Consider the following 72,089-nt stretch of genomic DNA (forward strand, 5'->3'; position numbering starts at 1 on the left):
CTGGACAGATGTCACTTGTTTTTTTTTTTCTGCAGTGGAAGATCTTATCAAACTCATCTGGATTTTTAGCAACGAGGAAACACTTTGTTATTTGAGCCCAGGGTCACATGATCACTGGAGTCTGCAAAAATGTTACATTTGTGAGTTTTTAAACTGAAACTTAAAAATTTCTGATTGTTTTTTTTATTTATTTTTTTTACCTGTGGTGGCCCTGATGCACCATTATGATTATTACTTATAAGCAGGGCCGTTGCTAGGAGTTCTGGGCCCCCTGAAATCACACTGAAGTGGGCCCCTGCCACTTTATCATGTATTTATTATCATGCATTTTTCTGTTACTCTTTATTCATGACAGTGCCTGATGCAATATACCCAATTATTATTATTTTTATTAGTTTGTGGGGAGCTACTGTTGCTCTATAGCATGGACTAAACCATTTTTATAAGAAAGTAGAGGCTTATTGCTTGGAAAATAACCCGTATTTCATGAATATTACATGTTTTGTGGCTTTTTTTCTGATGCTGATGCAGCATTTGTATGAGTAATGCAGGGTTATAGGCAGAATGATTTAGTAAAAAAAAAAAAGATCAGGATACTGGGGGTTGTTGGGGGGGCCCTACTGTGGGCTGTGGGCCCCTAGGACCCTTCTCCCCTCTGCAACGGCCCTGTTTATAAGTATTTGAATATTGTGTGTGTTATACTTCAGGACTGATTTGCTTTTTCTGTGCAACATCAGAGGAGTCTGCTGTGTTGACTGACACACTTCCTCATGATGTGTGTTGTTTTCTTTGATCTAACCCCCCCCTCCCCACCCTCCCTCCCATCACCCACTCTGATTCATAATTCATCAACATGCTTCCTCGTTGTCTCTCTGTTGATTTAACCTTTTTATTTTTTTCCATTTTAGTTTCTGTCCTGCCTGATATTAAAGATTCATAAACTCACAATGACTCATCATCATGCGGCTGCACATTTTAACCTTTTTAATTTCCTATTAGCTGCATGACAGAGTTTACCAGCCCCCCTCCGTCCTCTGGGCAGCGTGGCCGCCTAGCCCCCCCCAATCCTCCTCCTCCTCCTCCAAATTTAATCCCCTCCCATATAATCCCGCCTCTTCTGTCATTTCAAGCCCCCTCCCTCTGTTTTTTCCGCTCCCTCTCTCTCTCTCTCACTGTCTTTCTCTCCCATCCCACTTATTCCACCTTACGCCTGATGGAGCATTAAAGCCTTTATGCTGTGGGGCAGTCGTGGCCTCAGCCTCAGTGCAGAGCGGTGTGTGTTAGTAATGTGTGTGTGAGCTCTCTGGGATCGGTGCCTCTTCCTCCAGACATTCAGGAATAACTCTCTGCCTTCAAACTGTACAGTTTTGCCTTTGTTGTGGTGTGGGAGTGGGAGTGGGGGGGCAGAGCAGAGCAGAGCAGAGCGGAGCGGGGGGTCAGGTCAGCCGACATTGTTTCGTTCGTTTCTCTCGCTTATTCGTGCTCACACTTGCTGCGTTGGGTCAGGAGACCTGGGACATGCTGCGGTCGACGCCTCCTCCAACCTAAACCACAGCCTTTAGGATTATTATTATAATAATTAATATATTTTTAAAGAAGACCTGAGGAGTTGGATGGACATTTACTACATTTGGACATTTGGATCATCTCACATTCCTGGCTGAGACACTGGATAAGATGGTGCCCCTGCAGAAGAGGGTAATCTTGAGTTATGTGTGCGTAGGAGTGTGTGTATTTGTGTGTATTTGTGTGTGTATGAGTGTGTGTGGTTCATTGTTTTGACCTTTTTTCTTCCTGTGAGCTCCGGTGGTAAATGAAGTGAATGCACTTTGATGACTTTGATGAATCGGCACACGGGCTCTGAGCCTTTTGAGGTCTTTTTAATGTGAAGGGTCCAGGTTTGTTGTTGTTGTTGTTGTTGTTGTTGTTGTTATTATAAGGGACAAAGTTTTGGTTTTAAAAGTCGGTTCATTGTTCCAGCACTGAGACGCAGCTTCATTGTTTTGGTTTCATCTCGTCATTCTTGTCTTGAGTGGCTCGTTGATGAGTAATTTGCTCATTGAAACTGACTAACAATGAAGCCTGGAAAGCCCCCCCTCCTGTCCCCCCCCCCCCCCCCCCCCCGTCCCCTAACTCACCCCCCAACACCATCAAAGCTCTCTATTGTTTTTCCTGAGTGCTTCAGTCGGAAGTCGTTTAATAAAAGGAGGTGTTGAAGGTTATTGAATCACCTTTCAGACTCTGACATCATGTTCACTTCTTCATCTTCTGACATATAAAGGTATAAAGTGTAAAGTGCTGCACCGCCGTGTGATACCTTTCAAAAGTTCTCATCACCACAACCGCTTCCTGTGTGTGTGTGTGTGTGTGTGTGTTCGCTATCTGAAAAATGCTTTTAGTGCAGAGATGCTTAAAGCAGACGAAGAGGAGGCGCCACCGCTGTTGCCGCCGCCAACGTCACTCGCTGCTCGATCTCTGTCAGCGTTCTAGGTGTGTGTTAAAGCGGCCATAGTGCACACAGTTTGCACGGCGAGAAGCGAGAAGTCGAGAAAGTTTTGTCTCAAAGCGTCGGAGCTGCAGGAGCTGAGAGAAGTGTGAAAAGACTGAGGGAGAATCCAGACATGGTGGAGGAGAGGATGGGGAACTGTTGGAGCGACACCAAGGTTGTTGTTGTTGTTGTGTTTCTCTTTAACGATGCCAACTCTGTCTGTCGTCTGTGCACTTGTCGGTATCTGCTGCGTCGTGGCCTCTGTGTGTGTGTGTGTGTGTGTGTGTGTGTGTGTGTGTGTGTGTGGGGTAATCGATGTCCCAGATGAAGAAAGAAAATGTCTTTTCTGAACTGGCATCACCTCAGCCAAGTCGTGGCTAATTTTTTCCCCACAAGTCATCATGAGCAAATGGTGAATAATGAGTTCAGCCTGAACAGCTGTATCTGGTTATCAGTAGTGCCGGCCGGGCAGTCGACTACTCAAGTTCTTATTTTTTTCCTTTTTCTTGTGCATGTGTGTGTATGCTTTTCTTTTTACTACGAAGCACAATGAGGCTGTGTGACATCTGGGAGTAAATAAGAAAAGTAAAACTGTCACCTGGCTGTGTCCCTGTGTGTGTGTGTGGGTCTTAGGTCAGACACCGACACTGTGTGAGGAGTTAAAGCAGCTAAAGAGCAGCAGAGCAGGAGCTCACAGTCTCATCTCTGATCACCGACTGTGAATAAACACATCGACTGACACACATGTGCAGCCGTTCGTCCGATTACCGCGCTCGACCGGAGCCAGGCGACGAGTGATATTTTGCCAACAAGTTAAAACGCAGAGCGGAGAAAAAGCTGCAAGATGTCGTGCACTTGTAGCGTTTCTCATCCTGTTGATTTAATCTGTGAATGCTGCGTTATCAATGACAGATCCAGTGATTTAATCATCATGTCTTCTTCTTCCTCTTCTTCTCTCTGCAGGATCAGTTTGACAACTTGGAGAAGCATACACAGTGGGGGATCGAGTTTGTGGAGAAGTACACCAAATTCGTCAAGGAGCGATCGGAGATTGAAACCAATTATGCAAAACAAATTAGGTGAGTGAGTGCGTCTCCGACCCCGTGGTCCATATTTTCTGGGGTTTTGTCGCCGTTGTCGAGTCGAGTTGAGCGAGCGCAGCAGTAATTAGGGTGGCTGTTTTCAATCCAGATGGCTTAGATAAAGAAACACCCCCCCCCTCCTCCTCTACAGCAGGACTTGACCTACTCAGGTGTCCTTGAAACAAGAGACTGGATCCTTACCAGCTCATTACGTGACCCTGACCCCCTGACCTCTGAAAACTAGGACAGGAATTCCCATAAGAGACGGACGTAACAGCAGCAGCGGCTTGTTCTGATAGGTATCAAAAAGCAAAAGCAAAAAATAAATAAAAAATAAATCACAGTTGGACTCAAGGATGTCACAATTATAGATTTTCTTAAATTATCACACATTAAAATGACAACGAGGAGTTTGTGGAAAGCGAAAGTGTTTTCACACTACATTTCCCATGAGCCTCTGCTGCGCATGGTGAAATTCTTGGACCGGTGCAAAACGGACAAAAGCAAAAACATTTGCCAAGAATGTTTTCATTGATCAAGAACCAAAGTCGGAGGTTGGAAGACGATCAGATACCGTCGTAGTTCCGACCATAAACGATGCCAACTAGCGATCTGGCGGCGTTATTCCCATGACCTGCCGGGCAGCGACCGGGAAACCAGGAAATGCTGGGCGAGTCGACCACTAAATAATAATAACAAAATAACTATAAAGACAAAACGATATATTTATCGAAAATGGACAATTAACAAGTGGGTAACGTAGATTCATCCACATTAATATGAGACTCTTTTATAACCAAACGCAAACTCCTCTGGGTCTCTTTAAATAATTTTACACCACTCTGAAAATCAAATATAGTCAAAATATGATTACATTACTAATTTTATGAACAAAATATTTTAAATCTTTTTTTTGGAAAGTGATGATATTTAGGAACCTTTACGATTAAATATTTGTGGCGTTTTTTGTAATTGTAAAATCAAGTAATCGTGACATCCCTTAGTGGGACTGTACTGTTGCGTCTCTGCAGAGAAGCAGGAGCGTCTTCATGCGAGTGCAGCGTGAGACAAACAAGCAGAAGAGGATGTCTGTCTGCTGCCCTCCATCCTTTTTTTGTTTTGTTTAGTTTTTTTGTCTCTCTGGTTTGTACTGTCGCTGCTGCTGCTCCGTGCACGCTGCTGCTCCGTGCACACTGCTGCTGCTGCTGCTGCTGCTGCTGGATTCAGCTTCAGGGAAGAGGAAGTCAGGTTGTTGGGGGATGGGGGGTGGAGCTTGTGTTTCCATAGAGACTAGTAGGTATCAGCATTATCAACCCCAGGTCTGACCCAGATTTTTTTTTTTTTTTTTTACACTCCGCCAACCACAGAAGTGTCTGCCCCGCCCCCCTCCCTCCCTCCTCCCTCCCTCCTCCCTCCATCTCTCCTCTGTTTTGGTGCAGTCACTGATTTGTTTTTTTTTTCTTTCTCTCTTCTCGTCGGTAGCGTGAGCGCTTTAGCATCTCGACACAGTGGGAATCCACAATCCTCATCTTTAAACAGGCCTGACAATATGGCTAATGCTTTAAGTATTGACCCCCCCCCCTCCTCCACCCCTCATCCCGCCATTCCCACAGCGACCAGCCAATATGGATCAAGCGCTCACATAGCAACAACCCAGTAACAGATCCTGCACACACACACACAGACACACACCACAGCACAGCACAGCCCTCTCCTCTTTTTTTTTGAGAATTAAGTCATCTTGAGATAATAGGACTAGCTGTCTGTGTTTACATGCATGCATTATCCTCAGACCGCGTGCACCCATTCATTCATTCCATATCCCCTTTAATTTTCTTTCTATTTTTATACATCTGCATGAGGAGAAACAGAGTCCGGCTTATTAAACACAAATGGGTCATGAACAGGAAATATTAAAGTGCATTTATTCACTTTAGGCCACAAATAAAGACAAACAACGACAGTGTTTTGAACAAATATCATATAACGCAGAGTCTTTTACAGATTTGCACTTGCGTTTGAGCACAAACAGACATCCCATAATCGAATTAGTCAGCATCTGTCTGCAGCATGTTTGGACAAAAGAACAGAGCGGGCACACGGGGGCTCAGCTCAGTCAGTCAGTCAGTCAGTCAGTCAGTCGGTCTTGCTGCAGCAGGTCGGCTTTTATTGAACCTAAAGGCTCCACAGATGGTGCGGATGTTTTCAGTCACTGTGCTTACTCAGGCCGCCCCGATGTCACACTGGCTCCGTTATCTGCTTGACACACACACACACACATAGACACACACACACACACATAGACACACACACACACACATACGGATGTCCACATTGCTAACTTGTCAGAAGAGGCTGAAATGAGGAAATTAGGACGTGCAGGGAGGACAGATTGAGTCATAAGGTTTTTCCTGTGTTTTTCGACACACTGTGCTTCTTTGTTGCCGTGCTGCTTGGCCTCGCTACCTCTCGACTAATTATCCTCTGTAATCAACTTAGCTCGTGGAATCGGGTTTAATCTAACGGGCACACTCCTCCCGACTCCATCCAACCCACAGAAACTCACGGGCTGTTGGATCTAATAAACTAATGGAGTTGAGGCCTTTTGATCTGAGCTCTTCTTTTCCTCTTCATCCACGCTGTCGCCGGGGAGTTTTATTTTGTTTTGTTTTGTTTTTAAACGTCTCCTCTTTCCTTCTCCTTTTTGTGATAATAGAGCTTTTCTTTTCACACGCTGCCATGATGTAACAGGAAATGCACAGGTGGAACTAACTGCTGTTATTATTAATAATGGACGCTTTGTATAGAGATAAACAGAGTCTGACACGGTGAATAGATCTGACTCATGCACATGCATCGGTCCAGGTTATTTCCTGAACAAACTGCAATGACTCCTTTCTTTTACTGCCTTTAACTTCTATTATGTCAAAGTAGATTCAATATTGTGAGGGTTTTGGGAAGATGTTATGATAATATTGATACATTTTATGTATAAATGTTTTTCAGGATCCAATTAAAACACTCAGAAACATATCATAGATAGTTTTTTCCACTCTTATTGACCAAATCATTCATTGATAAACTATCTATGGCTTTTTCACTACTTTTGCACCACGCCAAACACACACACACACACACACTGCACTAATCCACCATTAATCCCCTTCCAATGCATTGGTGTAAACATGCACAATGCTTCAGTCTAGTCATTGCAGGGCAGTGCATTAATGCCTCCTCCTCCTCCTCCTCCTCCTCCTCCTCCTCCTGCCTCAAATTCCAGTCTGGCATAATCCATAACACAGTGGGAATAAAGTCCAGTGAACAAAAGGGAGTGGGTGAGGGGGGGTTGGGAAAATGTCCATGGTCATATTATCAACCAGTATCATGTACAGTATGGGCATTTTTCCTGCAGTAAGTTTCCAGTTCACCATAGATTCATAGTGTGTCGTCCTTCACACAAACATATACACAAATATACACTTAGCAATGTGTCTTTTAATCCTCTTAATTAAGAGCAACCTGTTACCAAGTGTGTGTTCTCTGTAACGTGACCCCGGCTGATGTTTAACATCTGACCGTGACTGTATGAATGAATGAGTGAGAACTATAATTAGAGATGGGCCGAGAAGGATAGACTGACAGATCTGCCTAGCAACAGTGCAAACACCACCACAAGGGAGGAAGGAGAGGGGAGTAGAGGGGGTGTGTGGGCAGAGAGAGCTGGATGGAGTGGAGACACATAAACCATGTATTTTTTATTTAATTTTTTAGCACGTACATTATTTATTTCAGCAGGAATTAGGGGCCGTGTGTTTAAAACATGAATACGCTGAGACGTTGAAGTGCTTTAATCTCCCCACGTCTGCTCTTATCAGCTCTTTAACAGTAAATAACTGCAGGGATAATTACATTTATAACAATATATTATGACATTATACAACATTTATTTCCTATAAGTACAATAAAACTGGAATATTATAGTATGGTCACAGCAGGCCTCGTCTTGTTTTTTAACTTGACAACAATGATGTTTAATTAGACAAGGGATCCTGAACACACACACAGACACACACACACACACACACACACACACACACACACACACACACACACACATAGATCCATCAGAGCGAGGTGCATGTTATTATATTTTGTTGACAGGGCGCCACTTGTCCGTCACGCTCCTCACGAACCGAACGTGACTCGATGTCCCCGTCGCACAACACAACAGTTGGCAGGTTGAGAGGAGCGAATAAAGGACGTTGAAAGATGACTGGGATCAGAATAAAGACAATAAAGGGTTGTTATTTGCCCTCTCCAACGCTCTTCTCTCGTCGTGCCACTGAAACACACGGCCGCGGTCCAAACAAGGGCAGCGGCTGCGTAAGAAAAGCAGCACTCGTTCCTGGTGACTGACTCTGCATGCACACTCCTCCTGGGGGGGGATGATTAATACAATACAGTAGAGTAGAGTAGTAGAAAGCACTCTGCTGGATTGAATGGCGTCTGTCCTAGATGATGCTCTTCCCCCTCCTCTTATTAAAGCCACAGTATGAAATGTCTGACCGTGCTCAACTCTTTTTGTCCCCGCAGGAATTTATCAAAGAAGTATCAGCCCAAGAAGAACTCACGAGAAGAGGAGGAGAGCAAGTGAGTCAGAGCAGAGGATCCTTCCTGCTTCCTAAAAATAAACTACAAATATGGAAATAGGCTTAGCGGGCTTCCTTCCTTCCTTGTGAAGAGTTAATGAATGCAAATGCAAATGCAAATGCAATTTTGGTTTAATCATTTAATTAAGTAATTTCCACTTCCTCAGATGTCAGTATGTAGTAGTTTCCCCAATTTGCAATGATATTAAACTCAACATCTATGACTGTTGATCTTATTAAGAAGAAATTTGAATACGTTAATTGATTTTTCACAGATTTTTTGTTATTTTATACCGAAGTATTCAGCAGGTTTAAGTGATACAGTATACCTCTGTGATGGATCAATACTGCCCTGCTTAATTACTTCACATTTAGTAGCCTTTTAAAACAAGATGTTTTACTCTGGGTACAAGAAAAGGAACATAATGCAGATTTCTAATACAGTTAATTAAAGTGTGTAGACCCAAAGAATCTAGAGTAAATCTCGCTTTTGGGTCCCCAGGGTCTTGTTGGTGATTAAGACAACACTCACCTGCCTGAAATGTGTTTTTACACACTGTAGTTTTTAAAGAAAAGATTAAACAGATGAGAATAAACTTGTGAGAAAGTAAATGATTAATGATGTTAAACTTCTGACACCTCCTCCTCCTCCTCCTCCTCTTCTCTGTCTCCACAGATACACCTTCTGTCGAGCCTTCCTGACGACACTCAACGAGTTGAACGACTACGCCGGCCAACACGAGGTCATCGCGGAGAACTTAACGTCTCAGATCATCACCGAGCTCTCGCGCTACCTGCAGGAGATCAAGACCGAGAGGAAATCGGTGAGGCGTCTTTCTTATTCACCAACGTTTTCGCTGCTCTGTGTGTGTTTTTTTTCCTTTCTTAAAGGGATAGTTCAACATTTTGGCAAATTGGCCCATTGCCATAATCCCTATAGTTTTAGTAGCAGGTTTGTTACCTTTAATTGTCGGTGCAAGCTATTTTTAGAACGGAGTAGCAGAGCGGCGAGCTGCTCAGAGCTACGCTACGGAGGCTCATAGGATTTCTTCTTTCCCTCATCAAACTCATCAAATACACAATCCAACAACTCCAAAACGCTCTTGCGGACAAGTTGTGACCTGCACATTCACCACGCTATGAGATAATAACGGAATGTTACCAGACTAGTTGTTTTAGAGGTAAATACAGAGACTGCTTGCTGAAAAACTGTTTCCAACGGGAACGTGCATCAGCGGTTTTGCATGAAAAACAACTCTGTCTGGTAACGTTCTGTTATTATCTCATAGCGTGGTGAATGTGCAGGTCACAACTTGTCCGCGAGAGCGTTTTGGAGTTGTTGGATTGTGTATTTGATGAGTTTGATGAGGAAAACCAAGAAATCCCACTAGCCTCCATATAGCGTAGCTCTGAGCAGCTCGCGGCTCTGCTCCGCTGTTCTAAAAACAGCTTGCACCGACAAATAAAGGTAACAAACCTACTGCTAAAACTACAGGGATTATGGCAATGGGCCAATTTGCCAAAATGTTGAACTATCCCTTTAAGCTGTGGTGTGTTGGAGCTCTCTCTATACAAACTGTTTAAACAACAGCACATGGGTTCTGTAAAGGAAAAACAGACACGCTGCCCCGCGAGAACTTGAGTAACCCATTTCCTCCACATTGCTCTCTTCTCCTCCACGATCTGAGGTCATAGCTGAGTAAATATAGATGCACCCAGAGGCCGAGCCAGAGCACGACCGACTGCCTCCTTTTTATGGAACAAAGTCGCCGTCGCTGCCGTCGTCTCTCTCATCTATTATTACAGCCTTATTTCTCTTTTTATGCACTAAATAATCGCCTCACACTGTTCTTAAACGCTGAAGTCACCGACTTTTAGCCCTGCACCAGAATAAAGTGAATTTGGGAAGAAGAAGCAGCAGCAGTGGTGGACCTGCAGAGCATGATTAATAGATAGCAGTGTGGTGCCCAATGAAATCCTATAGAGTCTGTGAAAGAGCCGAGAGAAAAGCTTCCCAGCTGGAAAAAAAGGACTTTGTGAAAAATCTGTCACGGAAGTCCAGCTGAGGGAACTGGAGTGGAAAACCCTGAAAAAAGAAATACAAAAAAAAACCCAGAGGGCACAGAGTCAGAGGCACTGTGACTTCTACTTCTATTTTTATATATTTTTTTTGACAGTACTTATTCAAATGCACAGCTGGTGACATCATGTTGTGAATACAGGAAGCCCTGGGTCTCATTATCAGCGATCACTTTTGATTTTAGTTCAGTTTTAGTTGCTGTAAACACGAGAGAGAGGGAGAAAAAGGGGGATTTCCAACACGTCCAAAGGGGATTCAGGCCTGTTTCTGCTCTCTTTGGCTCAGCTTTACACTGGCTTGGTTTGGCAGCTGTGTGTGTGTGTGTGTATATGTGTGTGTGAGAGTCCAGATTTGGCTCTCGTCATAGAGGGTCACAGGACAGACCCCCGCTGCCCCCCGAGGCTGCAGGATGTCACTCTGACACCTCCCTTCCTCCTCACTCCTCTGCACTTCTATACCGCCGGTTTCTCAGCATCTTTTCTTCTTCTGGCAGCTGATGTGGTGAATAACTCGTCATGTGTCTCGACCAGAGGAGCCCACAACAGTGTCTCTTCAGTTTGACAGCGTATAAGTGTGTGTGTGTTGAAAGGGGGGGTCCCAAAACTTGCAGTATATTTTGTGAACAGACGATTCTTTCATCTGCACGAATACACTACTCACAAAACGTTAGGGATGTTTGGCTTTTGGATTAGATTTCAGAAAGCACCTAAAATGCACTATGACCTTTACAGCTGAACTTAATTTAACCTTCTCTAAACTTTTGAATGCACATGTCCAATTGTTCAATGTTTCAGTCCTTTGAATAACATGCTGTTCTCTAAAACAAAACACAAATCACAAGCACCGTCTGATTTAGTGGTTCAATTGTCACTTTAAACAATGTTTAAATGTTTAATTTGTATTCAGTCCTCTTCATCACAATGTTCACATGTTGACATCATGAGACCAAGACAACACTTTGGTCAAATCGATCAAGTTATTGAGACATTGAGATGTTTCTTGTGCTATAGCCACCACTGTTGTTAGCTTTTGTTTTAGATAAAGAAACTACCATTGCATCCTTCTACTTAAAAGGCTTTCATGATAGAATATCACTATAGCATGAACTTTTTATGGGGATATTCTGGTCAAATATCCCTAACTTTTTGTGTGAGTAGTGTGTAGTTTGTCAGTCGCATTCAGACCAGTGTGTCAGAGTGAGGCTTTTATTTTTTGTAGCTCTTTTGAAAACGACTCTAATCAAAACAGAAGCAGATCCGCTGGAGAAAGTGTCGGTGATATCCTGAGAGGAGTCAGGCCTCACCAGCTTCCCGTCAAGTCTTTTCCTCTGGTTTCACTCGCATGAATTTTTAAGCACCACTTAGTGTTTTCTCTCCCGTCGTTTCCTTTTTTTTTTTTTTTTCACTTTTTCAAATTCATGTCCATGTTGTGGGACGCAGCAGCTCTGCAGGCTGGTGAACCCAGACGGTCGGATTAGATACGAGGGAGCGGTCAGGAGGGGCTGTACAGAGCTTATTGGACAGGTAAAAAGAAAAAAAAAAAGAAAAGCTAGGAGGGAGAACAAAATAATAAAACCTCATTAGTTTCCCCTGTGTGTGTGTGTGTGTGTGTGTGTGTGTGTGTGTGTGTGTGTGTGTGTGTGTGTGTGTGTGTGTGAGGAGGCTTGTAACTCTCCCTGTGCTGCTGTTTCCCTGAGTGAACCTCTCACTAAGCTCAGCTTGGGGTGGCACAGGGGGTGAGGCCAAGAATGTTGTCTTAAAGGATTTCATTTCAGAGCAGACATATTTGCTTTTACAGATTTTTTTAGGAGGGAGGCTTGTTGTTGATTTAATGTGTGTTACACAAACACTTGTTATTCATCATTCAGATTTAGATACAGTGTCCTCCTCCTGCATGGCCTCATGGAGATCAAGGGCAAACCACCACCTCTTCTTCTTCCAAACGCTGTCAGCCAAATGTTTTACAGAGTAACAGTAAACTTTAGGAAATTAAAATGCATCAATCATCAACATCATTTTTTATTCTTTATCCATTAGACCTCCCAGTGTTGCAGCCAAACCAGCGCCACGACCTGTTTTTTAACATTTAAAATGCTGCTGAAGCTGCAGTCAGTCAGAAACCAGCAGTAGGACACATGTGCACATTCACATTCACATGTAACTTGTAAGAAGAAGAGCTGCAGTGAAGATATTCAAAGTGGCATGAGCAGAAAATGTTGTGGAGGCCGTCGGGCGTGCAGTGATTTGATGATGATAATGAGGAAGTGATGCTTAAATTGGTCGTAGCCTCTGGGATGGCACGTGGGGATGACTTAACTCTCAAGTATTGTGCAAACAAAGTTCACTGAAGCGTTGGTAGAGAAAGTTGTGTCCTTCTGAATTCATGGTAACTTCATTTTCAGTGTCATGCAAAAGTTTGGGCACAAATTTCTGTTAATGTGAACAGAATGGGCTTGCAGCAAAGGTTTGGTTTGCATAGTTAATACCTAGTAGCCCCCCCCTTTGGAAACTATCACAGTGTGTAAACAGTAAATATCTTGTCTGATACCTTGGTCAAAGTTATCTGAGAGCTTAAGTCTCCTGGGTTTCCCATTCTTCTGCAGGCTGCTGCTTTGTTTCCCTTTTTCACTCTAAAACTGTAGAAAACAAAAATAATACATTGATATTGATTAAAATGTTGCAAAAGAGAGTTTCATGTTTAACTTTATGTCTTTTGGAGATCGCTTCGTCTAACCGTTCACATGAACATCAGTTTTGACCAGGGGTGCCCAAACTTGGCATGACACTGTATATATAGCAAATTTCTTAAAGGGATAGTTCAACATTTTTGGCAAATTGGCCCAATGCCATAATCCCTATAGTCATAGCAGTAGGTTTGTTACCTTTAATTGTCAGTGCAAGCTATTTTTAGAACAGCGGAGCAGAGTCGTGTGCTGCTCAGAGCTACACTACGGAGGCTAATGGGATTTCTTGGTTTTAAACTCATCAAATACACAATCCAAACAACTCCAAAACGCTCTGGTGGACAAGTTGTGACCTGCACATTCTCCACGCTATGAGATAATAACAGAACGTTACCAGACAGAGTTGTTTTAGAGGGAAATGCAGAGACTGTTTGCTGAAAAACTGCCCCTGAAGGCAACGCGCATCAGCGGTTTTGCATAAATTTACTTAGAAAACATTCTGTTATTATCTCATAGCGATTGGATTGTGTATTTGATGAGTTTGAAACCAAGAAATCCCATGAGCCTCCGTAGTGTAGCTCTGAGCAGCTCGCGGCTCTGCTCCGCCTTTCTAAAAATAGCTTGCACCGACAATTAAAGGTAACAAACGTACTGCTATGACTATAGGGATTAAGACAATGGGCCAATTTGCCAAAATATTGAACTATCCCTGTAAACATCTCAAATCATGAGTAGGACCATGTTCTCGTTGTCCACATGCAGACCAGTGCCCCTCCTCTCTGACCGTGCGCTGCTGGTTTTATGCTGAACAGGTATAGCGGCGAGGAGCAGGCAGGGTTAATACGGGATGAGGAGCATAAGCCTCACCGGACTGTGATTGTGCTGAGGAATCATAATAAGCTGTTCAGTCAGCAGCAGCAGCAGCACACCCGGCCTGATAAAGACCCTTAAACGCTCCCACGACACTCCAACACTTCCTCGTAACATTTATAAATGTCTCAGTAATGTAATGGTTGGTTGTTCTGCGTTTGCTCTTTTGTATCCGCTCGCCGCCTCCGCCTCCGTCCCCGTCCCCTGTCACAGCACATAATTATATCTTTTGGCGTCCGGGTGCAGTTGTATCAGTTTTATCCTGCTGCGATGTGCGTGACAAGTTCAACCAGCTCGGAGAAAAAAAAGAAAAAAAAGGAAAAAGACAAATCATCTCATTCAGCCAAGGCCGCAGGAAAGTAAAGTACACATCGCATTTACCGAAAACATAGTCAGCTGAAAGCCGTAATGTGCTATAAAACATCTCTAGGTGGTTTTTGGCAGAAGATCCTCCTCACCTCATTTATCTGTGAGAGGCAGAGAAGGAGAGAGAGAGAGAGAAGTGGCCTCACATCACCTCCTCCTCCTCCTCCTCCTCCTCCTCTTCCTCCTCCTGCTGCTGCTGCTGAGTGGAAAGACAAATAGGAAGCTGAGAGGCCGAATTGATCGGTGGATGTTCCCGTAGTCGCTGGATACATTTGGTTCGGTCTGAAGGAACCTCTGCAGGATCATCGGCCTGTAAACATCAGACCGACGTCTCAGTCGCCGTGTTTACAATATGGACACAAATTATCGGAATGAAATAGCAATAAATGCTGATCCGAATAAAACTGCGTCATGCAAACACATCGATTGGTAACTCCCCTTTAATGTACAGGCTGCAGGCATAATGTCTAGAAATAGCCTAAAAAATAATGGTAATGTTGAGAAATATAGCTAAGAAGGACTGCAAGGACTTGGTGGAGAAAAATTCTGGTCTCAAAGCATGAGAAGCATGTGTTATCGTTTGCCTTTATGAAAAACATGACATTACTATGAAATTGACCGTTATTTCTAGGCTATTTCTTGACATTACTACGCAATTAATTGTTATTTTTTGACATTATCACGTAATTAGCGGCCTGTAAATTAAAGGGTTACGGAAAATTTGAATCTGAACAGGCTTGTTTGGAAAGAAATTTCTTCATTCGATCAAGATGGGGTGGTTTATGTCGGTCGATTTCCGGACCAAGATCCATGCAAACGGTTAATCTGATCAAAGTAGTCCTACTGCACAAAATGAGCCGTTGCTGTTGTGCGAGGGTCCTGCTGTAGCCGACCCCCCAAAAAAACGACAGTAACGTTGCAGCACATGATATAGGCACCGATGAGAGAGAAGGCGAGCCAAGGAAAAGCTTTTTCTACTGTTTACGGCAAAACTTCACTGTACACGTCACAGTGAATTGACTCTGATTGACTGCTTGATGCACGTACATGCACGTTTTAACTGGATCACTTTAATTCACGCCCTTGTAAACAGTTGCAAGGTGGAATTTCCGATCTAAATGATAATAAATAAAAACTGCAGATGTGAACGTGGCCGGTGTGAGTTTCATCAGCTCTAATCAGTCTTCCTCCTGTGTGTGTGTGTGTGACTTGTGGCTGTGACTGTGGATTATATGTGTGTTGACAGCAGCTGTGCAGGACTTTCAGGTGCACATTCCTATGAACCAAATCACGTCAGTGAGTGACAGCTCGGTCATGTGCACCTGTTCGCACAAGTGAACTTTTAAAGTTTAAAGATATTTCCCATGCCGGAGTTTTTGTTCCTCAGTCGGTGGGAGAAGATGTTTGTGTTCTTTGTTTTGCTGAAAGCCTGTTGTGTGTTTCTGTGTTTTTTGCGGAGCGGTACTGTGTTCCCACCTCGGCTGGGTCTGATAGGAGCAGAGCTACAACACTGGAGAGGCAGATAAGGCAGAAACAGATACTGTTGTAACAGCAGCAGCAGCTGGAGATACCGTGACACAATAACAAGGAGGAGGAGAGCCTGAAGGAGCATGAGGAACATGAGTCTTTGTTGTTTTCTGTTGTAGAAATAGAGCAAATAGTTTTCAGTAACAGGCTGTGAACATGATTATCTCTGTTAAAGTTGGACATTTTAACATCGGAGTCTTTGGAGAGTGACTCACTTCTGGATCCAGACTCAAGTGGGCGTTAGAGGAACTGCAGCCTCGGTGGTCGCTGCATGTGCAGGACCACAGGAAGCTTATTAAAGAATTTACTTTGTCTTTGAGGACGTAGAGTCACAGCACATTCACAGACTGGGCTGCTGCTTCCCTTTATTAAAGAGGAACTATGCAGGATTTTAGCTTAACTATTTCTACATGTTTTACTTTATTTAAACAGCTTTGGAGTAATTGTGATGGTTAAATCAATGACTTCCACCTAGCGTCTCTTGGCTGAAAACACACCCTTGTTGACACAAACGCGCCCCATAACCCGTAATCTCTTGTTTATCATCGTACATGATATATAACGTTATCCACCGCTCCATGGATTGATTTCTCACCGGCTTTGTTGAAAACAAATGCACATATAGATGAGAGGAGGGTTTGAAAAACAGAGGAAAAGCGACCAGACTTGCATAGTTCCCCTTTAAAGTTGGACATTTTAACATGGGAGTTAATGGAGATCTGCATCTAGACTCTAGTAGTAGTCATAGCACATTCACAGACTGGGCTGCTGCTTCCATTTATTAAAGGGATAGTTCAACATTTTGGCAAATTGGCCCATTGCCATGCCATAATTGCTATAGTCATAGCAGTAGGTTCGTTACCTTTATTCGTTGGTGCAAGCTATTTTTAGAACGGCTGATTTCTTGGTTTCCCTCATCAAACTCATCAAATACACAATCAAACAACTCCAAAACGCTCTGGTGGACAAGTTGTGACCTGCACATTCACCACGCTATGATATAATAACAGAATGTTACCAGACAGAGTTGTTTTAGAGGTAAATTCATGCAAAACCGCTGATGCACGTTCCTGTTGGGGGCAGTTTTTCAGCAAGCAGTCTCTGCATTTGACTCTCACTGACAATTAAAGGTAATGAACCTACTCCTAAAACAGGGATTATGGCAATGGGCCAATTTGCCAAAATGAAATGAACTATCCCTTTAAGTAAATGTTAAATCTGCTGTGTCTCGTCTAATATATTTAGATGGATAATGATGATTTCACAGCCACCGCTTTTAAAAGACAGAATTTGTTGTTGGCATGTTAAATCCTCTCTCTCTCCTCTCTCTGGCTCGCTGTCTGTCACACACGGTGGTAACTGAGAGTGGCGGCTTCAGGTCAGCGACCTGTTGGAGCCGCCCAGATGTCCCTGACAGCACCGCCGGCAGCAGCAGCAGCAGCCGTCACATGCAGAGAGGGACGAGTGTGGAAGAAAGAGAAGAGTGAGGGGTGCCGCCTGCTGCTCCACTTTTTCTTGTGCATTTCTGCAAAAAAAAAAAAAACCCAGTGAATTTAAACACAGCTGGACCGAACGCTGCAGAACATTACATACAGTAAAAAGGCAGCTTTAGCCAGCATAGCTAATCCTGCTGTAGTCCCCGGCCAGATGACAATGGGCACCCTAAAAAACAACAACAGGGTATCCGCGGGGTCTTGAAAAGTATTAAAAGGTGATAAATCAATTTGGGGAAAATTAAGACCCTTAAAAAGTATTAAAAAGTCTTTTCACGACTTTATAAAGTCTTAAATTTGTAAGGTATTTTTTCTGAATTAGCTGTCCAAGAGTTTGAGTCCTAAAAAAATACAAAGATGAACCAGTACATAAAAAAGAAAAGAAGATTGTTGTTTCTGTTTTTTGAAAGTGGAGCAATGTTTTTTTTTTTTTTTTTTGATAAACTTTGCCTTTTATTTATTATCCTAACCTATTTTGAATACTGTTTCACAGTGGTCTATAGTCTTTATCAAAAATTAAAACTGTTAAGTTAAAAGTGTCACTGATGTAAATGGTTACAGCTTGAAGTGGCGGTGAAATGTTAAAAAATATTGAGAAGGTCTTGAAAAAGTCTTAAAAAGGTATTGAAATTAACTTCAAGATTCCTGTATATACCCTGAACAACAACAACAATATATTACAACACAATGATTAAAAAGAATCACTAGGGATAGGATAGAATAGGTAGGCATCAGTACAATCATGCAAAGGCAGCACATGGAAACATACAAGAGCAGCACATGCAATATACCAGTAATCACACACAACACAATAGGCTACATCAGCACATACTGTACTACACATTCGGGGATGCAGACAGACAGGGGTGCATGCAGAGTAGACATCACGTAGACAGATAGAACACAGACAGGCAGCATGATCATGGCGCAAATAGCACAATATCTTAGACGTCCGATTGGCCGAGTGAAGTGAATGAAACGAGGCGCATGTGTCTGTTGTTTTGCTTTCCCTCCTCCTCCATCCTCCATCCAGCAGGATTGTTTGGGGAAGAGTGTCAGTGCAGTTTGTTCGTCTTCATAGCGACGGGAAGGTTTTTGTTGATGCAGGCGGTTTGATATGTTGGATTTTTTTTTCAGAAATGTTGTTATGGAGACAAATATTTGGCTGAAAGTATGCCTATGCCTCACACTAACAATGACGTCACCACCGCCCGGGCTGTGTGTGCTGCTGCGAAGCCTCCGTGGCATCTTCGCTGCATCTTATCAACGCTGACTGAGACATTTTTAGAGTTCAGATCATCATCGCTCCACATCACATCGAGCAGGAATCTGAAGGTCAAGGTCTCAGAGACAGTTTTTTAAAACAATGAAACACATGATACACTCGAGGACTTCACTGTCCTGGCTCCACACACACACACACATAGCTACACACAATGTCCCATTTTCTGTTTGAGCCTCAAATACTTCCTCTGAAACTGCGGAGCGCTTCCTCATTTCGCGCAGCTTCCCGTGAAACTTGGGGAAATGAGAAGTGCGAGAAGCTTGAGGTGAACCAGAGCGCCACTCTCACTAACTGCTCTCATGTCCACTCGTATTCAGGTGGGATTAACCTTTTACGCCTCTTTTGCATCGAGTCTTAATTTCACATCTCTTGTTTGTGTTCGTGTGTAAATGTGTGTAATTGTGTGTGTGTGTGTGTGTGTGTGTGTGTGTGTGTGAGAGTTAACACAAAGAGCACTGAGGACTTCCTTGTGCTGTCCAAGTGCTGAAATTCCAGAGAAGTAACAAGCTGCAGCTTTCTGTTCTTTATAAGCGGCTGAATGGCGACGGCATCGATATTCAGCTCAGTCGCCGGCTTCCGCAGGCGCCGTAACCAGGGGCAACCTCCCATTGATGGTCGAGCGAAGCCCCATGTGGCGTTTTTTTCTTTATTTTTTTAATTTTATCTCCATTCTTTTTTTGTTTTGTTTTGTTTTGTTTAAATAGCAGATTAACGTGACAGCAGGAGCAACCGGAGGAATCACAAATTTCGTATTATTCTTTTTTTTAAAGATTCGATTTAATCGCAAACTAATTGAGAAACAGATCTGGATTTCCACTTTGCCCGGGGATTTTTTGGCTCAGACACACACACACACACACATGCGCACACATACACGCACACACACACACACACACACATAGACACACACACAGAGCTCTGCCTCCAGGCCAAGTCCTGTGCTCTCCTGGTGGAGCGCGACCGACCGTCCAAGTGAGGCCCGTTTATAAAAACACACAGTCTGTGAGTTTAGATCAGCGCTGCCACCTCGCCTCGGCCACTCTGCCACATTTGGGTTTTCCCAGAATCCACTGCTCCCCTGCCTCCTTTTTTTTTGATTTTTGACTTTTTTTAGGAACAAAGTTACAGTTACCAACTGACAAGACAAAATCTAAGTCGATACCCCGCAAGGTGGCAAAGTAAAAATGAAATGAACATTATGCACATTGCAGCACAATGACAGGATAAACAGGGTTCCTATGCAAGTATGGAGAAGTATGGAATTTGATTTTATACATTTCCAGGTCTGGAAAAGTATGGAAAATGGAAATTATTGTGTGGAAATATATTAAACTTAATATTTATCTGGGTTTGGTCTTATCTGAAGTTATTTGGGTTAATTATTTTGTATGCGCTATTGTACCTATAGCTACAATCTCCTGGAAATGATTTGGTTACATAATAGCATACACATTCAGAATAATGAAAACAAATGATTAATTGCATGATTTTTTTTAAATATAATGCACAACTATTATATATATACAATAAACTATACAATATATCACAAATTATTTGAATATTTTTACCAAGAAGTCTGGAAATTAGGGTCTGGAAAAAGTATGGAATTTGGAAATTTCAAATGTGTAGGAACCCTGATAGAAAGTGGGGGAAAAAATCAATCAATCAATAAATAAAATACATTATGCAATAATGGTAGATATAGAGATCAAGTCAAGTCAAGCTCCAAAACAGGGAAATTAGTCAACCTTTCCATATAAATTAAAAATGGCTGCCTTATTTAATTGAAAGTCTTACTTCTTTTCTGCATCCAATAAGTTATTTTCTCGAGGGGCACACAGCTATTTATTTCACAAAGGCACATTTTAATTGGAAGGGGGGTGCGGTGTAAGTTTCTAAGCAGAATTTGTCTCAAGATTGAAAGTAGGAAAGTTCCCTAGTAAACAGCCTCCTTTTATACTTTAATGTTCATTAAAAGTTCAAGTGTCTCTCACATATTTACATTGAAGTGGCATCGATTTTTGTTTATTAGATGACACAAGTTTCCTCTTTGGTTTTATTTATGAAGTGTTGAACAGATTGAAGGTTTGACCTGAAAGTCAGGGGATCACCAACCAACTGTTGGTTTGACAGCGTTACACCCAAAAGCACCAACGTTAACCACACACACACTGTGGCCGTTTAGATAAATTTAGGAAATCCCCCACATCTCCACACATCGACACACGCTGTGAGAGGAGCTAATACAAACCGATTCACTGCCTTTTTGGACTGAATGCATGTGTGTGTGTGTGTTGTATTTACTGTTATTACTCCATAATCTATATGCATACATGAGGATAAACCTTGTTTAAATCAAATAAAACAGCGTCTGATCCCTGGGTTGTCATTAGTTACTAAAGCTACAGCATAATGGATCTTTTTTTTTATTTTTTGTGGAATTTCTACTTGATTATTTCTCTGTTCGTCGATGATTTATTGTGAGTTTGAGTTTTCATAAACCCACAGTGTTTATGCACCTGTGTTGAACTGCTGATGATTTGGTGTCTGTTTAATCAAATGGACGTCCAGCCATCTGCGCGAGCTCATACAAATCTCTGGGAGTTAAGCTTGTGGGTTATGTGGTCATAATTTTTCTATCTATCTATTTGAATTTGCCCTACTTTCCCCAGTTCGCATTAATTCTTTCCTGTCACTGTGAGTAATATGCAGTGAGTGTTTAATGGTATGGTTGAGACTCTGCTGATTCCCACTGCTTGTAATTTATTACCCGGACTGTGTCAAGGTCGGGTTCACCTGCTGCTTTTTAAATCCCCTCCTTTAAGCCAACAAGCGAACAAGATCATAATTTGTGTTTTTTTTATTTCTCTTTCGTACAGCACTTCCATGATGGACGTAAGGCGCAGCAGCACATCGAGAGCTCGTGGAAACAGCTGGAATCGGTGAGTGTGATGATGCACAATGTATATAACACATTTGAAAGACAAAATATGATTATATTGATTGCAGTTGCTGAATAGAGCAACATGATTAGCATTAAAGCGTAACATTAACTGCGCTGGTCAACCCGTGGCCCTTTGAACCAAATCATCCCTCACCTCATAATTGTAATTTATCCCAAAATACAGTGATGAACCTGCCTGGATTCATGTGTTATTCAATGCTTTTCACTTTAAAAGCCACAATTAGGAATAGAACAACAAGTCCCAGTCATGTTCGTCACTTTTTACCCCTCCAGGGCCAATGATCACATCGGCGCCATCAGATCACATGATGTTTTCAAAGTGCTGTAATGGAAAAAGTGCCCTGAAGCGCTCAAAAGTGCAGATTTACAGTAAAACTCTCTGTCAGTTTTTGGTTTGACATTGATACATCTTGTAAAAACAGAGATATGATTATGATTTTAATTTGATAGTACAAAAAGCAAAAGATCGATGGGATGGGCAGACGTTGCATTTCTTTCGGCATATCTGTCGTTATACAAAGACGGGGGAAAAAGTGGTGGAATCAGCTGACAGACACTACTCTGTGATTTTTGTGTCATTTTGGGCCCGATATGTTAATAAAGTCGATTAACGTGAAAGAATAACTGTCACATCATACAGGTGAAGTTGTGCTGGAAAAAAGATACCAAACATGGGTAGGGTAGTCATTTTTTTAATGTGGTACAGTGGAAACCGGGGTTATAGTAAGCGGTTGATTTCACTTAATTTTTTTATGCAGAACATCATCTAAATGCCATTTGTTTAGTTTTTCAATGAGAAAAATGTAATGAAACGGCGAGGTCGTCATATCACGGCGGCTACGGCCACATCGTCTCACTCTCTTTTTTTCTTTTTTTCCGTCTGCACCTCGCTTACGAAGTTCAGCACTCATTTAACTGTGTGTAAGCTATTAACTATTGTACAGTAGTGCTGCAGATTTCTAATTCCCCACCTTGTTTGATTGAGAGTGTTGCTGTATGATTTCTCATGAATGAACACTGTCGGGCTGGGCGATAAAACATAATGATATTTATCCCAAAATAACTTTTCCTCGATAGAAATGCACGTCAACATGTGCTGTACACGTGTTTTCATTCATAAAATGACCAAAAATGAACACTATAAGCAGATTTCTTGATTCCTACAAACAAATTATTTAAACAGCATTTGTATAGAAATGGTTCTGTCCCAAGCCTTTTGATCCATATACGGTTCATTACTATATCCGTGATCACTATAAGCGGTTTCCACTGTATATAAAGGCAAAAAGTATTAAAAAAAACGGCCAAATTAAAGGGTTAATGCCCCACTTTTGTTGCGGGTTTTTTTTTTTTTGGTCACTTGGCTGTAGGGCCATTGTAGTAAAAAAAAAACAAAAAAAAACAGCAGATAAGAGCAGATCCAGGAGCATCCGTCCGTCTGTCGTATTTGTTTTAGTGGAGGAGCGAAGGCAGAGATTGCACAGAGCACCACCTCTTATCTCCGCCTGGCCCCTTTGACGAGGGTGGGGGGGGGACAGAGAGAGACAGAGAGAGATGCATAACTGCCTTGTCCTCCTCAAAACTTCTCTGTGTTGTTCAATGATCCCATTGTGAGAGCGCGAGGCGAGATGGGCAGAGTTCAGAGTGCACGCTGCCGGTCCAACAAACACTGATTGTTCAGTTGGAGGGTCGAGAGAGGAGCTGGATGAATGTGCTTGTTTTTCCCAACACAAACAGCCTCTATGAAACATTTGTTTAATCTGCAGTCAGCCACATAAACTAACTAACCCCCGTTGCGTCCTAAACGTATACATGACGCATATGTAGACATTATGACGTCCTTATTAAAAGGTCATTCTACAACCACGGAAATCTCTACATGTATGGCACTCATTTCATTCCTTTTTTTTAATACCAACATAAACACAACTCATTCTACCCATTTTACTGTACCTGAACCACATAGGAAGATTATAAAAAACACTGCTGGGATTAAACATTGAAATTATTCCACAAAAAAATAATTTATAAACTCTTCCTGTGTTCAAATATTCAAGTTGTGTTACTTAAAAAATGAATATGAACATGTTTTCCTTCATTATTCATATTCAAGGTCTGAGAAGACTTCATATTTTTTGTTATTTCGACTAGCTAGTTGTCATTTTCTGCCAATAAATGACAATGTTTCTATTTAAATTTTGGGAGAAATGTTGCCAGTAGTTTATAGAATAAAAGAAAAAATGTTCATTCTACTCAAATAGATATCTATAAATAGTAAAACCAGAGAAACTCATCATTTTGAAGTGGTCTCCAGAGCTGTTTATCCTGCTGCGGTGTGTTAATTAGTGTGTTTTTTTTCCTTCTCCTTCTTCTCTCAGTGTAAAAGGAGGTTCGAGCGCGACTGCAAAGAGGCCGACAGAGCGCAGCAGTACTTTGAGAGGATGGACGCTGACATTAACGTGACTAAGGCCGACGTGGAGAAGGTACGTGTCACCTCGAAGAAGCCCTGATCGTTCGTTACCTCCCATTTGCTTCCAACACGGCTTTGTCTCCACATGCTGATTGCCTTGGCTTTCCTCACTCTCCCACCTTAGCATCCCCCTCCTCCCCTCCTCTTGTTTCATTTCTTTTTTTTTTTGTACATCTCCATGCCCCCCTCTCCCCCTCCTCCCTCGCTCCGGCCCTGACTCCTCATTCCACTGAGCTCCAGAGACAGTAAAACATTGACCGGCCATGTGTTGGATGCCAGGGTTAGGGCCTGTGTGTGTAAAAAGCTGGCATTGTTTCAGCGGCACAGTGATCGCAGCACCGAGTCCTCATTATCACCAAACACTCTGCTGCTGCTGCTGCTGCTGTGCTGTGCTGTACGGGCCTTAGCAACAAAAGACGACTGTGTATGTGTGTATGTGTGTGTGTGTGTGTGTTCATGGTTCGGCTTGTGTGTTCATGTGAATATGAATTATACATATTAGCCTGCTTTGCCCTTTTTTTTAATTTACCGTGTCTTTTTGTGATCATACGCCACCCCTCCTCTTCGATAAATCATCACACACGCAGCCGTCGTCCAATTCTTAGGAACTGTAAACCCCCCCTCCCTCTCTGGGCACTGCAGCTGATGTCACTTCCTGTTGTCACAACCAATCAAACGAGCCCATCATCTCAGGCCTTTAACCCACACAGCACAGCTCCCACGGCCGCAAGGCATCATGGGAGTCAGCAGCAGCAGCAGCAGCAGCAGCAGCAGCAGCAGCAGCGCGTGCTCCTGCTGCCTCATCAGCTGCTCAGAGCTCAGAGCTCCCGATGTCAAGTCGAGTCGAGTCGAGTCGAGTCAACACAGTTCAGACCCGATTATTATGCAAATCTAAGGCGCGAATAAAAAGAGCCTTTCTGCAGCGCTGGACAAACAGCCAAAAGAGCTACAATAGGCTTTTAGGCCGAACACTGAACTCAACTGGAAAGACCCCGGCACAGCAGCTCCAAAAAGTCTTGAAACAAGAGTTGTGTTGTTTCTTGATGACAGTTATTCCATTTATGGAAGAATGAAAGACTCATACACAGACACAGAGTTGCTGTAAAAGGAAGAGAAACCCTTCTGTACTTGCTCTCTCTTTTTTATAACAATAATAATAATAATAATGATACGAATAATAATAGAAACTCTTTTTAAATGTCAGATGTGTCACTCAGCTATAAAAGATCATACCACTGTGCATTGATCACACATCTGCTTATCATTTTCTATTGATGGGTCAGTCCCTGTTTCTTGGTGCTTTTTGCGTTTTGCTCGGATATTGAAAGAACAAATAGTACCAACGTAAACTTACCACACACACACACATACTCTCCTGTTCATCATGTCTGTGTGTTGTTTCTTTTTGCCTGTTCGTCTCGCCCCCTTCGTTGTAGAGATGTGGAAACAAATACGCTGGTCAAATGGGAAATTTCAGTTCTTTATTGTGAATAATCAGGGGTTTCCATATCTCTATAATGAAAGTGGTGAAGTTGCTACAACCCATAGCGAGAGAACATTATGGATGAAAAATGATTGAACTACTTATCCTCAAAGTTTAGATTCTGTGGCAGCATCGTGTCGAAAGCTAAATATCATAAGATGCATACTGTAACACTGATCCCAGAATAAGCAGAGAAATTATAGATGTGATATATTAGCTTCTCCTCCTCTGTGAGGGTGTTTTTGACCGGCCACTGCTCTCCTCCCTTCCACCTACTCACATTTCCATTGTACAGAACCGAAGGACTAATAATAGAGAAGACCGATTGTGTGAAAAGGTTTTTTTTTTAAAAGAAAGAAATTCTGCTCTTATTTATCTGTGTTATGTTTTTCTAACAGGTGCTTTCCTTCCTTTGTTGTATCTGTCGTATCCGTTCCTTTAAAGGGATAGTTCAACATTTTGTTTAATGAATCCCTATAGTCATAGCAGTAGGTTCGTTACCTTTAATTGTCGGTGCAAGCTATTTTTAGAGCGGCGGAGCAGAGCCGCGAGCTGCTCAGAGCTATGCTACGGAGGCTAATGGGATTTTTTTTTCGTTTCCTTCATCAAACTCATCAAATACACAATCCAACAACTCCAAAACGCTCTGGTGGACAAGTTGTGACCTGCACATTCACCACGCTATGAGATAATAACAGAACGTTACCAGACAGAGTTGTTTTAGAGGTAAATACAGAGACTGTTTGCCGAAAAACTGCTCCTGACGGGAACGCGCATCAGCGGTTTTGCATGAATTTGCTTCTAAAACGACTCTGTCTCATATCGTTCCGTTATTATCTCATAGCGTGGTGAATGTGCAGGTCACAACTTGTCCACGACAGCGTTTTGGAGTTGTTGGATTGTGTATTTGTTGAGTTTGATAATGGAAACCAAGAAATCCACGAAATCCCATTAGCCTCTGTAGTATAGCTCTGAGCAGCTTGCGGCTCTGCTCCGCCGTTCTAAAAACAGCTTGCACTGACAATTAAAGGTAACGAACCTACTGCTAAAACTATAGGGATTATGGCAAATGGGCCAATTTGCCACAATGTTGAACTATCCCTTTAAATCAAGTCTTAGTCCGTAGAAAAAGTGGGTGAATGTGCAGATGTGTGCTTGTTCCTGAAGGTCCTTTTAGCTCAATACCACTTAGATGATAACACAGTGTAGATAATAGCTTGTTGCTGTTGTACATCATGTTTATATTGAATCATCATCTGCTCAGTTTGTTTGGAGCTGATAAACAGATGTGGCCACAGAAAACAACAGATCATGTGTGTTGTTGTGTGAGTCAAACTCCTCTAATTATACGAAAGGCCTCCGAGTATTTATCACCGGATGGGGATGAAATGTCACAACCTCAACCTAGATTGTTTTTTTGTTTTTTTAAGTCTCTGGGTGGAAGTAGGTCTGGAAGAGATGGAGCAGATGTGTGGTCGGAGGAGAAAACAAGAGAGGAAACTTGTGTTTATACTTTCTTTTTTTGTGTGGGGGCACAGTTGTGTTGTGTCTTGTTTACATGGAGTTCCCGCAGCTGAAGGAAACCTAAAGGGATAGTTCAACATTTTGGCAAATTTGCCTAATACCATACTCCCTATAGCCATAGCAGTAGGTTCAGTACCTTTAAAGGGATAGTTCAACATTTTGGCAAACTGGCCCATTGCCATAATCCCTATAGTTTAGTATAGTATAGTTACCTTTAATTGTCAGTGCAAGCTATTTTTAGAACGGCGGAGCAGAGTGGTGAGCTGCTCAGAGCTACGCTACGGAGGCTAATGGGATTTTTTGGTTTCCCTCATCAAACTCATCAAATACACAATCCAACAACTCCAAAACGCTCTGGTGGACAAGTTGTGACCTGCACATTCACCACGCTATGAGATAATAACACAACGTTACCAGACAGAGTTGTTTTAGAGGGAAATTCATGCAAAACCGCTGATGCGCAGTCCTGTCGGGGGCTGATTTTCGGCAAGCAGTCTCTGTATTTACCTCTAAAACAACTCTGTCTGGTAACGTTCTGTTATTATCTCATAGCGTGGTGAATGTGCAGGTCACAACTTGTCCACCAGAGCATTTTGGAGTTGTTGGATTGTGTATTTGATGAGTTTGATTAGGGAAACCAAGAAATCCCATGAGCCTCCGTAGCGTAGCTCTGAGCAGCTCGCGGCTCTGCTCCGCCGTTCCAAAAACAACATGCACCGATAATTAAAGGTAATGAACCTACTGCTATGACTATAGGGATTATGGCAATGGGCCAATTTGCCAAAATGTTGAACTATCCCTTTAAGCAGAATATATAGAAGTTAGTTACATCATTCATTCAGCTCCCTCGACAAAGTTACCTGTCAGTAACAATAAAGGGGTTTAAAGTGTGAATCTGTGCGGTTGGTTTATTCTGACAGGCAGCAGCAGCTTCAGTCCTGTTTGCTGAGCCGAGGTCGAGCTTGTGGTTTCTCTCCGCAGCTGGAGCAGAAAACCTCTAACTGTTCCCTCTCCGCTCCCTCTGGCAAACAAAATCCCTCAATTTGGGGTTTTGGATTCACAGCCCAGATTATCCACAGAGCTCGTTTACAGTCGTGTGACAGACAGTCGGACCCCTGGCCCCAACACACACACTTAAAGACACACACACACACAGAGAGAGTCACACAGATCTGTAGTTGTATGATGGTTGCCTTAACTTAAAGCACCAGACAGCGGTTTACAATACTGGTATTTTAGTGGTTATTGTGTATGTGTAAAAGTGTGTAAGTGTGTAAGTGTGTGTGTGTGTGTGTGTAGGGTTGATACCAACTTCCCCTTTCTGACTGACGACAGGCCTGGTGGTCCAGGAAGTGTATCTATGGCGACTTCTTGTTTAGCTGGAAACGGCTAACAATCCCTCTTTTTTTTTTTGCTTTGTTTTTGTTTTGTGAATGTGTGTGTATGTGTGTGTGTGTGTGTGTGTGTGTGTGTGTGTGTGTGTGTGTGTGCGTGCGTGTGTGTTTGTATATTTATTTAATGCCATGCCTTGAAGCGAAGTTCCCACAAGGTAGGTTCCAGCGAGACAAGACAAGAGTCTGTTACGTTACGTACTATATCTGTGGGAACACACACACCCTGTCTCGACTTGTGTGTCAGTACAAACACACACACAGACACACACACATGTAGAGTCTGACACGCACACACAAACACACACAAACGCACACACACACACCCTGTCCTGTCTGCCCGTGATCAGTGGCTTGCCTCGCCGTCTCCTGCTCGGCACCGTGTCACCCTGAGGTTTTTCTGTGTGTGATGATGTAACGACAGTGAAATGAGAGAAATGCTGAACGTGTTGTTGCATCAATGAGGCGTCGTCATTCCGACCCCCATTCACTTACACCGCTCTTTTTCATTCTAATAACAGGGTATCCGCGGGGTCTTGAAAAGTATTAAAAGGTGATAAATACATTTTGGGAAAATTAAGACCCTTAAAAAGTATTAAAAAGTCTTTTCACGACTTTATAAAGTCTTACATTTTGAGGCTATTTTTTTCTGAATTAGCTTCTGAAAGAGTTTGAGTCCTAAAAAACATTGTGAAAGTGTGTGAATTTATTCATTTTATCAAAAAACAAAGATGAACCAGTACATAAAAAAGAAAAGAAGATTGTTGTTTTTGTTTTTTGAGAGTGGAGCAATGTTTTATTTTTATTTTTTGATAAACTTTGCCTTTGATTTATTATCCCAGCCTATTTTGAATTCTGTTGTATCATAATGGTCTATAGTCTTTATCACAAACTAAAACTGTTCAGTTAAAAGTGTCACTGATGTAAATGGTTACAGCTTGAAGTGGTGGTGAGGTACTGTATTAAAAATATTGAGAAGGTCTTGAAAAAGTCTTAAAAAGGTATTCAAATTAACTTCAAGATTCCTGTATATACCCTGAATAATGGTAGTAATAATAGTAATAATAATACTAATCCAAATTTAGATATGTATTCATACACATACAGAGACACACACATGTATACGCGCATGCACATGTGCAGAAATGTGAGTAACAGTGAAACCGGTAATTTCCAGAATATGACAACAGGAAGTGATGTGGCTGCAGAGTCAAACCCGGCGCCTCGTTTCAAGTTTTTTTTTCTTCTCTCTCTCTCTCTCTCTCTTCGTTGTCGCCAGGTTACCATGGCGACTTCTCAAAACTTTTTTCTGATCACTTTGCATGTACGCACGCCGACACTGTCACACGTCGTCTCCACGCCGACACTCGCAGGCCTGCACATGGGTTTTTTTTTTTTTTTTTTTTTTTTTAAACAGCTGGACTTTTTCACATGTGCTTTTTTAAATCTTGAGTCTGGATTCGCTTCTTTCTTTTTTTTATATTGACTATCGTTTTTCCACTGAAAGTATCATCTGCCTTCATCCCTCATGTGCTGCCTGGACATAATGTACCTTTTGTCTGTTCCTCCTCTTCTTCCTCTTCGTCTTCTATTATGTCATCTATTACTTACCCATATGTGTGCGAGTGTGTGAGTGTGAGAGACCTGACTGAGTCTTGCCTCAGATGCAGATCAACTTCCCTCAGGACTGGGAATCTAGATCAGGCTTAGGGTTTATACATTTCCGCACAGTTTCAAAAGAAAAAAGAAAAAAAAAGGCTGCAGTTGTTTTTGCTTCGTCTGTTATTCAAGCAAACCAAACGCTGATTGCGATCGCAGGTTCACGAGGTGACTCTTTGTCATCGTGACCCGGCGACCGATGAAATGAAATCACTATTTATGTGCAGACAGGCCACACAGATCTGATGGAAAAAAGAGGAAACAGATACGAGCACTTACTGTAGCTACACACACATACACACACACCACACATGCTGTCTAGCTGAGATAATCTCATCTCCATCTGCTTGCCGTGGGTCTGTAATAGGCTGCTCCCGCTGCGTCTCTGCCTGCCCGAGACCCAACTGGCTTAAAATAATCGACATCATCCACAGCAGAAAGAGGCGAGAGAGAGAGACGGGGGCGGGCGGTCATCAAAACCTCCAAATCCCTGCGTTGTGTTGCGTTGTGTTCTGCTCTGTTCTGCTCTGCAGCCGGTGCAGGCTGCTGTGTGTGTCTGTTGTTGTCTCCCTCCTTTATATGTCTGTTCTGGCCTACATTGAGTCTAATGCCAGAGGCTGCTGCTGCTGCTGCTGCTGCTGCCTGACTTGGATTTGCACCTGTGACCCTGTTTATGTGTGTAGATGAGATGAGCATGCATGAACACTCGTATGCACAAATGTGTCAGCTCGTATAGTTTTAAAAAACCCTACACTTTACAATAAGGGTCCCTTAGTTAATGTTAGTTAGTACATTATTAAGCATTAAAATATAAACTAATGTGTTAATTAATGCCGAGTAATGCATACATAATGATAACTTGACTTTTAAATTTATTAACTAACTTTGAGTAGTAAACATTAATTAACTGCTTACTAATGGGCTACATTAATGAATGTGTTTCCTAATTATTAATATATCTGTTAACAGTTAATTAATGCTTAATAATGTACTAACTAATGTTAATTAAGGGACCCTTATTGTAAAGTGTTACCAAAACATTTTTCATGCCCTGGCTCTGTGTGTGTGCCTGCGTATGTGTGTGTGTGTGTGTGTGTGTGTGTGTGTGTGTCCCATATCTGTGATCAGGGAACACAGGGATCGGAGCGTTGAAGGGGGAGCGTGTTGTTGTCGCTGACGTGCAATGTTTCTGTGTGTGTTTTTGTTTTTCTTCAGGCACGACAGCAAGCTCAGATGAGACACCAGATGGCTGCCGACAGTAAGGGCGATTACTCCTCCTACCTGCAGAAGTTCAACCAGGAGCAGAACGACCATTACTACACAATTATCCCCAACATATTCCAGGTAAGCAACACAACAAAACATAAGCACCACAATATGCACATTGTTACATAAATAAAAACCTACTTCTACATATTTATGGGTTATCAGCGTTTTCCCACACATCAGATTATGAGGTCGACTCCACCCGAGTGTTTTTTTGTTTTTGTGCAAATGTAGCTGAAAGTGCAGACTGATTGAAAAGTTGGCCACAAAGGTGCATTCATGTGCGATCATTAGTTCGCTTGTGAATACAGTGCTATTCTCCGGCCACCCCCCCCCCCCCCCCCACACACACACACACACCACCACCACCCATACACTCACTCCCCTCTGGGTCAGCAACTAAAAATAAATCCTCCACATGTGGGAAACACTGATGGTAACGATGTTGCCATTATTATTATAAAGAGTGGTGTTTGTTGTTGTGTGCACTGCTTTTTGACAGATCTGTCTGAGACGAGGTGAAAGTTTTTCCACACATTCACCATTAACTTATGAAGTGAAGAGTCAAATATTAAAGGATACAGTAGTTCAACATTTTGGCAAATTTGTCCATTGCCATAATCCCTATAGTCATAGCAGTAGGTTTGTTACCTTTAATTGTCTGTGCAAGCTATTTTTAGAACGGCGGAGCAGAGCCGCGAGCTGCTCAGAGCTACGCTACGGAGGCTCATGGGATTTCTTGGTTTCCCTCATCAAACTCATCAAATACACAATCCAACAACTCAAAAACGCTCTGGTGGACAAGTTGTGACCTGCACATTCACCACGCTATGAGATAATAACACAACGTTACCAGACAGAGTTGTTTTAGAGGTAAATTCCTGCAAAACTGCTGATGCGTGTTGCCTTCAGGGACAGTTTTTCAGCAAGCAGTCTCTGAATTTACCTCTAAAACGACTCTGTCTATAATGTTCTGTTATTATCTCATAACGTGGTGTGATTGTGTATTTGATGAGTTTGATGAGGGAAACCAAGAAATCCCATGAGCCTCCGTAGCATAGCTCTGAGCAGCTCACGGCTCTGCTCCGCCGATCTAAAAATAGCTTGCACCGACAATTAAAGGCAACGAACCTACTGCTATGACTATAGGGATTATGGCAATGGACCAAATTTGCCAAAATTTTGAACTATCCCTTTAAAAAGAAGGGAGAAAAAAAAGATGGAAAGTGCATTAGAGACGTTCCAGATGTTAAATCTTTGATGCTCGATATCAAAAGGCGCCTCTTTCTGCTTCCTCCAGTTTTATTCCAAGTTTAGTTCTTTCATTTTCAAAGCTGCAGTAGATCATCACTTCATTCTGCAACATCACACGTGACTCTTTGTGTTTTTTTTTTTAACGTAGAAACTTCAAGACATGGAGGAGAAGCGCATCGAGAGGATAGGAGTGTGCATGAAGACGTTTGCGGACGTGGACCGCCAGGTGCTGCCCATCGTGGGGAAGTGTTTAGACGGCATGACGAAAGGCGCCGAGTCCATCGAGCCCAAGACCGTGAGTAAACACACACACATATGCACATACACACACACACACACATAGAGCGCCATGTGGGACATATTACTCACTCAGCCAAGCTGTCAGTCACACACACTCACACACACACACCCCTGATTTAGTGTGCTGGTGGGCTGCTGGACCCACCTGTGTTGTAGCAGAGAGAAAAGTTGAATAAAAAGATTCAGTTTTATGTGTTGACCTCCTTTTATAGTGAGGAAATCAATGTGCCACTCACACACACACGCTGTATATTCCCCCATGAACTCCTCTCAGGATTTTGTGATGCTATAAATACACACAGTCCCCCCCCCCTCCTCCCTCCCTTCCTCGTACAGGGGCCCTCTGATGATTTTACCGAGGAGGTGCGGTGGTTAACTGGCTTTGTTTACTACTCAGCCTGTGAAAACAGTTGGGATAAAGTCTCCTGTGGTTTTGAAGGGGAGATTTCCAAAGACTTAAAAAAAACAAAAAATAACGATGATGTAATCGTAGTTATCTCAGCCCTCAGAGAAATTACCTGAAGGTGTGAGGTTTAAAACACACACACACTCAATCAGGAGCTGCAGCAATGTGATGAAAGACACCACTGAAGATTAGAAAATGAAAATGTCATTTTGACCGTCATTGTTTTGTTTTTTTTTAACCTATAGGGATGTCACAATTAATCATGGTAGCCTATTACTCCCTTCGAGTAAATTGGCTCTGCATTAGCTACTGTGTGTGAGCAGCCAGTTAGCTTAGCATAATAAAGACACAGAGGAGCAGCCGACTGTGAATCTTACTTGTCAGCAGATTTAAGGCGAATTTATTCACTCACCATATGTTGTTGTTTGCATTCAAAGAGCTTTAAAGGTGCAAGTTGGAAGATTTACTACTGTTAGCATCAGCAAGGTTAGCTCTTTTTATGCTAAGTTATGCTAATTGGCCACAGACTGTAGCCTTGTATTATATTTATAGATATGGGAGTGGCTAATACAGTGTTTTTCAATGATACCTGCAGCACATTAGGAGGAGGTCAATCACTGTGTTTCCTTTAGTTTTGGACCAGAGCCTTTTCTGTTTTGATTTTAAAAACTCCTCTGAAGAAGCCATAATAGTTTCTCCTGCGGTTTATTGTCATTATTTAATTTCTTGGCTGCCTGAAATGAAAAGAACGAAAGGATTCTCCGGCGTTCAACAGAAAATGAGCAGTGTGATATATTGAGATGTCACATGTTGGCCGCCTGCCGTATGACACAAAAAAAAGAAGGAAAAAAAAGAGTATCCTCAGGGATCGCGTACTGTGTGTGTGTGTGTGTGTGTGTGTTTGTGTGTGTGTGTGTGTGTGTGTGTGTGTGCATGGCCCAGCTCCAGGGAGATGACTCCAGCCTGTGACTGTCTGCTGCAGTAAACAACAGCGGGGGAATAACACATCACATGCTCCTTTGCCTCGCTGCCTCCTCTTCTCCTTCTTCTCTTCTCATCATGTATATACATTGCACAAGAGCAGATCTTTGACCCCCCCCCCCCCAGCTCCTCAACTCCCCCTCTTATCATTGCAGATAGGGCGATGCACACTGCTACTTGATTAATGCGTCTCTTCCTGTGTCTGACCGCGTCCCCCCGACCACTCTGTGTGCTGGTCGTCATAACTCCTGCCTGACAGATTTAGGTCTTTTCCTCTTTTTTTCTTTTTTCTTTATCTTCTCTGGCCGACGGACTGAATCACGACGGTCCCAGAAGTCCTCTTTCCTTTCCTTTCCTTTCCTTTCATGACACACTCACTCTTATCAGACAGGACTCTGCTCTACTATACTCTAAACAGCACCGGTCGGCCCAGGCCTCCATTATGCTGCTGCATCTTATCTGCAGAGCTGCTGATTAGCCGGACAATGCAAACAAACAGAAACCTCAATGTTTTTTTTAAATGGCTGTAAAGTTTAAAAACATACCATGAATAAGTCTGTCACTCAGTTATAAAAACCCATTTATGGCCTTAATCCGACTGTAACTGGACAACTGAAGTGCATGTTGTAAACGCGTTAGTCTGACTAATACTGGACTTCTCCAAATCCAACTAAGACACCCAGATGATGAGATTGGAAAACAATTTTCTTCAGCATGTATTCGCCTTAAAGGTCCGGTGTGTAAAATGGGGAAAAAACCGTGATATCCAGCGTTCAGATTCTAGATTGCAGCCGACGCTTGCACTCACCCCTCCCGTCGGCAAAGTGACGGTGGACAAAAAAACTTGTTTACCACGACTGGGAGTATTTCAGGAGCATGGAGCGATGAGGTGAAGATCTAAACCATTACAGATATGTCTGCTGTTTCCTACTCCTTCATCTTGAATGCAAAACTCTTGAAACGCGCTCTCTGGTTGGCTGGATTTTCCATTCTGGCTGCCGTACAAACATGGCGGTGCAAGATGGCGACACTCTCTAAAGCAAGACCCTTGCTGTATGTATTTATATAAAAGAAGAATTATAAGTCTACAAAAACCAAACAAATTTTATTTTATAGCAATTATGATTGTACACTTATACGAATATATTCATGGGTAGTATATTCAGATTTTGCCAATAAACCTTGACAATTATTACACACTGGACCTTTAATCGGACTGAAACTGGACAATTCATGTGCGCATGCTTCACAACAGTAAAGATGACACAAAGTATGGCACAGAAACCGACCGAACACGGCAAAGAAAATACAATTTTAAAAAGATTGAGTGCATTTCACCAGTTTCAGTTTATAGTTTATTTGAAAAGGGACAATGCACATTAATAAACATTGTAGAAAAAACACATGTAAATGCACCCGAATTAGCTTAAAAAGTTAGTTTTCGACTGTCCCTCTGCCAGATTGTACAAGGCAACCTTTAAAAGAACAACAATGGAATAAAATATTGTACCACATAGGGTAGAACCAGAGAGAAGATTTCCTTCTTTTTTTTTCAGAGGTCTGTATTAACCCACTGAAACAACACATATCGCCTCCTATGTTGAGGAGGCAGACACTGTCATTCAATCATTCATATCTTTATTGCAGACTCATGGTCCATTAGAAGGGAAGTACAATACAAAACAAAAAGACACAGATTACTAAAATAATACCATACAAAGTACAAATAATTTTATGTTATTCGATTTTCCCTGTTGCATGTAAACGTCCCGACTGACTGATGTGATTCCCCCCCCCGCGTCTATAGGACTCGAAGCAGGTGGTGGAGTCGTACAAGTCCGGGTTCGAGCCCCCGGGCGACGTGGAGTTCGAGGACTACGGCCAGCCCATGAAGAGGACGGCGTCGGAAACCAGCCTGTCCAACACCCGGGAGGGCAAAGAGAAGCCCGCCGGCAAGACCAAGGGCAAACTGTGGCCTTTCATTAAGAACAAGAACAAGGTAACACATGAACACACGCAGCAGCAGCACCTGAACGCACCACGGGGCCTCACTTTGGTTGTAAAGGGGGATTTTTGATTTTTTGGTTCTGCACATGTGGAGGTCACATTTTTATTCTTATTCTTATTACTATAGGTTGTTACTTTGTTTTTCCGTTGGTTATTATGTCTCTATGGCTACAGCGTTACATCTCTATATGTGTTCAATGTTACATTGCTCTAGCGGTGGCTATGTATTTATTTAATTTTAGTTTCATTTTTGCGTAGATTTCTTTCGTTAAGCTGAAGAACTCTGTTGCCAGTTGGTGTTGCCATTTTTGTTGTTATTATTATTTGCCACCCGTTATTTCTACCTATACCTACCTCCTCCCCCCTCCGCCCCCCCGGCAATCACCCTCACCGATTTTTTATTTTATTTTATTTTTTTGGGGAGCCGTCCTCCTCCTCCTCCTCCTCTTCTGTAATATAACGCACACTAATGCATTTCTGCCTTCAACCTGTGGATGGACTCATCTGGCAGATATTAACGATGATCTGAAGTTAACCATCTCCCTTCAACGTTTTTGTTTTTTGTTTTTTGTTTTGTTTCCTCCATTGACTGGTGATCGGCTTCGAGTAGCCTCCTTCAGTTTCCTGCTTCTGAAAAAACAAACACAAACTGACCTCTGACCGTCTTATGGGCTGGTGGCACTGTTGGTATTGAATTAGATCAGAGCATGAGTGAGTAACTGGCTCTGTTTGTGTGTGTGTGTGTGTGTGTGTGTTTGTGTATCTGTGAGTGTGTGTGTAAGAAGAAGAAGAAGAAGAAGGTTGGAAACAAGTGTGTGCAATGCTCCCCAGCTGTGTGTGTGTGCAGAAAATGGTGTTTTAAAACTCCCAATCATCATAACATAACATAACATGCACTTGGGAGCAGCCACACACTATACATTCACACACATACACTTCCTGCATGCAAATACTATAACAGAAAACGCACACAAATGCAAACCTTATACTGACATTTCAGTATAAAAGCTTTTAAGGAAACCGGGGTCTTTTTTTCTCAGGCTCTTATTTTGAAAACAAGGTTTTTTTTTCCTGACTGACTCACTGGCTCATGCATGGCGCAGTGTGTGTGCAGCATCTCAGATCTCTGGTCTCTGGTCTCTGGTCTCTGGTCTCTGCTTCATCTCCTGTAACTCCTCTGCAACCGGTCGATGAGTTGTGCAGTCAGATGTTCGATAAGCAATTGAACGATGATGATGATGATGATGACCTCAAATCCAGCTGCTGGTTTCCATGTGGGGGGGTTAGGAGGGGGGATGTGGTGGTGGTGGTGGATTGCGATGAGGTCGGAGGGAAATATAAAAAAGACAAAGTTTAAAAAGTGAAGCCTGCATGCGCTTTGACTGATACTCTTTGCTGTTTTGCTTCGTTGCAGCCGCTTGCTTTAACACATTTATTCGCTTCCTACTCACTCTGGTTTGTTGTTTTTTGATTTTTTCTTCTTTATTTAACCGTTTTTTTACTTTTTGTTTTAATGTTTATGTTACGTTTTGTGTTGTTTTTAACTCTTATTTTAACTTATTTTCTCTCCACGACGACGTAACGACTGATTCACTAGGTTTTGTCTCTTACGTTCCTGTTTGTTGGGTTTTTTTTTATGTTGTGTGTTAATTTCTTTAATATTTGTAGGAGGCTTATTTATTTCGTTTTGTGTTCCCTCCTCCTTTTCCTCTTTTTCGTTGGATTCTCGACCCCCTCTTCCTCTTCTTCTCCTTCTTCCTCTCTCTACCTCCTCCTCCTCCTCCTCCTCCTCCTCCGTCACGGCTCCCTCTCTTACTGGTAGCTTATGTCCCTGTTAACATCCCCCCACCAGCCCCCACCTGCCCCCCCAGCCTCATCCCCGCCCTCACCCTCTGCTGTTCCCAACGACCCCCAGTCTCCCAAGCAGCACAAGGAGCCCCTCTCCCACCGCCTCAACGACTTCATGGCCTCCAAACCCAAAATGCACTGCCTCCGGAGCCTGAGGCGAGGGGTAAGTGTGTGTGTGTGTGTGTCCAGCAAGCTTTTTTGTGCACGTGTGTGTGTGTGTGTGTAATGTGTATATATATGTGAGTGTGGTGTGTGTTTGTACTTCTTGTATTTGAGCTCTGTACCTGCTGCGCTGTATGGGTGAAGAGACACAACACCTGTAACTACCTGTAACATCCTGCATCTCTACGGAGACAGCACTGCAAAAACTCAAAATCTTTCCAAGAATATTTGTCTTATTTCTTGTCCAAATGCCTCGTTTCTAGTCAAAACTGATCTCTTTTCATTTAAAATGAGACTCGTCACCAAAAAAATAACTTGTTTTTAGATAATTTTCACTTGTTTCAAACAAATTTTTACCTAAAATAAGTAGAAAAATCTGCCAGTGAAAGCAAGGTTTTTTGTGTGCTTGTAATAAGAAAGAAAAACTTGCCCCACTATCAGATTTTTCTACTTATTTCAAGTGAAAGAAGTTAAAAAGTGTCTAAAAACAAGCTGCTTCTTATGTGAAGAGTATTATTTTAAGTATAATGAGATTGTTTTGACTAGAAATAAGACAAATATTCTTGGTAAGATTTTGAGTTTTTGCAGTGAGCAAAGGCATTTTCACACTTCCTGCCTTCAAAATTGATTAATTTAAATAGATGTAATCAATAAAATTGGTCCAACCAATCAGAGACAGAAAAGGCCTCCGTGCTCCACCCATACATCGCTCGGGCCCTTTTTTACGCTTCTCTAGCATGCTTTTTTACGTAGCGCATAACTCTGAATCCGTGGTTCTTGTTTGACTGACACCAGCAGCAGTCTCTCCATCTCGTCCCCTCATCCTTCATATTAACTGTGCTTTCATCCACCTCCCCTCCCTCCCCTCCCACCTCCCACCTCCCCTCCTGAAATAAACTAGCAAGACGCCTGAGCAGTCTTGGCAGTAGCATGGAGACTGCAGCAGTAGCTCCCTGCGCACTTCTCTGCAGTCTGTGCTGGAGGCAGATTGTTTTTGTTTTGGGTTTTTTCTTTTTTCTTTTTTTTGCACGTCACACAAGGAAAAGAAGAAGTTAATGGGATAGTTCAACATTTTGGCAAATTGGCCCATTGCCATAATCCCTATAGTCATAGCACTAGGTTCGTTACCTTTAATTGTCGGTGCAAGAACGGCGGAGCAGAGCCGTGAGCTGCTCAGAGCTACGCTACGGAGGCTCATGAGATTTCTTGGTTTCCCTCATTAAACTCATCAAATACACAATCCAACAACTCCAAAACGCTCTGGTGGACAAGTTGTGACCTGCACATTCACCACGCTATGAGATAATAACAGAACGTTACCAGACAGAGTTGTTTTAGAGGTAAATTCATGCAAAACCCCTGATGCGCGTTGCCTTCAGGGACAGTTTTTCATCAAGCAGTCTCTGCATTTACTTCTAAAACAACTCTGTCTGGTAACGTTCTGTTATTATCTCATAGCGTGGTGAATGTGCAGGTCACAACTTGTCCACCAGAGCGTTGTGGAGTTGTTGGATTGTGTATTTGATGAGTTTGATGAGGGAAACCAAGAAATCCCATTAGCCTCCGTAGCGTAGCTCTGAGCAGCTTGCGGCTCTGCTCCACCGCTCTGAAAACAGCTTGCACCGACAATTAAAGATAGCGAACTTACTGCTATGACCAATTTGCCAAAATGTTGAACTATCTTTTTAAATATGATGCAATGGAGTTCAGGTTGTGTGGATTTTGCAGCAGGAGGGTCATTTTTTTTGGAAAGCTTCCTGTGTGGGTGGCTTTATCAGCACCAGCTCAGGGTCCTGGTGAGGGGGGACGAGGGGGGAAAATGGTGTCATCGCCGCCGCGCCTTTCCCGTTATCCAGCTCTCCCTGACCTCAGGAACAGGCGTCAGCTCACGTGTTCCTTCCGGTCCACCTCCCCCCTCCCCTCCTCCCTCTTGCATATGAAGCTTTTTGTTTACTCTCATATTTTTAAAAAGGGGGTCACAGTCAGCAGTCGCTCCAAATCGGTCGTCTAACATGACGTATGAAAAGGCCGCAGAACAATATGCGGCGCTGCGGTGCATGCGTGTGTGTGTGTGTGAGCGTAATGGAGGAAATGATCGAAGGTCAGCAGCAGCAGCAGAGAAAAAGAGGGAAGCGTGTATTTTTTTTTTCTTTCTCTAGCGTCAGACTGATCTAGCAGGAAGTGCCCGTTTTCTCAAAGCGGAAGTGCTGCAACAACTCTCGAGCAGAGCGATAAAAAAAAAACAAAAAAAAACGTTCAAAGTAAAAAATCAGACTCATTGTGTTCAAGCAGACGTAGATTGAAAGGATTTTGACGTTTGACCTTACTGCAACAATTCACAGCAACAGTAAAAGGTTAAGTGATTTATTTCTGAAGCCATGGGAGGTTAAAGCTCTTCAGAGTTTATTTATTTGTAGCTCTCCTCTCCATACCTCCTTCTGCATGTCTCATGGCAGTTATTTCTGTTTTCCATGTATATAGATGTTGTTTGATTTAGATGACATGTATGCTGCAGTATACGTAGAGCTGCTTCTTGTTTTTTGTTTTTATTTGTGGGGGGGAGATAAGCATCATATATAATGTTAAATATACTGTAGGTAAACACAAGACAACAGAAGGTGAAAGACATGAGGTCCAGCGGCCTCACTGGCACAGACCGTCTGGACCGAAGCCTGTGTGAACAAACTGTTGTAGGGGACGAACAGGCCGGCGCCCATCTGGTCACAGCGAGCTAAACTAGCGCTAACGCTTCTGTCACCGGCGCTATAGTATCTTATATTTAGCTGACTGTGCACAGGGTGTCGGCACAAGCTTTGGATGGTTTCGTGTCAGGTCAGGTTACTTCATTAATACCTGTACAGTAGGTAGATTTGTTTTGCAGTAGGAGGACATGACATTTAACAAAAAGACAGAACAAAGGGACACTTTAAATAACACAAAATATCAATGTAATATAACATGTTAGGAGCATGACACAGGGACCAATGAATAAGTTAAAAAATAAAATAAATTAAGATACATAAACAATGAGCTAGACCTCAGTTAAAAGAAGTAAAAAGTAAAGGGCACTACAACTTATTTGAAAGAGAAACAACAGCAGGAACGAAACTGTTCCTGTAGCGTGTGGTCTTAGACTGCGGGACTCTTCGTTTTTAAAAGTTATAGATAGATAGATAGATAGATAGATAGATAGATAGATAGATAGATAGATAGATAGATAGATAGATAGATAGATAGATAGATAGATACTTTATTAATCCGGAAGGAAATTCATATGTCAGCTGCTCCATACATTCTAATAGAACTACTAAAAAGAAGAGAGAGGAAAAAAACAAACAAAACACATATAAAACACAAGTAAAAGAAGAAGGCAAGAAAAATACTTAAAATATAAAATATATAAAAGAGTTGTTATCACAGACTAATTAATCAAAGCAGGGTTGTTGTGACAGTGGATTGTGCACACAGGAAGCTGCTCAGTCGCTCTTCCTGTCACTCAGCAGCGACAAACACTGTCACTGCTGCTCGCTGTTGTAGTGAGGAAGCTCATTGACTCAGAAAAAAAAGACTTCAATGAAAGAATTTAGTTTAGTTTATTTGTTTCATTCATTGAAAAAATGAAAATAAAAACAGTTTAATAAAAAATGGAGTTATTATCTCATAGCGTGGTGAATTTGCAGGTCACAACTTGTCCACCAGAGCGTTTTGGAGTTGTTGGATTGTGTATTTGATGAGTTTGATGAGGGAAACCAAGAAATCCCATGAGCCTCCGTAGCGTAGCTCTGAGCAGCTCACGGCTCTGCTCCGCCGTTCTAAAAATAGCTTGCACCAACGATTAAATAACGAACCTACTGCTATGACTATAGGGATTATGGCAATGGGCCAATTTGATGTTGAAAATGTTGAACTATTCCTTTAAACATTTGGTATAGACGACAATTAATGACTTAAATATTTCCAACATTTCAATAATTGGACCTATATTAATAGACCCTTAAAATATTTTGTGTAACTCTGGAGCCCTGAGGGGTTTTAAAAAGTCAGCGAGCTCTGCAGGAACGCTGTTTTAAACATTTCAGAAAGCAGAAAACACCAGATCTAAAAAAAACAAAAAAAACAAAACAAAACCAACAAACTGCAGGTTAATAAAGCAAATGGAAAGGCCTCCCCCTCCCACCTCCTGCAAGGAGAACATGGTGACACATTAGGGATTAGAGGAGTCCTGCCAGGGGGGGTTGTGGGGGTGTCGTGTCTCTCTCTGCACAGTGGAGGGATGTCTACCTCTGCAGGAGAGAGGCCTTTGTGTGTTGCATATTAGCTGTGTAATCCATCCACAGTCAGTCCACCACCACCACCGTGTATGTGTGTATGTGTGTGTGTGCTGCTGCTGCTTGGGAGGGAAGAAAAAAAAGAAAAAGAGAGAGAAAGGAAGTGTATTGTGTGTTTTTTTGTTGCTACGGCTGCTAAGACGTACAGTATAAGAGCTTGAAGTCGTCCCTGCTGTTGTGTTGAGCTCTCATTGACAAAGCTGTGTTTTCTTCGACGACGAACAACGCCGCCGCCGCAGCAGCAACAGCAGCAGCAACACTCGGCCCCGCGCGCGCTCATTTGTCACAAAGAGCTCATGAAGAGGACGCTGGGCCGACCCACATATGCTTTCGAAGCCAGGCAATATGTTGTAAGTGTGTGTGTGTGTGAGATGGGCAACTGTGAATAGCATCGTTGTGTGTGTGTGTGTGCAGGTGCAGATGCAGGTGCGTGGTTGGAAAGTATGAATGAAGTATCGTATGTGTGTGATTAGTAAAAGCCACGTGCAGCACAGACAGGAGTACGGTGGCCCAGAGAGGTCAACACATGCATTACTGCAACTCAAAAAACACACATAGGCAAATAAAATAAGACAACTCTGTCTTGTGTTGAATTTGCATCACGCTTTCTGTGTCCATGTGTGTGTTTTGTAGGGGTGGGAATCTTTTACTATCTCACGATTAGATTAGATTCTGATTTTTTGGGGCTACGATTCGATTCAAAATCGATTTTCGATTCAAAACGAATTGATTCCTAATGATTTCTGCTTCAGTCTGTCGGTGTGCAAAGGATCCTCATGATCTACTCCAGTCTGCTTTGCAAGACAGAATGACTAAAGTGTCTTTTTCACAGTTTTAAACATTTATCCATGCTTAGATGGAATTGTTGAAACTGTTGCATAAAAGAAATATCACATATTGCTTAAGTAACACAATTAAAAGTGCCTCTTTATTTAAAGTTAAACATGCTGCCTTTTCAATTCTAAGGAAATGGAGGCCGACAGCCAGCAGATTTGTTTCATTTTGGGACATTTTATATCGATTCTGAATCGTATTAAATGAGAATTGCGATTCTTATGTGAATCGATTTTTTTGGCACACCCCTAGAATTTGCGTCACGCTTTCTGTGTCTGTGTACGTTTTGCATGCGTTTTTACTAAGTTGCAGCTCTCTGGGCCACCGTACCGTGACCTCATTAATAATAATAATAATACTTCGTTCTCTATGAGGAGAGGAGATCACAGTTGGTCACAGTTAACGAGCGGAAATGAGCTCTGACAAAGGAGGCGAGTGTCTGCGCCTGGCTCCTTATTGATCACATGGGCCGCTGCCGCCGACCCGGGGACACGCGGAGGAGACGAATGATCAGAGGAGACGATGATGACTTCATCCCACATCACATGTATCTCTGCTTGAGGGGGGAAGCTGCTCGTTGTCCCGTGTCCTGCAGCTGTTTCATCCACAAGGGGTCAATTCACAAAGTGTCACAAGCACCTGTGGATGTAGGGATGTATTTATATTTATATGCATGGGTGTGTGGATGCTACTTGTCCCATCCAACTGATTAAAGCTCAACAACATGAGGCGAGGTGTTGGTCACACTTTGGATCTGGGAATTCACCCAGAATTCACCCCTGCAGAGCTTTTCTTTGTGCCATATCACAGCAGCTGCAATGTTATACCTGTGTGCTACTGCAAGTATCATGATGTTGTTGTTATATATATATATATACTTGGCTGTGTATCTGTGTGTGTGTCTGTGTCTGTGTGGCGGTGAGAGGGAAGAGCTCAGGTAGATCTTAAAAGAGCGAAGAGCTGAGAGTGTAAAAGAAAAATAATAATAAACACACTGCAGGTTTCAAGCGATTGCATGATTTGATCACATGTGCACTCGGAGGAGGAGGAGGAGGAGGAGGAGGAGGAGGAGGAGGAGGAGGGACAGCCAATCAGAGACAAGGACTTACCTAGGGTCTGCTTCAGTGGCATGCTTCTGCAAAAAAAAAAAAAAAACTGATACGTGGATAAAAATAAGGATGTAAAATGGAAACAGAGCAGCTCACCTGAGGTTAATGCAGGTGCATGCATCCAATCAGATGGTAGAAATCTCCCACAGTCTTTATTGATATTATATTAAAAAATAGTGTGCATATGTGATAAAAGGTTTATCACATATGCACTCAGAGGAGAGGGGAGGAGGAACAGCCAATCAGAGACAAGGACTTACCGAGGGTCTGCTTCAGTTGCATGCCTCTGCAGAAATAACTGATAAGAGATGAAATAACTGTAAAATGGAAAGAAAGTGACTCAAGTTGCTTCATATAAACAGGATTCAGCAGCACATTATCACCCGAGTTGCATGGAAATACAAAATAAAAGTGTCTGACTACCAATCAGACGTTAGACATCTTCCACATTCTTTATTGATATTAAAAAAATGGATGTTTACAAGTAAAGATTTGCTTTTTTTCCGCTGTTTTTTTGACTTGCGATATAAGGTTTATCACATGTGTGTTCAGAAGAGAGTCCTGGTCAGACAAGGACTTAGCTAGAGTCTGCTTCAGTGGCATGCTTCTGCAAAAATAACTGATACATGGATGAGATAATCACTGTAAAATAGAAACAGAGCGACTCGAGTTGCTTCATATAAACAGGATTTAGCAGCAGCACATTATCATCTGAGGTTAATGTCGGTGTATGCATCCAATCAGAAGTTAGAAATCTCCCACAGTCTTTATTGATATTATAAAAATAGTATGTTAACATGTAAAGATTTGCGTTTTTCCCCTCTTTCTTTTATTACTTGCAATCGTATGTGTGCTCAGAGGAGGGGGGAGGAGGAACAGCCAATCAGAGACAAGGACTGCTTCAGTGGCATGCTTCTGCATAAAAAAAAACCTTATACATGGATACAAATAAGAATGAAATCACTGTAAAATGGAAACAGAGCAACTCCAGTGCTTCATATAAACAGGATTCAGCAGCACATTATCACCTGAGGTGCATGGAAATACAAAATAAAAGTGTCTGACGTCCAATCAGATGTTAGACATCTTCCACATTCTTCATTGCTATTATAAAAACGGATGTTCACAAATTAAGATTTGCTTTTTCTTTTCTTTTTTTTCAGTTTTTTTTGACTTGTTGTGTTAAAAGGTTAAAAGGTCATACTCCTCTCACACCCAGGCTGATTAGAAAACAGTGCAAGGACCAGACTAGATGCATGTTTTATAAGCGGTGCAGAGTGATGATGTAGTGGTGGTGGTGGTGGTCAGGTGCAGGTGAGGCGGGGGTGAGGTTGGCCGCTCCAGGTGGCCGACGACTCCTTCTCCTTCATTATGGGGTTAAAGTGGAGTGGAGCAGCAGCCCTGTGAGCCTCTAACAGGATTACTGTACCTGGTCATCTGCTGCAGCTACACCAGCCAACGGTCGCTAACACGCTCACTCACTCGCTCTCTGCTCTCCTTCTTCTTTTGTCTTTTAAAAAACATAACCACCACTTCCCCCCTCCCTGCCCCCCACCCTCCTCCCCTTCCTCCCCCCTTTAAACGCTCACTCAGCAAAATGATCCCAAATAAACACTTTATTTTATTTTGTTATATTTCCGTTTTTATCCTCTTTTTATCGCTCTCTCTTTTGTTTTCTACTCTCACTCAGCTGCTTTTGTTTTGTTGTTGAAGTTTGGGTTGATTTTAGTTTTTTCTGTTTTTTTTATTGGTCTTTTTTGGGGGGGAATCATGTCTCTCCAGCAGCTTCAGTGTGTGCTCAGTTATCTGCCTCCATGTCAACGTACAGTACCGTATGGACGCTGCTCACATGCTTTTGGCGCCCTCTGCTGTCCGTCGCCACCTGTCTGCCTGCCTGTCATTGTCAATGGCAGCAGGATCAAGAAGTAAAAAAGGGGGGGTACATCCATCCGCATCCCTGTCGCAGCCCAAAAAAACATCCCATCCACCGTCCGCCATCCCCCCCCTCGAGCCTTTACATCTCCCCTCTCCCTGTACATTTTGTTTTCATCTGCCCTTTCCATGATTGTTTTCCATCCTTTACACTCCATGCTTGTGCAGTATCCTGGTATTTCTCATTTCTCATTAATCTATCATTATCATAATAATAATAATAATTATAATTAATAGAGCTGTTAAATTTCATCACATTAAGAGAAAAGAGTGGGAAGCTCACACCGATCCATCATCCTCTCCCAAGAGCTGAACCCTCTTTTAGCTGAAAATGGTGAAGTTTGGCAAAGCAAAGCATTTTCATCAGTTATATAGTCTATAGGGTTATTTATTTATTTATCTTTATTCTAAGGAAAATGACACAAAATGGCCGTGATGTTCTTCTGATGTTGACTTGTGTCTGTTGTCTCTTTTTCTCTCCTGCTCTTCGCCCATTTCTATCTCTTCTCCCCTCGCCCCCCTCTTCTTCCTCCATGAAGCTTTCTCTCAAGCTGGTAAGCATGACCGTATAACCGCACCAACCGTAGCGGCATGACCATAGCACGCATGTCACGTCCTCCTCCCAGTAACACATTGTTAATAATAACAACCTGTGCGCCGTTATGTTGATTTTTTATTTTATTTTTTTAGTTCTTTTGTTGTGTTTGTGCTGTGTTTTTAATTCTTTTTGGGATTTGAGTTGATAATTAATTTTGCTGTGATACAACGATGGATCCTCAGACTCGTGTCGTTGTCTCATTTTATGTCTTTTTTTTTATGTGTGTTTTGTGTGTTGTTGTTGTGGAACGTGTTTTCGTCGTTGTGTCTCTCCCAAAACTTGTTGTCTGTGGTCTCTGTGGTGCAGATCACACTCAATTCCCACGTCCGGAATCTCATTGAGGTGATCACATTTACTCTATGTTTTATCCCGTCGGTCTCGTAGCCTTGTCGTCTCGTAGTCCCTGCTGTCTGTCTCGAAAGAAAAACCTGTTTCGTCATCATCGTAACCAATACTAATCTGATCAGGTGTAATAATAAGTAGCTCACATTAATGTCCTCACACTGCATGCCCAGTTCCATGTATTATTCATCTTAGCATCATGATTTTGTTTTGTTTAAAGTGATTGAAGAGAAATGCAAGTTTTTCAATTTAAGTATTAGATTAATTATATTTGGCATTGTGGGAAGTAGACTTATTTGTTTTGTTTTTATTGTTTTAGCAAATATTATAGTTTCATATTAGTAATAATTAGTTAGCTTAGAATAAAGACTGGAAACAGGTTGACGCTGCCTCAGGATTTGACATTTTCTCTGACAGGAAGCAGGAAGTCAGTGCCTCTAATTAAAAACATTGAGGCTAGCTGTGCCTCCAGTGTTTATGCTAAGCTAAGCTAAATTAAAGGGATAGTTCAACATTTTGGCAAATTGGCCCATTGCCATAATCCCTATAGTTTTAGGAGTAGGTTTGTTACCTTTAATTGTCGGTGCAAGATATTTTTAGAACGGCGGAGCAGAGCCGTGAGCTGTTCAGAGCTACGCTACGGAGGCTCATGGGATTTCTTGGTTTCCCTCATCAAACTCATCAAATACACAATCCAACAACTCCACAACGCTCTGGTGGACAAGTTGTGACCTGCACATTCACCACTATGAGATAATAACAGAACGTTAAGAGACAGAGTTGTTTTAGAGGGAAATTCATGCAAAACTGCTGATGCGCGTTGCCTTCAGGGGCAGTTTTTCAGCAAGCAGTCTCTGCATTTGCCTCTAAAACAACTTTTTGCAGTTGTTGGATTATGTATTTGATGAGTTTGATGAGGGAAACCAAGAAATCCCATGAGCCTCCGTAGCGTAGCTCTGAGCAGCTCACGGCTCTGCTCCGCCGTTCTAAAAATAGCTTGCACTGACAATTAAAGGTAACGAACCTACTGCTAAAACTATAGGGATTATGGCAATGGGCCAGTTTGCCAAAATGTTGAACTATCCCTTTAACTGTTTCCTCAAATGTCAAACTAAGCTGATGAAATGTAATGAAAAAATGTAAACAAAGCTCTTTTCTCCTGTTTAACTTGTATTTATACATTTGTTTAAATCTATGCCTGAATCCATACAGATCAATGAATTTGTAAGTTCATCATCATCACACATTGTAGTTTGTTTTTGTTTTGTTTTGTTTTTTAGCTCTGATCATCATGTAGCGTTGAATTATATATAAATATTATAGATAACAGTGGTTTTTCATCTGTCTTGGGTTCATAGAGCAGAGTCAACACTAATACATGAGCAGCATGTCTCTCTCTCTCTCTGCATGACGACTGACGATAGATCTTTATTGTTGTCATTGTTGTTGCATGCCCGGTTAAAGTGTTGCGTGGTGATGAGGGGAGAAAGGGTAAGGTTGCCACGGGAACCTCAACCTAGCTGCTGAGTTGTTGTTGTTGTATTTTTTTTTACTACGTGGCTCCTGTGTGCGGTTGAGTCCGTAGCTCCAGCAGTTAAAAGTTGCCGCTGTGACCCATCTCAATGAGATCCAATCACAGGCCTTCATCTATTCAGTCCACACACAAGATAATAATAATTTAAAAAAAGGATAAATACATTATATTATATTATAAAGACAAATATACAAGCAAATGATCAGATAATGTGACAAAAATATGAAACAGGTTCATGCTAATAAACAAATTGATATCAGATTTATAATTATATGTATGTATGCACCATATTGTCACTAGTCTCCCCCTCACTCATTAGCCAATCAGATGCCTCCAGCAGGTCAAGCAACTTCCAGCTAATTAGTTTAGATGGATTGTGTTTTCTCTAAATAAGTTATTTAGCATTATTTAATATTGAATTAGCCAGATAGCTGCTAATATTAATGCCAAGTTATAATTAAAGTTTGGAAGCCTATCTAGCTAGTGTCTAGTTTCAGAATAAATAAAGTTAAAATCTAAATAGCTAATTGTCATATATAGAGAGAGATCGAGATAGATAGGGAAAGAGAGAGAGGAGAGAGAAATAAAGAGAGAGAGAATGAGAGAGATAGGGAAAGAGAGAGAGAGAGAAAGATGGATACGTATAGAGAGATAGATATAGATATAGATAGATAGATAGATAGATAGATAGATAGATAGATAGATAGATAGTAATTTGTATATATATAGATGATATAGATATGTATACGTATAGATGTAGGTAGATAGATAGATAGATAGACACTTATATATATAGATAAATAGATACATATATATAGTATATAGATAGATAGATACGTATACAATAGATAGATAGATAGATAGATAGATAGATAGATAGATACGTATACAGTAGATAGATAGATAGATAGATAGATAGATAGATAGATAGATAGATAGATAGATAGATAGATAGATAGATAGATAGATACGTATACAGTAGATAGATAGATACGTATACGATAGATAGATAGATAGATAGATAGATAGATAGATAGATAGATAGATAGATAGATAGATAGATAGATAGATAGATAGATAGATAGATAGATAGTTTATCCTTTCAAATGACCATCAATGTGATTAATTTTGAGCTTCCTGGGGCTCCATACAGACCAGGTATCACTGTAATATATAACACAGACACATTACGTCTGCAGGAGGTTCAGTGTTGCCGTCTGGAAAACATCTCACCAGGATATAATATCAGCCGTTACTGTGCTGTACGTCCGACAGCTCGGCCTGAAACTCTATATGAGCGAGATAACAGGATGTTAGAGGTATATTAACAACAATATTACATTTCCGATGCATTCACACAGAGGGAGCGGTGGATTGGATGAGGTGTGGCGACTGAATAGGTGAAAGGCCTCGAGTCTGTAACACAGACATAAACAACCTCAGCTCTCAGTGAGTGTGTGGTGTTAGAGAGCGGCTGCAGTATCTCCTCCTTCATGGGGAATTATGTGGTTGGATCATAAGATAATAAATAAAAAGATAAGAAAAGAAGAAATTTGTGGAGCTGTTATCTCTTTATCCTGGTTCACAGGGTTCACAGCAAAAATCGGCAAAAATCGGAGATACTGCACCTGACATAGATCCCTGGCAAAACAGCAACACAACAGGAAACATTGATTATCAGAGTTACTTTACTTTTATCTTAACTAACAGTTTTTTCCTTTTTTTGTTTTGTTTTTGTCCTTTCGTTCTCTCTCTTTTCCCTCTCTCAGGGATCTGGACCAGAGGACTTCAGCCACCTGCCGCCGGAGCAGAGGAGGAAGAAGCTGCAGGGGAAGATAGATGAAATAAATAAAGACATTCAGAAAGAGATGGACCAGAGGTTTGTGTATTTATATTCAGTGGTGGACAGTAACGGAGTAAATTTACTTGAGTACTGGACTTAAGTACATATCCAGAGGATTTGTACTTTACTTGAGTATTAGATTTCTTTGGTACTTATTACTCTTACTCTTCAGTAGCCGTTATAGTGACTTTCACAGGTAAAACAGGTCGGAAAAACACGAGTGGGTTGCCTGGAACGCTACAAAGTCGTAAGTTGTGACTTGAAGCTGTAATTTACGATTTCAAAAGCCTGCCTGGAACGCAGCATTAGCCGAAACGAACGGATCGCTTACTTCTGCTTTAAATACATATGCAAAGGATTTGTACTTGACTTGAGTATTAGATTTCTTTGGTACTTATTACTCTATACTTGAATACATTTCCAAGACAAAATGTTTTACTTTTACTCAAGTTAATTTCTAGGAAGGCTGAAAAGTACTTGTTACTTTCAGGTCTGCTCTTTTTTTTTTTTTTTTTTTCTAAAATACTATTGGACACAAGTTGTGTTTGTCAAAGAAGGAAACCCTGACCCCTAAAACCAAACACAACAGTGCAGGTGGTTTCAAAGAGTTAATTCTCAGAAACAAGAGTTAAAAGGTACTTAAAGTCCCACTCCCACGACCCTTTTCGGTCATGTTAAAACCAGCTCATTAGCAATGCAATGCTAATTTCCATCCTTACTCGAGTAACATGTCGACTGAGCTACTTTTACTTGTAACAGAGTAAATTTTGACCAGTAGTATTTGTACTCTTACTCAAGTACTGGGGTCGAGTACTCTGTCCATCTCTGTTTATATTTTGTGTCTCGGTGTGTTTGTGTGTGTTTGAGACGTGTTGTGTACTGACGGTTGTGTGGTTCGCTCCCACAGAGACGCTCTGACTAAGATGAAAGACGTGTACGTGAAGAACCCTCAGATGGGCGACCCCGCCAGCGTCGACCCGCGACTATCAGAGATCGGCCAGAACATCGAGAAGCTCCAGTTTGAAGTGCAGAAATTCGAGGTGAGTTCTTTTTCTTTCTTTTTTTTTCAGTGCCAGCTTCTCTTCTCTTCTCTCTCTCTCTTCTTTCTCTCTCTCTCTGTGAATGTTAGTGTTGGCGAGGCCGTCGTGTTTGGTTTTTCTGCGAGTCAGTAAATAATGAGGAGTTCAAAACGCCACGTCTCCAGTTTCGGTGGAAGGGGGGGAGGGATGGGGATGGGGGGGAGACTCGGCCGCTCTCCTCCGTCCATATTAGGAGAAGAAGACGAAGAAGATGTGATGCAGCTGGAGGCGCCAGAACCACGGCCCGCTGCAGCCCTTACTGCAGGATCAATCAATCAAACTTTATTTCGAGCACTTTCGAGCACTTTGCATACAGAAAACAATAATAAAAAGACAGTGACTTATTTTATTAAAAGGATTTATTTATTTGACTTATTTATGGTGTTGTTAACTATTGGTTTTTATTGATTTGGATTGATTCTTAATGTTTCTTTTACTGGTCGTTGTCTGTCTGCATGTGGGAAGCTGCAAATTACTTAAAAAAATAAAGTTTGAAAAAAATAAAACCATAAATAGTGCTAAAAATAATAATAATATTAAATTAAATTCAGTTAAAGCCAGAGGAAAAAGGTCGGTCTTGAGTTTGCTTTTCTAAAAACGTCCACGTGTCGGAGCAGGTGGAGAGGAGAGCCTGTTGCCAAAATCATAAAGGTCGTCTGATTCACAGATAAACAGAGAATCCAACTGCACTTAAAGTAACATTTGAAGTTGTCAAGAGATGCAGCTGCAGCCAACACACACACTTAATCACTGTCTGTGTGTGTCTCTGTGTGTGTCTGTGTGTGTCTCTGTGTGTGTGTTTCAGGGCTGGTTAGCGGAGGTGGAGGAGAGGATGCCATCCAAGAGCGACACACAGCGGAGGAGTGGACTCTATGAGACCCAGAACAACACGACAGTCAGCAACAACTGTGCACAGGACAGAGAGAGGTATGGTATAAAATGACACACATGCACACGCACACACACACACTCTAGGGTGACCAAACGTCCTCTTTTACCCAGACATGTCCACTTTTTACGTCCTGTCCGGGGCGTCCGTGCGGGTTTTTATAAATTGATGAAAATGTCCGGTTTTCAATGTTTTTCATGGGACCATTAAACATACTTTACTGGCGCTAATTGATCATTTACATACCTAGCTACTACAAACTAATTAAAATTTTTCCAATCTGTCGTTACGGATCATCATCCTAGCCTGGAATGTTTTTAGCCATCTATGGTTTTTAATCTGAAATTATATCAAATTCAGCCAAAAGTGCAGCCTGGGGTTGATTTACGCTTAATATTCGAAGTACTAAATGAAAGCCTAGTACTAAATGTCATATGGGCCTACTAAAACTAAAACTAACAAAATAAACCAATAGCCAATGCATTTGCTGTAAACATGTCATCATTTATTTTTGGTTTTGAACAAACTGCAACACCAATGTGAAACAACAACTTAAAGTGCAACCACAACAATTAAGGGTTTTTGTAAATACACAGGATCGACAGAAATTACACGGAAAGTTTATTGCTCTTATTGCTCAAAATATGGTCACCCTAACACACACACACACACACACACAAGGTCCCAGATGCTTTCACAGTGTATTTACTGTGTGTGTGTGTTGGCCCTCGAGCAGCCCGGACGGCAGCTACACGGAGGAGCAGAACTCAGAGACTCAGGTCAAAGTCAACACCCACCCCGTCCCCGCCGCCGTCCCCACCGTGTCCTCCACGCCCGAGTTTGACGACGAGTTCGACGACGAGGAAGTCCTGCCCACTATCGGTTCCTGCAAAGCCTTGTATCCGTTTGAAGGTAACTATGACAACACACACACACACACACACACACACACACACACACACACACACACACACACACACACACACACACACACACACACACACACACACACACACACACACACACACACACACACACACACACGAACAAGGCTGAGGCCACACACACATGCTGCTGTTTCCTCTGAATGAGGAGGAGGAGCTGTGAGTGGAGTCATTTCTCTGCTGCTCTATTTACAGATGCGATGATGATGAATGTGGAGCTGTGTGCAAATCAGAGAGCGATGAAAAAGACCCTCATGATCACAATGATGCAGTAAACACTAACTACGAACATGTTTTATTATGTTAAATACACAAAGAATAAAGCATCAACCTTTATTTATCCAGGAATAAATCCAGAGAAGTCCTAGCGCCAAGATGAACAGCAGCACAGTTTGCACGAATACAAACAATTAAACAGTAATCAGATGTTATTAACAACGAAATAACAACTAATTGCAATCGCCAAAACATTTCTAACAATGAAACAATTAATAATCACACAGATGAATTAAAAGGGCGTCATGTTTCATTTCTACCAATGATCAAAAAGGATAAAAACTGATTTTATTTGTCTGTTTTCCATCTAATTTAAATTAATTTCAGACGCCTGTATTTTTACCTTTTCAAACAGAATCTCATATGTCCTCATGTATTCAGGCTTCAGCTACAACTAAATGGTTTTTCAGAGGCTACGAGGTGAAATTATCTGCTGTTTTTAACTTTTCTCTGCACCTTTAATCACCCTAGATACATATCGAGACGTTCAAGTGTTCAAAAAAGAAAAAACATGCAGTTCCCCTAGTGACCACTAGAGGCTCGGCCTCTACAGCTGATTTCCTCCTTTGTGAAAACCGTTTATAAAACTAATTTGTTCACATGCTGAGTCATCAAAGTCATGCAGAATTGCAGATGTGGTTGTGTGTGTGTGTGTGTATATGTGTGTGCGGCGCGCCCCTTTTTAGATAATGTATTTATTCCATTAACAAGCAGGTGAAGTGAAGACGATGGAGCGACCGTGCTGCAGCTGCTTTCACTTCCTCTCTGTCTCCAGGAAGTCTCTGACTCACACATGAATCTGTCGTCCACTAGGGCTGTCAATCTTCCCCCCAAATCACATTTGAATTTCTAATGCTTTTATGTTAAATATTCGAATTATATTCAAATTTTTAATGTGTTTTTTCTTTTTTAACATCACGCTTCCACTAAAGGGCCCTTCAACCATATCTGTTATGTAACATTTGCAACACACCTAAGTTTTACCAACTCAATAAAAGTTCAAGAAGGGAAATCGAAATATTCTAAATTGAAGTGCACCGGATCGAAGTTGATCTGTGATCGGCACAAAAATGCTCCGCGGATCGATCGATAAAAAGAAAAAAAGAATGTGTGCGTGCAATGTGGGGACATAATAACCTAATACAAGTATCCAGTGGATAATAGTAAAAAAAACTAAGAATATTTAATAATAGTAAAAGTAATAATAATGATAAAGGGAGAAAAAAAACACAAACAGCTATTACACCAAATTTAAAGTAAATTAACTTATTGTCGATCAGCAAATTGTTAAAAATAAACAAGTAATAACATAAAAAAAAAATAAAAAGGTAAAAAAAAAAAATTGGAGAAACCAAAAACAGGAGCAAATACACTTCAACAACAAAAACATCCATAGAGGAAGAAAAAACAACAGAAACAAAACCCACATTCTCATTTTGAAAACAATTTGAATTCTGTTTGAATAGCGAAGTTGGATCTGACAGCCCTATTGTCCACATCAAGTTCTCACCTCAATTTATTTATTTCTTGAACCCCCAGGTCATAACGAGGGCACCATCTCCGTGGCGGAGGGGGAGCTGCTGTACGTCATCGAGGAGGACAAAGGCGACGGGTGGACGCGAGTGCGCAGGAACGAGGACGAGGAGGGATACGTCCCCACGTCCTACGTCGAGGTCTTTTTGGAAACGAACGCCAAAGGTGCTATGACCTACATTTAACTCTGCAGCGAGCGTGCGTGTGTGTGTGACTGTCGCTATAGGAACCAGTTTCCATTCACATTCACATTCACATCTGTTGTTACTGGAAAACACACACACACACACATTTACACACACACATAAGACACACACACACACTTGTGCACTCTGTTTCCCAATCAGATATGTTCATTGTGCCTCATGACAGCTGGGACAGTTGCGTGCGTGTGCGTGTGTATGTGAAGTTGTGCACAGGAAGTGTGTGTAGAGACGCTCCTAGTTCCTCACTCACTCACTGCAGCTCCACCTAGTGGTCACACTGACAAACCACGACCAGTCACAGCTGAGCATGATGGGAAATATCCCTCACTGACACTGATGATCACGTGTACATTTCAAACACAGCACTTGATTTGTTGTTTATTTTTATGTGTTTTTTTTGTATTAAGACGTCAGATCAACGTAGTCGACATAAACAATCGAACAATCAAACACACACATGCTTTTTAATCACTGAACTCAGCCTCAGAGTGAATGTAACGTACGCACCATCTGGAGTGACAGTGAACGCCACGTTGCGTTTCACTTGTCGAGAGCATGCTCGATGTTGCAATCATGCGAAATGTAATTTAAAAACCTGCTGTAAAATATGGAAACATATGAAAAGATATTTTTGTAGGCTAAACGGGAAAAAGAAAGAAAAAAATCTCCCACCCCCTCCTTCCTCCTCCAGTGTTGCATGCTGTAGATATAATAGATCATAGAGCTGTTACAACATTGTTTAGGCTTTAGTTTGATAAGTTAATGGTTCAGTCAGAAGCGACCGGCCCCTGTCAGGATGTTTTTTTATTTGTATTTTCTTATTTGATTTTTATCTGGATGATAATGTAGTGTGGGGATGTTCTGGTCCCTTCTTCCAGGCCAGTGGTAAACGAGTAGAGGACTGACAGTTACTGTTACTGTACTGACAGATGGTGAGAGAGACGGAGCAGCTCCGTGTGACTGTGGTTGTTTTATTTGAATTTTTTTTCTGCATGGGTCACGGTGCGTTCGCTGTCCGAGCATCTCTGTCACTCACTCACTCACTCATAGTGTTGCTGAAATTTCCCGAAATTGGCCTCTTTTCGTTTCCTCGAATCCCAGGAAACCCCGAAAAAACAAAAAACAAAAACTGAAAGGTTCATTTTAAAGCAGAAGTAAGTGATATATTTGTGTTAATATAAGTCTTAAATAGTTATATCTTCCGACAGCAATCACTTACATAGAGTGTTTGGTCTGAAACACGGGTCTGTCAGTCACTCTGCTCTGCTCTGAGCCAAGGAGAAAACATTTATCGTATCCTACAGTTTTTATCCAATGAGGAGAGAGAACGGCATGCAGGGCTGTGTGTGCAGCCAAGGAACGCCGTGAATGTGGCGACGTAGCGACTGTTATGGTGCGTTCAAGGAAACTCGTATTTTTCCGACCTGTGAAGTCGTACCAGTTCGATCTGGTACGAGTTCACGGGTCGGAAGTTACGAGTGGCCGTTATAGTGACTTTCACCGGTAAAACAGGTCGGAAAAACACGAGTGGGTTGCCTGGAACGCTACAAAGTCGTAAGTTGTGACTTGAAGCTGTAATTTATGATTTCAAAAGCCTGCCTGGAACGCAGCATTAGCGAAAACGACCGGATCACTCACTTCTGCTTTAAATGTAAAAATCGATGATGTGATCTGCATCGATTCAGAATAAGAATCTCAATGCATCCTTGAGGTGATTATTTTCAGCTCTGCTACAGGTTATATCCATCTTTACAGATGGCTGACTGAATGTAGGGGATCGAAACAAGAAAATTATACATTTCACACACTTTATTGAGTAGGCCTATGTTTTATTAGTTTTGGTCAGTATTGAGGCAAAATTTAGAAACTACCCCACCAAAATAAAAAAAATAAAAAAGTCCTTCTTGATGTTAAATTCAATGATCCAGTTGCTTTCGATTTAACCTCCTTTGAAATACTATGACCTGGGCAAATGAGAATATGCACCGGCTTAAATTCAATGATCATTTCCCGGGATTCCCGAAAAAACCCGGTTTCGGGCAGCAACACTACTCACTCACTCACTCACTTACTCACCACACGAGCCTGAGTTTTTCTGTTTTACATGTTTTTGAATTGGCTGGTTACCGTGGCAGCATGAGGCTCCTCATTACACATCAGTGCTGTAAATACACACATCACATCACATCGCCTCCTGTCGTTATTATTCTGTTTTATACTGAAGAGCATTTTGAACTTGTGGCGCATGAAGCAGCAGCAGCAGCAGCAGCGTGCGACCTGAGCTGAGCATGTTGTGTCTGTGACATCATCACAGGAAGTGAAATCAGTTCAATAAGTGGAAAGGTTTTTATTTCCAGGTGTTAGTTACATACAGTTCATGCAATGACCTCTCTCTCTCTCTCTCTTCTCCCTCCCTCCTTCCTTCCTTCTCTCTCCATGTCTGAATGTTTGGGTTGTTTCCTTCCGAACCTCTCTAACTTTTTCTTTTTGTCATCTTTTTCCTTTTTTTTTCTTTTTTTATTTGTTTGTTTGTATTTTTTTCTTTTTTTTTTTTGAATTGCAGATTCCTAAAAGTTGTGAGGCTGGCGGAGGAATGGCAGGGCAAAGCAAGCGAGCGAGCAAGCAGCCTCGCCTCGGAGAGAAAACACCACCACCACGTTTCCTCACACACGAGTCAGAGAGAGAGAGAGCGAGAGAAAAAAAAACAAAAACCACAAAACACACAAAACAAAAACTAAAAAAGCGAATGACGACGAACCAGAATCTGAACGAGACAGACAGACGGGCCGATAGAAAACGCAGCGCAGTTTTTATTTACTGTACGAGACGGTCTCGAAAACAAACAAAGAAAGATGCTGAGTTGATGTAACGACCTCCATCTTTAACTCCATAAACAGCGGTTTTGCTTCTTGTTGTGTTGAGCAGAGCTTCGCTTCTTAATGGGACTAACTCCGCCGCTTGCAACACCATGCGCGGTCATGATGATGATGAACGTGGCTTCTGGCTTCCTCGCTCTGAACGCCCCCGCCGCTGCCCCCCTTCCCTCCCTATGCCCCTCCCCCTTTCCTCATGGCCACTTCACACACACACACACATACAGATGTGCAGAGGGTCTGTGGTCAGAGACAGGACGGAGACGACGAATGGATGGATGAAACCAGCGAGCGACCGGCCGGAGAAAACCATCCAGCACTGGGAGAATGTGTGTGTTTGTAAGTGTGTGTGTGTGTGTCATGCACTCATTGACTCACCTGGGTAACCACCTTACCACACACACACACACACACTCAGATAGATGACCCCTGGACATTTTTGTCCACCTCTCACACTTTCCCAACTCCCCACGGTCAGATGAAAGGTCACTGGGGCCTGATTTTTGGCAAGGAGGTTTATCTTTGGGTCAACTCTAGATGTCCCGAGTTTCAGAATGAAAGTCCATTTTTTGGACCCGTAATACATTTTTACGACACCCATGACCCTTCGCTGGACAAAAATGTCCACCTCCACCTATGGGTTTTTTAAATGTATTTTAAGGTAAAAATTTTAACTAACAGATATCACCATGAAACTTCCCAAGTTTATCACTCACATTAAGACAAATATTTTTTGTATTACAAGTTTTGTCAAATTTTATGTTTAAATGTGTAAATGGGGCAATATCTAATGAAATATGCATTATGCTATTTGCATACATTTCCAGAACTGAAATCTGATCAGTGGATAAAGCTCCTTTCAAAATTCTTGTTTTATTTTGTTGACATAGTATTAGAGTCAGAAGTTTTCACAGAGGGGATTTTGGATATCTCTTTTTATCACTCTGTAAATGACAAAATACATATATCAACAATCCCCCTCAAACCTTCAGAATACATATAAATAATAAAATAAAAACATAGTATAGTATGAGAAATCATGTGTTTTTGCAGCTAAAACAACTGGCCAGGAAGGGTTAAACTTTTTGAAACCCATGTCAAAAGTGATTTTCATGTTTAGTCAAGACCCAGCCTTATTATGTATCACAAATATTTTGGGAGTTACTGATGTTAAATGTCTCTCAATATAGGTGGACATTTTTGTCCAGGGGTCATGGGTATAGGGTAAAAAAAATTGAGGGAGCATCTACACACACAATAACACACACACATTAAAACCAGCTCCATATTTGCAGGTTTCTCTCAGCAGGAGGCAGCAGAGGTGAAGGTGCTGTGTGTGTGTTTGTGTGAGTTCGCCTTATTTTCAAGGTTTTGTGTGTCACCACCTTCACCACACACAACAACAGTAGGAAGGAGATGGATGATGGGTTCACTGACTCTCCATCACTCTCATCATCTTCATCTCCTTTTTGTCTTGTCACCGGTGTCTGTTGTTCCTCTCTCTGACCACACCACCACCTCTCCTCCTCCTCCCCCTCCTTTTCCCCCCACCTCAGCAGCTCAGGCTCTACCTGTACCTGCTGCTTCGAGCCCCTCCTCCCCCCTCTCCCTCTCCCTCTCCCTCTCTATTTGTATCTCCTTGACGACAGCTCGGGGGCGGGGCTCTCTCGGCGTTGTGGTGTGCTGCATGCTTGCCCTGTCTTCCTCCTCCTCTCCCCTCCCTTCTCCCTTCTCCTCCTCTTCCCCTTTCCCCCTCTCTGCTGGCTGGCTGGCAGCCCGACCCCAGCCTCCCTCCCCTCCTCCTCTCCCCCTCTCTCTCCCTCCCTCAGTCCACCTGCCTCCGGCCTCCAGCCTTTCTGTTCAGTTTAACCCCTCATCGCCTGGTTGGTCGTTCTGTTTTGAATTAACCTGAATGCCACTGTTTGGGTTCGGTGCCTGTGGTTCTTCTTCCTCTTCTACTCCTATTTCTATCTTTCTATCTTCTTTTGTTTTTATTTTATTTGGGAGCAGAGAGCATGTGAGTGAACGAGTGAGTGAGCTCCTCCTCCTCCTCCTCTCACTTGTTCCTCAGCTTCGATGAATAAATGAATCTCTTAATAAACTGTCAGAACAGGACAACAGGGACCCGACGACATGTTTCTGCTGTTGGTGTTGTTTTTCTGAGTGCTCTATCTTCTGCTCTGTTACAGTTCGTAGCTTCACGCTCATGGACGACGTCTTGTGTTTTTTTGTTTTTTTTGTTTATACTGTAAGTTAAACACACAAACAAACAAAAAAAAAACAACTGTTAGTATTGTACGTTTTTGATCAGAGTGTTTAACGCAAGTTGTTGTTAGTTTACAGCGTTTTAATCCCCACACTCCTTTAAAAAAAAACGAAAAAAAAAACCCAACAACTTCCTCCTGATGTTTTTTATTTTATTTTATTTTATTTTATTTTATTTTATTTTGTTTTATTTTTTACCCATGGTCCATCACTGTCGACTTATTTGTTCGTATTATATGAGAATAAACTGTGGTTCGTCACGTCCCTGTGAATCTGTGAATCAAGTGTGACAGAATCAGCTGTTTCTGGGCCTTAAACTGGGTTTGTGTTCAATCACTGAGAGAGAGAGAGGATGATGATGATGATGATGATGAAGATGAAGCTGTGGTGCGGTGAAAGGATCAATATGTGATTATCTCGATGAATAAGAAAAGTTTTTATATAATTAAGATCCACTGACTCCCCCTCCACCACCACCACCGCCGCCGCCTCCGCCTGCTCAGCCAGCGGCACATAACATAACGTATGTGATTTTAACATTTGTATTTTATTTTTATTTTATATTTGATGATCTTACATTGAGATTTTTCTGCTTTTTTTGTTTTTATTTTAAGCTGGAATTTTTTTTGTTTTGTTATTGTAGCTTTTTTTTTTTTTTTTTTCTGAAATCCCATTAACTGCAAATATAAAGTAACAATTACACTGTTTTTTTTTTTTGTGGACAAAGCCATTGCTATTGTGTACACTTCATACAAGCCTATGAGTGATGGACTTATTATAATAATAATAATTATAATAATATTAACAACAACGACCTGTTTGGACTCGTGGATGGATGGACCGATCAGAATCAAACTCCGGCTGAGACGAGTCCACGAAGTTCCACGTTTTGCTTTTTCACCACAACAACTCAACTCGACAAACCTTCTCTGTTTGTTTTTTTAATTTTTTTTATTTCTGAGTGGCAAACCTGACGCCCCACTTCCCCCCGGCCACACACACACATAAACACACACATACACACAATAACCTGCCTGTACAGAGGAAAAACGGCGCGATGGAATTAGAGAGAATATATATGAATATATAAATAAAGTTTAAAAAGAAAAAAAGAAACAAAAGAAAAGGAAAACGTCTATTTTAACTATGGAGAGTCTTACCATTTACTTTATCTGCTTTGCAAAGTAAGACTTCATTGTTTTCCTTTTGTCCGGTTTTACCAAATGGTGTGTTTTTGCACTTTTTTGTTTGTGATCCATTTGGTAGCCCATGCTTGTGTTTTTTGAGCACTGAATACTTTGTATTGTGTTTACTGTGCCAATTAAATATGCCTGGAAAGTAAACAATGCTCTGTGAGTTGGTGTGTGTCTGTTTTCTGTCTCATTATAGATGTTTATACAAAGTTCTGCTGCTTTCATTAAAACAAGATCATGTGAACACAAACAGGCCACTTTATTCTGCAACTAAAAATATTTTTGTTACCAGTTTATCTCTCAGTAATTTTTATTAGAAGTTAAGTCAAAATGAGTCTTAAAATATTTGTCCAAATCTTCCACAACAAACCCGAAGACGTTGAAAACACAGAAATAAGCAGGAAATCTTAACATCCAATTACTTATATCTGCTTAATTAAACAACTGTGCAAGTGAAATTAGTTCAGTTCTAAAAGAATTAATTCACAAAAGTAGTTCATTTAAGTAAATTAGTTCATTATTCGACCAAAAAATAAAAACATTTTAATCTTGAAAAGTGAAGAAAACATAACCTAAAGTTGATGATTTACTTCTGAACACATAAGGTGAATGATAATATATTACTATAATAGTTTACAGTTAAAATAACTAATTCGCTAATGGTCACATTTATCATCTATTTTTAACAGTGTTAATTAGCAGGACATTATACTGTAGTAGTTTAAATTAAAAAGAAATAAACATTCATAATTATGGATTAGTATTCTGAATCTAGTGTAAATAGAACCTGTAGAGATTAAATATTCATTATAATATTGTTTTAATGTGACAATTTGTTCACGTTTTTGAGAGTTAAGACTTTTATTTTGAAAGTACGGTATAATAAACAGTCTTTTGTCTGTTTCTGGTCTCAGCCACTAGAGGGCAGTCATGATCCACCAAACTGCTCTGACTTCCTCTCTCTATCTATCTCTCTTTTCTTTTTTGTTCTCTTTCAGAGACAGTGCAGCACTTTTTTCCCCCTCTCTTTTCTTTGTGAACATGAGGAAACGTCCACAGGTGGGCGCTGAATTATTCAAACCGTGTCTCACACAGACTCTCACCTCTGTGTGTGTCGGCCCTGACTTCACTTTACTTCACTCTCTCTTTCTTTCCGTCTCTGAATTTAATCTCACTCAAATCTTCCTCCAAGGTTTTTCTTCATCATTGTTTTTTATTTTATTGTATTTTTATTATCATCAGTATTTCTAATCTGATGCTGCAGCGATCACATGTATTGATCTGATCTGTTGATCTGTGCTTGTATTCAGACTCACGCTGAGCAGCAGCAGCAGCAGCTCTCGCCTCCTCCAGCTCCTTCAAACAGCCTGGTCGACCTTTGACCCCTGGTCCCTCCACACACACACACACACACACACACACACACACACACTGCTCTGCACTCTACACTGTGGTGTATTGACCCTCCTGTTGCCCTTCTGGGTCAAATCGATCTGTTCCCTTCCTCCATCCTCCCTTCTTCCCAGCCTTCCTTCCTTCCTTCCCTTCGTCCTTCTTGTTCCTTCCTTCCTTCCTTCCTTCCTTCCTTCCTTCCTTCCTTCCTTCCTTCCTTCCTTCCTTCCTTCCTTCCTTCCTTCCTTCCTTCCTTCCTTCCTTCCTTCCTTCTTCTTCCTTCCTCTTTTGATCCAGTTGACCCTGTCTGTTCCCTCTGTCCATCTTTCTTTCCTTCCTTTTCCCCTTCCTTCTTTCCACAATCCTATTTTCCTTCCTTCCTTCCTTCCTTCCTTCCTTCCTTCCTTCCTTCCTTCCTTCCTTCCTTCCTGACCCAATCTGTTCCCTCCCCATCTATCTATCCTTCCTTTTTCCCTTCCTTCTTTCCTCCTATCTTTCCCTTTGTCCTTCCTTCCTTCCTTCCTTCCTTCCTTCCTTCCTTCCTTCCTTCCTTCGTCCTTCCTTCTATCCCTTTGTCCTTCCTTCCTTCCCTTCGTCCTTCCTTCTTCTTCCTTCCTCTTTTGATCCAATTCACCTGATCTGTTCCCTCCCTCCATCTTTCTTTCTTTCCTTCCTTTTCCCATTCCTTCTTTCCACAATCCTATTTGCCTTCCTTCCTTTCTTCCTTCCATCCTTCATCCTTACTTCTTCCTTCTTTTTTGACCCAATTGACCCAATCTATTCCCTCCCCATCTATCTTTCCTTCCTTTTCCCTTTGTCCTTCTTTCTTTCCTCCTATCTTTCCCTTTGTCCTTCCTTCCTTCCTTCCTTCCTTCCTTCTTACCCTCCTTCCTTCCTTCCTTCCTTCCTTCCCTTCGTCCTTACTTATAATTACACATGGTGTACACATATATGTCCGTGTATACGGACGGACATATATGTGTACACCATGTGTAATTATGTTTTCTGTGTGTATGTGGATGTGTGCGTACACTATGTGTACATGTGAATGTGCAGGTGTATGAGTACCATGTGCTCGCTATGTGTGGTTTTAGATGCAGCTGTGTCAGCACTTGTGCCCAAGACAAGTTTCCTGTCAAGGACTAATAAAGTATATCTCTCTCTTATCTTCTTCCGTCACCTGCCCATCGATCTATCCTTCCATTTCCCTTCCTTCTTTCCTCCTATCTTTCCCTTTGTCCTTCCTTCCTTCGTCCTTCCTTCTATCCCTTTGTCCTTCTTTCCTTCCTTCCTTCCTTCCTTCCTTCCTTCCTTCCTTCCTTCCTTCCTTCCTTCCTTCCTTCCTTCCTTCCTTCCTTCCTTCCTTCCTTCCTTCATCCTTACTTCTTCCTTCTTTTTTGACCCAATTGACTCAATCTGTTCCCCTGAGTGTTAAATGAATTGCTCCGGCAGGGCGTCGTGATTCAGAGCTTCCTAACAGCTTCATTTGGCGCCAACGTCCAGCTCATCAATTTCTATTATTTGCAGGAGTTCGCCCTGGAGGACAACACACACACACACACACACACACACACACACACACACACACACACACACACACACACACACACACACACACACACACACACACACACACACACACACACACACACACACACACACACACACACACACACACACACTCACACATTAGCTTAATTTAGGTAAAAATGGTGTGGTTAAAATAGCAGGATAAAACACACACATGTTGATCATCCCTGACGGCATCAAAGTCATAAAACACACACACACACACAGAGAAAAGATGGATGGAAAACACGAAACAGAGGCGGTGAGCTAAATTTAAAGCAGCGAGAATAAACAAAAGGTCAAAACAGCTTCACATCACACAAATATGTTTTCAGTCCCACGCCCCGCAGAGATCTGCCGCCTGCTTCATCTGGTCTGTGTGAAGACGACGAGCAGCATCACCTTCATCCTCTGTCCTGTTTTAAAGGGATAGTTCAACATGTTTTAGAGGCAAATTCATGCAAAGAGCAGCTCTCAGTATCAATCAGGACCATTCACATCTTTGTTCAAGGTTTGTTTTGTTGAAAGCAAATAGAGCAAACCCATGTTTTCGTTTTTTTTTTTGGAGATGGATCACCATGGAAACGATCCATCTTGTCTGAAGTCTTTCCAGTTGTAGGAGGAATCTGGACGCTGGTGATGGTGGTGATGGTGGTGATGGTGGTGGTGACGGATCGAGGAGAAACTTCTGATCGGATGGTTTTGATCAGAGATGATCTGGTGGTGTCTGTGGTTGCCATGGTGAAGGGCAGCTGAAGGGCCAATAATATGTAAGGATGTGGTTGGATGAAGATGTAAAAGAGCGAATGAAGCTTTTTTTTTGCGGTTTTAGCTTAGTGTGGGAAAAAAAGGGAGAAAGCTGATTTGTTTTTACCTGAAATATCAATAAATATTTATTTAGAAGAACAACGTCACTACATATTGTTGCAATTAATGGACAATATTACCTCTCACTTCATTTGCAAAAGAATAAATAAGAACACGGAGATCCTAAGATGTGGTCAAAGTGAGTCTCCTTTGAAAAATATGCAAATATCTATTTATGTGGATATATATATTATATTACATAATATTACATTTTTTACTTCCTATTTTGAAATATGTTTTCTTATTTAAAGGAAAAAACAACAAAAAGAGGAGTATAATGTCCTGCTTCTTAAAAATATTCACTGTAACAAGTGTATGAAAAACTGTGAATCATCCGATCAGCTGATCAATACCTCTCTCTGCCACAGACTGAGTTAACAGCGCGACCAGCTCTCTGTTCAGGTGATGTGAACACACACACGGGTGAAAAAGAAAGGAGAACATCTGCCCCGGGGGGGTCAGGAGGTCAGGTTGTAGGTTCAAAACTTCACTTTCCAGCTGAAGCGCGACACAGAAACAGAAACGTTGTCAGGAGCTCGATGGAGCTTCAAGAGAAAGATCAGAGATGCTGAAGGAGAGACGAAGAGGAAGATCTAGTTTTAAATGGACAGAAACTGAACTGTGAATTCTTAAAACACTCGTCTGTATCATATGTGGACACAATGCTGATATGCAAGGGAGGCTAATAAGTCCGTCTGTCCCTAAATGCACCACCAACCCAGACTAAACTGAGTTACAAAATGTTGTGTTGACTGGTGACTCTAAATTGATCGATACAGCAGAGTGTTATGATATTTTTTGTGGCAATATTGTATCAACACAGAAGCCAGGTATTGATCTTTTATTAAGTAAATTGCAAATGTGAATTTAAAGGTTTTTTTTTTGGAGCCAGAACATAGAGGACTGTTTCTGACTGTGTCGGTCAGTCCGTCATATTTTACAAGAATAAAAATGACTGTGTATAATGTAAAATGTTTAAAATCACTATAATATTGTATCATGATTTAAAGGGATAGTTCAACATTTTGGCAAATTCTCCTATCACCATAATCCCTACAGTCATAGCAGTAGGTTCATCACCTTTAATTATCAGTGCATGTTGTTTTGAGATCGGCGGGGCAGAGACGTGAGCTGCTCAGTGAACACAATGGAGGTGAACGCTACAGGTCCCCTGTCCCTCATCAAACTCATCAAATACACAATCCAACAACTCCAAAACACTCTGGTTGACAAGTTGTGACCTGCACATTCACCACGCTATGAAATAATCATGTATAATCATGCAACATTACGACACATGAAGCAAATACTCTGAACTACTTGCGCTTTTGAAATCCCTCCGCCCAGCAGCCGTGTCTGGAATGTAGTTCCGGCTGCATTTGCCCCTAAAACAACTCTGTCTTGTAATGTTACACTATAATTTCCTATAGCGTGGTGAATGTGCAGGTCACAACTTGTCTACCAGAGGGGTTATGGTGAGAGGAGAATTTGCCAAAATGTTGAACTATCCCTTTAAGTATCATGCAATCCAGCCAATGTTTGGAGGTTTTCCCTCGGAGCTGTGTGTGGCTCTAGTTTGAAACATTAGCATTTAGCACATAGCTGCACCGTCATTATGAGCGTGTTAGCATGCCGACAGGTCAAAGGTCACTGTGCGGTGGCCTCGCCGGCCGAGCTGGAAACTGCAGGATTTCTGCTGCAGGCTGCACATTTTCTTCCTCCTGCTGCACGATTCAATCGTCTGGCTCTGTCAGCAGCCGATGATATATACGAGCTCCCTGCTGCCTTTTTCTTCTTCTTCTCCTACATATGGAAACTTCATTTCAGAGTTATGTTAACTGCACAAGCCGCCACATGACTCGACGACGGACTCTGGTTACAGATTTGAAGACTTCTGCTGAAATCCAAACTAAATCTCGGCTCAGACTTCAGCAGCACTTCTGTGAGACTTCACTTGGACTCGGTGCCTCTGTAGTGATAAGATTTAAAACTCCTCCCCAAGCAGGAAGAGCTCAGCGTCTTCATCTCATCTTCACAGCTTAAAAAGACAAAATACAAGAAAATCTATTCTGTGAGCGAAGGTAAAATAAATAATAAAAATCTTTCATTGACTCGTGGGTCGTAGCTGAAGTAAGTAAGCGCTGTGAGCTGCGGTGAATCAATAAAAATACAGAGCATGAAGTCTCCGGCCTGGTTTGTGAAGGTTGTAATGGGTTTTTTGGCTGCTGTGTGTTTTACCTGCTGCTTCCCGTCTGTTCCATTACTGCTATGTTCCTGTCTCGACCGGTGAGTGTGTGTGTGTGTGTGTGTATGTGTGTGTGTGTGTGTGTGTGTGTGTGTGTGTGTGTGAGAGAGAGGGAGCACCGACCGGCTCGGCCTGATGGGGAAAGCACACCTCTGGAGATCAGCCCGGTCTGTCCCGCCATTAAGGACCAGTGGGTGCAGCTGTCTGACTGTGAAACGCATCAAAACCTTCACCTCATGCCCTGCAAGTGTGTGTGTGTGTGTGTGTGTGTGTGTGTGTGTATGTGTGTGTGTGTGTGTGTGTAAGACTGAGTTGTAGGTCCAGCATCTTGTTATTCCAGTGTTTTTTCCCTTCTGAATAAAGTCGTCACTCAATCAGACTCATGGACGTCACTGTTTCCCACTTCCTGTTTTATTTTGGCGGTCCTCACGTGTGTCTCTGACTTCTTGCCCCTCGTCCATCCTCATTGGTCCTCGTTTGTAAAAGTTAAAGTTCAGATTTGACCTCTGACCTCTGGGACAGGACAGAACCTCCTAAACTAGCGTGTTAGCTTCTGATTAGCATGTCCAAGCTACAGCTGCCTATCAGTCGCCATATATGTCACTTATATTGTTACTATCACATCCTCTGGGTTTATGTTAATGAAATATCCATTTTACATACATTAAACATGTCTATAGGAGGATGTTTTTATGGTGTAAGATGATTTATTCAGTTTATATAGGCTGCAAGTTTGTTAAAGCAACATACAATTAACATTTCTCTAAACCTATGTATGTTCTTCTTATTCATTTTAAACATTTTGGGCCCTGTTGTTTGTAATATTGACATTTTGTCCGGCTTTAGGATGGATATATAGTATATTTATTTACTTTACAGGTAAAAGGAACATTTAAAATATTAAGTTACCATTCAATGCACTGTAACAGACTTAGCTTAAAGCTAATCTGCAGTGCCTTGTCTGACCTTTATATAATATTGATACATAGTGACAGGCTTAGGATGCACATACAGTGTATTTATGTTACATATGTCTTCCATATAAGCATATATATAAACATACTGGACATATGTGATAATATTTGAAACAGTTTTCACACATATGACTTTTAACACAAATGTTTTTATCTTATATGTGAATATACACAGTGTTTCATACAGAAATTAAATATACTACATTTGCATAATAGGTTAACATCTGGATGTGGGAACAAATGAACATCTGTGTGCAGTTCTGGTGAAGATTAGCATGATTCAAAAGAAGAAATGAGGTGAAAATTGTAAAAATGCATCACTAAAATCACAGGGGGTCAGTTCCAAATTGTCTCCACGTCTGAAATAAAACCTTGAGGTGTGAGTGTGGTGGTAAAAAAAAAAATCATTTCAGCCATCTGCCACGTTAGAGTAAACAACAGCCTGTGTGGTGAGTCCAGTCACCTGTGGCTGTCACCTGGCTGCTGCTGCTGCTGCTGCAACACGCTGCAGAGCTGGCTGAGTTATCCTGAGGAGCGTGAGCGCCTCGTGGACCTTCTCCTGACGAACAAACAGCGTGGATACGATGCAGGTGTGCTGTTATTATTCACAGTCTTGCTAATGGCAACGTCACATCAAGCCTGGAATGAGTAAACATCTTTCAGCTCTGTACAGCTCTCAGCTGCCGGCCTGCTGCTGCCGGCCTGCTGCTGCTGCTGCTGCTGCTGCTGCTGCTGCTGCTACATTCAACTTGGGTGAATCACTCAAAGCCAAAATGTGTTGAATTCTTCCCAGAGGAGAGAATAAGAAGATGAAGAATAAGAAGACACAAACCAGCAGTTGGACAAAAGACACAGAGCATTGTGTCGAACTGCCTGGACGCCTGATGTCACAGTGCGGCCGTGCTTGAATTTCAAGGACAAACACAACAATGGCATCTGCAGAAGCAAAACGAAGCCACAGGCCGGTGTAACAAAGACGCTGCCTGAAAACCGAGAAAAATGAAAAATGTGCAGAAAGGAAGAAGGTCGGTCAGTCGGAGAGAAGCTGGTTCCTCCATCTGCAGCAGATGTGCTGTGACGTTGCTCGGTTTTCTATCATATTCTTGCACTTTGTGAACTCAGCACAACCCCGTCCGTTATAACATCAGGCCCCGAGGAACACCGAGCTCCAGTGGTCATAACTTTCTCTGAGGTTAAAGCTCCATAAGTTTACATGGAGCTGGAGGGTGGTGTGTCGATGTTCACTTTCCCTGCAGCGCACGGCTGTTGCTGCTGCTGCTGCTGCTCGTCTCTGCTCTTTAATTAGCCGCTGCTAATTAGAGACAAAGGCGTATGACTGTGGGTCAGAGGCCATAAAACACCTCACCTCACAATCTAACAGAGCATCTCTCTCCTGCTGCTCTCCAGGCATCAGCAGCAGCAGCAGCAGCAGCAGCAGCACAATCCTCATGGATCCCATTTATTCCTCCGGTGCAATGGTGGAAAATATGCTGCGACTGAAACCAGAAGTGGCAAACTCAGCACTGCTGCATTTGAGCTCATATGATATTTAAAGCGTTTCTCTGAATGGTCTGAATTTTTCTGTCTATGAACAGACGCTTGTTCTTTGGGATCGAAGGGAAACGTGACGTCCATGTTTCTGCTTCTGGTTCTGGTTTTGGTGGATTTCAGATGATCTGCAGGTTTTGCTTCCATAGCGACGTGTTATGCCCGGATCAGACTACACGATTTCTTTTAATTTTTCACGATGGTCACCATGTTGGATTAAACGATCATCGCCCAAGTTCATACGGTAGGCCATCGTGGGAGCGTCAAAACAAAATGCCAATCATGGTTACAGTAGCGCCGTGTGTGATGCCATATGGAGGTACATTTGTGTCTTTATTATTCAAACAGAAAAGTTGATTTGAACAAAAATGACATTTTCAATCAAAACAAACTCCACTTCAATCAAAAAAAGTGTATGAACCTTTCTTTCTTTGATTGAAAAGGTTTATTTTTGATTGAAGTGAAGTTTGTTTTGATTGAAAATATCTTTTTTGTTTAAATCAACTTTTCTTTTGATTGAATAATAAAGACACAATGTACCTCCATAATGCTAGCTGGCTTTAGCTCAGACACAGAAAAAAGAAAAGGAAGATAAAACGATTGTGGAGCCGTTCCTGGGCCTAGTGGAGAGGACATTATGACTGTCTGTTCTTCAGAGAGAACGTGACGTACGTTAACAAATGTATTCACCTCAAAACAATTAACTTACATGCATACATGAAGCAAGCTAACTTATCTTCACTACGTATTTGTGTCAGAGCGCTCAGTCATCCTATTGGTCAGCGTAAAGGTTCACGCCATAGGAGATGTCAGACTAGGCAAAGAAATTCAAGACTTTCCGTTGGGGTGATGTAGCGCGTCCTAGATGCAAAATCGCTTATCGTTTATCAGTTATGTTACACTACACGTCCGCTCGTTGTTCCCAACATTCATAATCCGACGCTGGAAATTTGTCGACCACGACAAAATTGTGTGAAAATCGGCCTGAATTCATGTAGTCTGATCCCTCATATGATTGTAGAGAAATCAAGAATGAGCCAAAACTCAACAGGAAGTGTTTCTGGGGGACACAATAAAGTGACGGACCAGGCTGAGGTGCGTTTATCAAAATCTTCTTGACTTTAGAAGCTGTGCAGAAGGCTACAGAGTTTGTTTGGTTTATTTAAACGTTACGTCAAGATCATGTGAATATGCACCGTTCAGCCTTTAGACGGGTCAGACACTTTTTTTTGTGTGAGGTTTTGAAGATATTTTCTGAATTTGTGTCTTGGCATGTGTTGTTTTTTCTTTTCTTTTTTAAGCTGCAGTGAATTGATCCCTCAGGGCCACCATACCCTACTACCACTTGTAAAAAAAAAAAAAAAAAAAAAAGCAAACAAACAAACAAAACAAAGCAAGTCGGTTGAACAGAACAATGACATTCCTGCTCTGACCTCTCCCGTTTCAGTTGTAATTTGGTCAGATTGCAGTGTGACAT

The 72,089-nt window shown here is 41.8% G+C and overlaps 1 protein-coding gene across 3 annotated transcripts; it reads left to right on the top strand.

Annotated features, from left to right (window-relative positions):
* Positions 1–2,551: 2,551 nt before the first annotated feature.
* Positions 2,552–59,249, top strand: fnbp1b (formin binding protein 1b; the record flags this gene model as incomplete). 3 transcript variants are annotated; one of them, XM_083984215.1, is made up of 17 exons in its annotated part: positions 2,552–2,663; positions 3,452–3,567; positions 8,164–8,220; positions 8,896–9,043; positions 21,403–21,465; positions 23,867–23,971; positions 31,231–31,359; positions 32,684–32,830; positions 36,030–36,221; positions 38,052–38,240; positions 46,982–46,996; positions 50,686–50,795; positions 51,667–51,799; positions 52,644–52,765; positions 53,464–53,639; positions 55,487–55,645; positions 58,250–59,249. In XM_083984215.1, exons 1-17 carry the CDS (start codon positions 2,622–2,624, stop codon positions 58,255–58,257), a joined length of 1,911 nt encoding a protein of 636 aa, XP_083840341.1. In that variant the 5' UTR covers positions 2,552–2,621. The 3 variants fall into 3 exon arrangements, with proteins under 3 accessions (XP_083840341.1, XP_083840342.1, XP_083840343.1); XM_083984216.1 differs by lacking the exons at positions 38,052–38,240; positions 58,250–59,249 and having other exon boundaries at positions 55,487–55,665; XM_083984217.1 differs by lacking the exons at positions 38,052–38,240; positions 46,982–46,996; positions 58,250–59,249 and having other exon boundaries at positions 55,487–55,665.
* Positions 59,250–72,089: the final 12,840 nt, after the last annotated feature.

The sequence above is a fragment of the Trachurus trachurus genome (assembly GCF_905171665.1).
Source record: "Trachurus trachurus genome assembly, chromosome: 12".
Classification (NCBI taxonomy): Eukaryota; Metazoa; Chordata; class Actinopteri; order Carangiformes; family Carangidae; genus Trachurus; species Trachurus trachurus.